Genomic DNA, 72,089 nt, shown 5'->3' on the forward strand with positions numbered 1-72,089 from the left:
TGCAGACAATGACTGAATGATCTATCGCCGTTATCAAAGTGTGTTGATTCAGAGCATGGTCTCTCGGAGAAGGGAATGTATTATCGGAGGCGCGCGCTGCGCGGGCGTCGCAGGAGCCTTGCGGCTTCGCGAGCGCTATCCAAGGCCAGGTGTTGCTCGCGAGGCGGAGTTATGACCAGGTGTCGGAGCCACACGTTTTGGAATCTCAAAACAGAATGACATTGGCTCGAGGGAAGCAGGGAAAATGGCCCGTGACTTTCCCATCTGCAGGAACAACTGTAGTAACCGCGGCTGGCAAAGGTTCAGCAGCAGCGGAGCCCACGCTCAGTGAACCGGGCCGAAATTACCATGGATGCTTTTCCAGGGGTGGCAAGGATCATTCTCATCTGTCATTAAAGGGTGCATTCCACAACTGGAAAAAAGTATTCAATATCATTTGAAATGAATTACAAAAGCGCAGAATTACATTTTAGTAAATGAGGGCCAATTGAGACTAGCTAAATTGTATTTAAAGTAAGAAATGTCTGAGCCTGCCGTATGGGATGACAAATCCCGGAAGGTTCGAAGCGGTCTGACGTGTCACGGAAGCACCTGGGGTCGGCTGTTTAAAGAGCACACCTCCTGGCAGATCTTACCTTGATGAATGGTGGAGGGAACGGCCATATGCAGCCCTCCCGCCTTCAGGCCTCAATGTGTCCAAGTGTTGGCTCTACAACAAAAGCATAGCCACACATGAAAGGGTAATAAAAAAGAAAAGCCGAAATGAAAAATCATCAAATATCATCTATATAAATCCTGTACTGAGTGGCAAATCTATTTAGCACACTTATTATGTACTAGCAGTGTTCTGTAATGAAACACACCACTGATTAACATTTACATTTGGTCAGTTTAAAGATGATGTAAACACAAATCGTGTGTTTGTGTGTTCAAGAGAAACGATTTATCTTTTCACTAAATAGTTTATATGGCTACATACTATTTGTCAACAAGCTTTGGCAACGCGGACGCGTCAAGCCGCGAAAGTGAAAGTGATCGCAATCGCGATTACGATCGCGTGCAACGGAGGGCGCGCGTGCACGTTCACGTGCACTGTAGCTTTAGGCCACGGCAGCACTTTGAAAAAGCCCGTTTACAAAATGTCTCGGCCAGATCAGCGCAAGCGCTGAATCAGGCGAGACCTAAAAAACCAGGTTTTTAGGGCTTTCCTTACGGCCAATAGATGTTCATGGTTTTAGATGGAGCAGAAAGGCATTCAAGGATCGGGAAGCGCTAGTCACAAAACCCCTCACCCCCATGAAGCGAGCCTGAAATTGTGGACTACTACCTCGTTGGCTGCGGGTGACCTCAAGGTCTCGAGGGCCTACACAAAGTACATCTCTTCTTAAGGTGGTCAGAGAAAGACAATGCAGGGGCCTTAAACACTACTCTGTCTTACTGGAAGCCAATGTAACTGCTTCATTGCCCTTGAGACAGATTTCAATTTAGGGATGCCTAGAAGGAGCCGCGCTGCTGCATTCGCCAGCGTATGTTGATTATGGAGATGTTGCTGTTGCAGGGTTGAGTATAGACCATTACCGAAGTCAAGTTTTGAGAGCACCATAGACTTGACTACAGTTTTTTGAAGAGTGGAGAATAGGTAAGATGTTGTTTAGTGTCCTGATGGTGTGAAAGACGGATGAAGAGACCGAGTTTACCTAATCACTCTTGTGGCAGTGCCCACATCTCAATCCATATTTTTTGGGGTCTAGATTGCTGTCTTGTATAAAGGCGGCCAGCAGGAGATTGTTGTTTTTTCTACAATCCTGGCCAGTAGGCGCAGTCTTGAAATAGGCCGATAACTGTTGGTATCTGTGGGTCTAAGCAGCGGTTTGTTTGAAAGGGGCAATATTGATGCAACATTCCATTGGGTAGGAAAGAAAGTGATGGCAAACTTGCCGGATAATAGCTGTGAGATTTCATGCAATTATTTCAGGTGCCTGTTTGGCCACCAAAGGGGGAAGACGGATTTTGTGGACATTATCTGAGAGGTGAACTGCTCTACAGCTATTCATTATTTTGTTATTTACTCAACCAATCAGCGGGCACCCAATTTCATATCTAACTATGTGATTATGTGTTTCATTCAGTAAATTCTGAGACGGAGCCCTGATTAAGGCATTGCCGAAATGCGCTTAGAATAACCACATACCACCAGTTTCTACATACAGTGTTTATTCATCGCCGCAGTGTTGGTTGCAACCAAGAACTTGAAGGGTGAATTATTTGTTGCATGTTGTGAATTATTCGTGATATATCTCTAGGTATTCTGACCTTTGTACATCAAATTGTGTAACATCGATTCACACAAAGATAATACTGAATGATTATAATAGTGATTTTAATATCAATTTATCCATTTGATATTTGATATACATATATAAATCAGGAAAAAAGAGAAAACGTATTTTTTTAAAGGATTGTTTTTAATAAATATCTATTTTTGAATACATATTTGTTTCATTATTATTGTTTCTTGATTGACTTGAAATTGTTATGCCCGCATAGGATATAATCCACCTTGCCCAGGTGTTCTCTTACCAATTGTTGCTTATTCCCTGTCAGGGCACAGCCATCCTGTACACAGGGGCCCCGGTCCTTTCCCAAATAATACTGCTCTACAGTTGAATCAGTAGATTTGTAAAAAATCTTGGTTTTGGCATGATGAGAAGGAGAAAGCAATCCCACCCAGACGCCTGAATTCTTGTATACTGTGACTGGCTGGCGCTGATTCCATAGGTATCAATTTGTTTACCATTTGAAAAAGTTCTCTTACTGAATTCTTGGTGTCTATAGAAGGCGAATTCCCTTTTGACACAGGAACATCGTAAAAAAATTAAAATCTTGTGGCGATAGGGGCTTGTAAATATGCCCCTTGGTCTTTCCCAGGTTATAGTTGGTTCTACCCATTCTGTTGGTAATTGTCTTGATGGTATTTTCACTGCCATCTCTTCCTTGTCAGATTTCTGCACACTGCAATTAATATGGTCAGGTCATCCAGCAGTAAGGTTCCTTTTCTAATATCACCCCCTCAACAGAGCAGGACCTTTTCTAAGGCATAAGACAGCCAGACTCAAACCTGGACTGCCAGTATCTTCGCTCTTGATAACAGAGGAGATCGATTTCGCAGTAGACAACTACACGTTTTGGCCATCTTCAGTCATCCACTCGTTGGCCTTGGAAAGGCCTCCTTACATAAGAGAAACCCTCCCTTGGCTCCCTGGCTTACCGAGACTCTTAAAATCCCAAAGCAAGAGCGCATCTGGAGGAAGGATTAACTTGACTCAGAGAAGAACAAATATAAAAAGAACTCGCAATTTATAAAACATTGATAGTGGGGGAAAAATCCATATATTTGACACGAAATGTCACAGTGCCCAGACACCACACATAACCCCCTCCCCTAAAGCTGGATGGGACCGCCCTGTCCTTTAGCCATCACTCTATTAACTTACCTCTTTGTGCTGTTGGTAAACTTGGTAAGGGGGATTACTGTCTATTTAAATTGGCCTGCGTTACTACAGGCCAATGTGGTATTTTCAGGATGTGCTTGGTTGTGTGACTCAGGACTCATGTTCAATGCATTCGTTTGTTCTCTTTCTCTTTCTCTTCTTTACATATGCCTTTGAGTCTCATAGGAGTGACATTGACTGTAATTGATTACAACATTGTATGTAATATGACAAAATGTCCATAAAAGAAAATATATATGTATTTCATGAGTGAGTGACCCTGTGGTCAATGACTAACTACACTGAAGTCAACATTATGGTGCATTCCTTGAGAGAGTAGGATTCACACTTTTTGTTAACACTTGATAGAGGTGCTTAATTTCTTAATCAGCTAAATCATTGCCTCTACAATGCCTACAGGGGACTAGTTACCCAGCACCAGCTTTCATCCTCAGACTAACAGCCTCGCAGAGCACAGGCACTGAGGTTCATACAGTCATTCCTCATGCAGCCGATGGCAAGATATCTTCGCCGGTAAACAGCGTTTGCCATACATGCCTAACAATGCAAGCCATAACAACGCAGTTGTTACAACGACCGAGTTGGTATTTTGCATACAGTTACAACACAAGTCTGAACAACGACTTGTGTTGGGGGGCAGAAGGTGTTGCAATTAAATCCAACACCTTCCCTAGTGTCCGCACAGACTGGAGTTGGAATAGTAAATTATACTATTCCAACATTCAGTGTCCCCTACAGCAAGTCATTGTATCTTGGGTATTTTATTCCCATGCATGAGATGTTATGAGGTCTGAAGTTGGCGCGTTTCTGGATCTGGAGTCAGGGGAGGCTCTTTAGGTGCTGGTGATGTACGCTTGAGGTGGAAGGCTGTTTGTTTTTATCAATCAATCAATCAATCAAGAACATTTATAAAGCGCGCTACTCACCCGCGAGGTTCTCAAGGCGCTGTGTGGGGGCGTGGGGGGAGTCGCTACTGCTCGATGAGCCAGGTCTTGAGGAGCTTCCTGAAGGAGAGATGGTCCTGGGTCAGACATAGGTGGGTGGGGAGGGAGTTCCACGTCTTGGCCGCCAGGTAGGTGAAGGACCTTCCTCCGGTGGTGGTTCTGCGAATCCGTGGGACGGTGGAGAGGGCGAGGCTGGCGGAGCGGAGCTGGCGGGTGGGTGTGTAGAACATGAGGCGGGTGTTGAGGTATTCGGGGCCCATGTTGTGGAGAGCCTTGTGTGCGTGGGTGATCCTCTTGCTGACGGGGAGCCAGTGCAGGTCTCTCAGGTGAGCCGAGATGTGGCTGTGTCGGGGAATGTCCAGGATGAGGCGTGCCGATGCATTCTGTATGCGCTGGAGTCTTTTCTGTAGTTTGGCGGTGGTCCCAGCATATAGGGCGTTCCCGTAGTCCAGTCGGCTGGTGACGAGGGCCTGGGTGACCGTCTTCCTGGTTCCAGTGGGGATCCACTGGAAGATCTTTTCAAGCATGCAGAGGGTGTTGAAGCAGGAGGAAGTGACGGCGTTGACTTGCTTGGACATCGTGAGGGAGGAGTCAAGGATGAAGCCCAGGTTGCGTGCGTGGTCCGTGGGCTTGGGGGCGGTGCTCAGGGCCGGGGGTCACCAGGAGTCGTCCCAGGCGGAGGGGGAAGGTCCGAGGATGAGGACTTCTGTCTTGTCTGAGTTCAGTTTCAGCCGGCTGAGCTTCATCCATTCTGCGACATCTTTCATTCCTTCCTGGAGGCTGGCTTTGGCGGTGGCAGGGTCGTTGGTGAGGGAGAGGATCAGCTGGGTGTCGTCGGTGTAGGAGATGATGTTGAGGTTGTGTTTGCGTGCGATGGCTACGAGGGGGCTCATGTAGACATTGAAGAGGGTAGGGCTGAGCGAGGATCCTTGGGGTACGCTGCAGATGATCTTGGTGGCCGCTGCGCGGAAGGGCGGGAGCCGGACTTTCTGAGTTTGGTCGGAGAGGAACGAGGTGATCCATTCCAGGGCCTTTCCTTGGATCCCGGCGTGGTGGAGGCGGGTTGTCAGGGTGCGGTGGCAGACAGTGTCGAATGCGGCCGACAGGTCTAGGAGGATGAGGGCGGCAGTTTCACCGTTGTCAAGCAGCGTCCTGATGTCGTCGGTGGCTGCGATGAGGGCGGTCTCGGTGCTGTGGTTTGCTCGGAATCCGGACTGTGATGGGTCGAGGGAGCTGTTTGACTCGAGGAAGGTGGTCAGCTGCTCGTTGACGGTTTTCTCGATGACCTTAGCGGGGAAGGGGAGGAGCGAGATGGGGCGGAAGTTCTTGAGGTATGTGGGGTCCGCGGTGGGTTTCTTCAGGAGGGCGATGATCTCCGCATGCTTCCAGCTCTCCGGGAATGTGGCGGCTGCGAAGGAGTTGTTAATGATGTCCCGGAGTTGGGGTGCGATGATGGAGTCGGCTTTGTTAAAGATGTGGTGTGGGCAGGGGTCGGCTGGGGAGCCGGAGTGGATGGTGTTCATCATGTGGGTGGTGTCATCTGTGCTGACGGGGTTCCAGGTGCAGAGGGTGGTGGTGGGGGGCATTGGTTCGGTGGATGGGTGCGTAGTCTGGGCGCCGAAGCTGTTGTGTATATCGGCGATCTTGCGGTGGAAGAACGTGGCGAGGGAGAAAACATCTTCCGTCAGTTTCAGTGCAATAAGTGCTTCGCCTTATTTACAAGGCAGAGTTAAGTCACTTAATGTGGCTTGACGCTGCCTTGTAAATAAGGCCCCTTTCATGCTATGCTTAGCGTGAAAGGGGAGGGCCATGGGTGTTGCTGTGGGCGTTCCACCGCAACACCCACTGATTATGACGCTGCCCCTCTATTTACAAGGGAGGAGTAAATAGGAGGCAGTGCTCGAATTAAGACCAGGGAAAACCTGGTCTTAACCTGGCGCAACAAGGAGAAATGTTTCATTTCTCCTCGTTTTTGCTGTTTCCATGTCTGCTGCATTGTGCAGCAAAAGGCCACTGATTGTTTATGTACAAAAGGTCCCCCTTCCTGCACATAAACAATCATTTTTTAGGTCGAGAGGACCTGTAGTAAACAGAATATGGAGGGTAATTTCTCCTGCCGCTTACCATTGGTTAATTCTGGCATTGCTGTTCTTATCTGGCTTATTGTTGGCTGGCGGTCTGATACGTCATTTCCGTTTTCTGCCGAGGCAGCACCGACTAAGTACAGTTTACTTATGCTGTGCTTGTTTATTAGTTCATTTGAGGACTTTTTATTTTATTACATGAAAACGGTTTAGCCACAGCAGACGTTTCATAGTTTTGACATACACAGGCGCTGCACATTATGTATAGCACAGTGGCCGCATTCATAAGTACAACATGCGCGCCGGCTTTAAGTATAGCTCGGCGCCCTCTTTCATAATTACAGCAGTGGCGGACGGTGACATTTCAAAGTGGTGGGGTGTAAAATGATTGTAATACTTCAGCATAGCGAGCGAGCGTAGCGAGCGAGCCCGAACAACCTAAGGAGGGTCCGGGGGGATTCTCCCCCCGAGAAAATTTTGAAAAAAGAGTGGACAAATGATGCATTTTCAAGCAAATTTGAGAAAGCAGAAAGGTTAATAAAGCAATTAAGAAAGTGCAGTTATTACAGTAATAAAGAGATCATGTCATATAACATAGGTAGCTGCTTATTCAGTATAACCACAGAGCTTCATAACAGACTTTGAGATATAATGCATTTCTGAGTACCTCACAGGTGTTTTTTATTTAACAAACAACTAAACAGGTGGTCGGAAACTAGCAGCATTCAACATATGTTTACTTTTTGTATCTAAAATCAGCACGTCTGTCTTTAAGAGCAGCATACTTTTCAATTACTTGAACGTTAAAGTCTGAGATATTTTGAACTAACTTGCTCTCTATAGAGAGCATTGCCAAAGCATTGAGTCTTTCCTCAAGCATGGTATTCCTTAGGAATGTCTTAATCCTCTGTAAGGCGGAAAAAGATCGTTGTGCCTCTGCTGTTGTCATAGGAGTGGTTATGACAATTTTAAGTAAAGCCAGGGGGCCCGATTCACATAACTAACTTAAGACAAAATCCTAAACTTACTACCATTTTGGTATTCACAGAAGGCACTTAGTCATTTTGGTATTCACAGAAGGCACTTACTGATTTTGGTATTCACAGAAGTTAGGAGTCCTAACTTTAAGACTCCTAAATGCCTTCTGTGAATACCGAAAGCCTTAAAATTAGGATTTTTCTCAGTTTAGTAGTAGTATAGTTAGGACTCCTAATTTTAGGACTCCTAAACTGAGAAAAATCCTAATTTTAAGACTTTCAGTATTCACAGAAGGCATTTAGGAGTCCTAAAGTTAGGACTCCTAACTTCTGTGAATACCGAAGTGAGTAAGTGTCTTTTGTGAATACCGAAATGAGTAAGTGCCTTCTGTGAATACGAAAATGGTAGTAAGTTTAGCATTTTGTCTTAAGTTAGTTCTGTGAATCGGGCCCACTGTCTCTGTAAATGTCTTTTCCATATTAAGTTTATGAATTAAAGCCAGCAAAGACCTGGCATCTCTGGCCTTTCGGTACACAGGCATTGAGTACAGTACAGTCAACTCAGTTTTGAGGTCCTCTTGGTTGAGCATAGGATAAGCTTCCACAGCCTCATGCAGAGCACGCTCAGGGAAGGATTCACCATATTTTGCAAAGTTTTGACTTTCCAATAATGCGGCACTCACCAAATGTTTTGTGAAAGCAAAACGTTCTTGTGCATGCACAATTACAATGTCACATATCTCCTTTGCATTTCGGACCAGAGTGGTGATGTTTTTCCTGTGGTTTGAAAAAGTTGAAGCCTCTGGCAGTTTGCTGTCTAAATTGTCAACCTCATCTCTCACTATGCTTATGCGCTCGACAAACATAGCGGTATTTCTTTTCACAGAGACAGTATCGATCTCTCGTGCTTGTAACTGATTGTATACATTTTCGACAGCTGACATTATGTCTTGAAATAAAAACAGAAAGAACTGAAACACTCTATCTTCTAGTGTTCTAGCAAAGCCACGGGCTTCACTTTGAGTTTTGAAATCAAAGGTTTCATTGACTTCTATAGTTTGAAAACATTTCACAAGGTCCTCCCTATATTGATATATTAGTTGGACTGTACGTATGTTAAAGTACCAACAAGTTGAGGATCCCCTTGGAACCCTTTTGTCCACAATCTCCTGAAGTGCTTCCGTTCTTTTTGGGGAACGTGAGAAGAATGCAGCCATGCCTCCTACACCCTGAAAGAAAATTTGTGTCTCGGAGATCTTTGATACTGCCTGCTGCATAATAAGATTAAGTTGGTGGGCGTAACAGTGCACGTAATGAGCATAAGGGTACACATCTCTAATTCTTTTCTGTACTCCACCAAGGCTTCCACTCATTACGGACGCACCATCATAGCTTTGTGCAATAAGTTTTTTTTTTGGTGCACCTCTGGAAAAATGAAGTTCAGTTGATGCAGTATAGCTGCAGTAATGGTTTCTGCAGTAGAGTCTCTTAAATGAGTGAAACCATAGAACCTCTCCACAACATTATTGTCATTGTCCAGGTACCGAAAGAATAATACGGACTGTGTTTGTGTGGCCACATCAGTGGTGTCATCAGCCTGAATAGCCACAAAGTCTGTGTTTTGCAACTCTTGGACAATAAGGCTTCACATAATTTCGAGCATACACTCAAGGAGTTCATTTTGTATAGTTTTAGAGGTGCCCTTAAAGACTGTAGCAGTTGCTAAATGTGCTTCCATTTCCTTGTCTATGCTTGCTATTAAATCCACAAGGCCTTTGAATATTCCTGGATTTGTGGAATCTTCTGATTCACCATGGCCTCGCAATGCCTGTTCAAAAGCACCACAGAAACAAATGCAATCAATTATTTTTGATAGTATGTGCCTATTCCTATCAACGGCTTCATTGTGTTTCTGTATTGTTTGGCGGTATGCATCGTTTATGTGCTGCTCAATCGGTGTGTCTCCCAACATTCCCAGTCTTGTCACGTTTTCCATATGCTTACTTGTGTGTGCATGCTTCTTGATTTTTTCAGACAGATGCTTCAAGTCTATCACTCCTTCTCTTGTCCAAGGAAAATCACCATTAAACAGCAAGGAGGGGAAGCAGCGCAGTTTGTTTCTTGACGGACACCCTGTAAGCCATTCAGCTTTTGTGTACCAGGTGTTTGAGAATGTACGTGTTTAAGATTTTCCTCTGTCCTGGGTAACTTGTTGTAGTTGTAGGTCTGGCCGATCAGGTCCTAATCTCTTTATATGTAGTTTATCTTCTAGTGGCCGTGCATGGAATGACCGTGTAATTAATTGTTCTACCGTATTCATCATGTCGATGCTGTCCTTACCAATATGAAGGAAGCCTGTCAATAGTCAAAGTACAACGTATAAGATTTGGTGCATTAATATCAAATTTCAGTATAAATACATCTATCATGTGCATTATCGCAATATATCTCCAAAGCTCCCCTTTGGACAACAGGACTGCTAAAAATACAGCCTTACTGCCTGCTGCCTCTGTGTGCCATAGTGGTTGCTGAAGACACTGCAAAAGACACTGTTTGAGGGCCTTGAACAAGGCAAGGAAGGAATAGATAGTGCCTTTAACAACAGTTATTGCCCAAAGCACAGGGCTAAGGCTCAGTATTAGTAAATGCTATCCACTGAGAGATCAATCTTCAGAATGTGCACCCACCCCAACCACCATCTAGAGTGACCAGTGACCACAAACATAGCCCTAATTCCAATCTAAAAAAATATATCATCAGTTTCTTTACCTTTAACACTGTTGTTTGCTGGGTCGTAGACGGGATGAAAGAGCAGCAAAGGAGGTTGGGTCCTCTTGAGGAAAAGTAGGTTGCACACTGCTCGTCACACCAGCAAGTTGCCCCAAAGGACTGTGGGAGATGTAGTGGCGACGGCGAGTACGCCTATGCCACGGAATGTAAATAGAACAGTATGTGTTGCGTTAGCCATCCCTGGACACGTGTTTCGAGGTAGTTGCCTCTCGTCAGCAGGGAGCAGGTCAGTGTAAAGGGGTGCCGTGTGGACTGCCAAAATGTAATTAAAAGCAGGTCAAGTACCTCTCCTGGCGCGCAGGTGCAGACTCAAGGCTCGTCAGCCCGTTAGCTTAAGGAAGCCGTTTAAATTGAGGAAAAGTAGGTCGCACACTGCTCGTCACACCAGCAAGTTGCCCCAAAGGACTGTGGGAGATGTAGTGGCGACGGCGAGTACGCCTATGCCACGGAATGTAAATAGAACAGTATGTGTTGCGTTAGCCATCCCTGGACACGTGTTTCGAGGTAGTTGCCTCTCGTCAGCAGGGAGCAGGTCAGTGTAAAGGGGTGCCGTGTGGACTGCCAAAATGTAATTAAAAGCAGGTCAAGTACCTCTCCTGGCGCGCAGGTGCAAACTCAAGGCTCGTCAGCCCGTTAGCTTAAGGAAGCCGTTTAAATTGAGGAAAAGTAGGTCGCACACTGCTCGTCACACCAGCAAGTTGCCCCAAAGGACTGTGGGAGATGTAGTGGCGACGGCGAGTACGCCTATGCCACGGAATGTAAATAGAACAGTATGTGTAGCCTTGGATCTGCACCTGCGCACCATGAGAGGTACTTGACCTGTTTTTAATTACATTTTGGCAGTCCACACGGCACCCCTTTACACTGACCTACTCCCTGCTGACGAGAGGCAACTACCTCGAAACACGTGTCCAGGGATGGCTAAATGCAACACATACTGTTCTCTTTACACATCGTGGCATAGGCGTACCCGCCGTCGCCACTTCATTTACCACAGTCCTTTGGGGCAACTTGCTGGTGTGACGAGCAGTGTGCGACCATTTTGTGTACGAGGTTGGGTCCTCTTGTTCTCTGTCCAAAAATTGCCCAAAAATTAGGTAGTGTTTCAGTTAATGTTTCAGGCTTTACCAGGTGCTGAAAATAAAAATATAACAATTTATTTTTGAAACATTAGGGTAATCAAACAAAGACTGGGGGGGAAAAAACATAACGCTACAATTTTTACCTGCTTGCAGTTTGCATGCAGCTCTTAGATGACAGTTAATAATAGCTCACTGTTGTATGTTAGGATTACAACTTACAAACTGCAAGTAACAAAATGATCTCTCTGACAAATGCAGTGACTCACTGACCTATTTACATCATGTGCATTTTGTGATCTGCATCAGGTACATCTTCTTTGCAGCAGCAGGCACATTAACCTTCTGAAGTTCTGCGCTACCTTTCCATGAGTCAAAACTTCCATTACACAAAACTCTGATCTCTCTCTAGGAAAAACATTAACAATATCCTTGGTGCAACAACATCAGACAGTAGACTGTACTGTAGACAGAAGGGTGGCACTGCACGGGCAGCATTCATGACGTTATCTTATCAAATAATTAAGGTGGTCCACTGGGAAGAATGCATTGGGCAAGCACACACCAAAATAAAAAGAGAATATACAAGCCCCAGGCATCAGGAATGCTTGTGGTTTGGCAGCAAACACCTTACGAGTTCTGCGGCTGGACATTTCTGCAGGCAGCGACTGGCCACAGTTTGTCCGTTACATATTTGTGCACATTCCTACTTTGTTAAGTACAGAGACACACTCACCTTGCCCTCTCATGCCCTAGCACCTAGTCTAAGGGCCAACCAGGCACATATATGACCATCTAACCCAGGACTGTGTAGTTCTGCTCATGCACTACTTGAACACAGCTACGGGTTTTCTCTTTCCCATTTGATTTGGAAAATATGGGTGCTGAGATATGATTACGTGGCCCTAATGGGTGGAGAACCACGGGTCTGCTGGTGTCCACAGGCACCTGTAACTCCACCCATGGGAGTACTTAAGAGTGAAGGAATAACAAAGTACACAGCAGGCGTTCAACACTAAGTATTTCACAGAGAGCATGCATGCAGCAAGCAGGCTTCTCCACTGATGTGTGTGAACTTGAAGGCAGCCCTAGCACACTGGCGCGTTCTCATGGACCATGTGGGTACTGACTCTCGACCCTCTGCTCTTGTAGAGAAGGATTAAATATTCAGGAGGCCTTTGATGCGAAGTGATACATGATCAGGAATGGGTGAGTCAACCCTTGCACCAACAGACTGGCACTCCCACAGCAAGCAGACTGCTCCACTGAAGCGGGTGATTAGTGTAAAAGAATGAGTATCCGCCAGGCGTGGAATACAGCAAGCACATCATGAAGGGAGAGCGAGCCCAGCCCTTTCACTGATGGGTTTGTCTGCCTGCATGCACCATGAAGGATCTTTCCCCCACCAAGGAGGGGAATCTGGAGTAAGAAATCAATGACCGACTATAGAAATTCACGAGGTGCAGGTGATTGCACCCCTGAAGGTCTCAGGATCGTTCAATTACTGTTCGGGTGAAATCTTCTGCATTCCTGACTCAGGAATGCACTAATGCAGGAGAAGATTTCACCCGAACAGTAATTGAACGTGCGCGCGTCCTTGTGCTCCAATTTATCTGAACCCGGCCTTCAGAATCTTTGCAACCACTACAGCGGACGCTGACAAGGACCCGAATTTACAGGAGGAAAGACGGGTTCACAACTTCACACAGGAACAGGCACACTGCGTCTCTCCTCATTGTGACATGCTGCCGCTCAGCCTCTCCCGTGGGACCACCAGTATATTTGACAGCGACCGCAGACACACCACCTCCCCTGGCCCCTGACCCTGCCTGCCATCGATGGACTCGCCCTGTCAGAGTCAGACCCTCACTCTCATTAACCGCTCCCTAGGAATGATTCAAGTTCACGGGTGAACGGGTCTCCTCCGCCCCTGCGTGGGTTGCGTTACCCGTGGGTCTGTTGAGGTCGGACCTTCCTTTATTGAGTTGGGATTGGAATCTCTGAATATTGCTAATTTAAGGACTACTGTAGTCATGCTGGAAGCTGGTGCTATCGCCACACATAGCGCCAACCTTGAAAGGATTGAAACTTCCAGTCGCTCAGCAGAGAGGCCTAGCTGCTTGCTTCGGGACATTGGATCAAGCCTTGGAGAAGAACGGATCCCCGATGTCACGCGTTATTTATATTAGGTCTGTCCTGTGGTGCGACTTCGGTTTGGTGGGTGCTTGCAGTCAGCACTTGTCTTGGTCGCTCGCTCGCCGAGGTGCCTGTGTTCTCAGGTCTATGCCACACAGCCCATGGGCCACATCCTGATCCAGTCACACACTGACACTCACTTCCTCTCGCCATCATTCCACCCCTCTGTGATTCAAGGGACCGAGCGCTGCAGCCTGCACTGCCTTATTATACACACAGATAAAAAAACTTACATTATGGGTCCCGGACTCCCGGGATAATGGGAGAACGAAGAGACTGCCTGACTGAGACTGAGAGTAGTAGCTCTCTGCTCTGAGTCTGACTCTCGACTGACTGACTGGCTGCTGCACTGTGTCTCGTCTGCTGTGAGAGGCAGGAGGTAGGATGAGTCTGACAGTGACGACTCGTGCTCGTGACTCTCTGACTCCTCGTGTCATCTTGAGTCGTGTCGTGCGGCAGCAGGCACTGGCGCGGTGACGTGGTGCGCCGACAGCGTAGAGAGAGACTGAAATGGCCAATCACTACTGCATGGCTTCACATTGCCGCAGTGTGATTGGCCATACGCACGGCACCATGAGTCATGACCATGCTGCTGCACTGCGCGCTGCGCGGTGAATAGACTCAGCCAATTCTGGTGCTGCATAACCAGCGCCACTGCGCCAGCAGCGCCAGGATTGGCTTAAGAGCAGGGTTAGTCCCTGCCCATAATGAGACCCGGGGGGCTGCGTTATGAGAAGCACCCTCGGGTTCCAGTCGTCACTGTGAGTCAAAGTTTCTATAAGTACCACACTCACACGTGTGCGCATGTTCGGGCCAGGATTCCACATTAATAGCCCAAATCTTGACATGCGCACTGCTGTCTGCACGCTATTTCCACGTCAGTGGCAGCCCCGCCCCCACACACACCCACAGACTGCGACTGAGTGCGCGGCGCGCGCTCAGTCACTCTCAGTCAGTGCGCTGGCAAATTTTGCAAATATAATTTGGCTGGAATGATTAATTTATTATACTTGATTTTGTGTCGTCCAGCTTAGTGGGGCAACGCCTCAACGCCCCCAATGGACGCACCGCCACTGAATTACAGCCCATTGGCATTGTAAATATAACAGTGGGTGCCATGCTAAAACATATAGCGCAGCACCCGCTTTTATGTTTAGAATGCGTTTACAGATGTCGTCCTCACCCCCACCCCTGCCCATTAACTTTAGGCGCAAAGGCATGCTCGGGCCTTTCGCAGGGTAGATTAATCAATGCCAGCTTTGAACATGGCACTGGTGGGCCTGCCTGTACCTACTTCAGAAGGATGACGGCCAGCAGTGGGAAGGCGGCTCTTGTGTGTGTTTGACACCGGTCCTACCTCTGGTGAACAGAGCTAGGGACAGTGCTCCACAGTGGGGTAATGAAACTGGACGGGGCCCCCCTGCAAAGTATATGGAGGGGCCCCCCACATTCTGTGCCCAATCAGGAGCTCTCGGGCGCAGTGCGGGGGATCCCTGGAGCTCCCAGCCGCCCTGAGCTTTTGTTGCGCCACTAATGCTGGGACAAATGTAATCAATCCAAAGTTCACAGTGTCACACCCAACTACCTCTTGTTGATTCAGGCAGCATATAAGAGACAGGTTCATGCATGAACTGTAATAGGGCTAGTTAGTATCTGTCAAAGAAATTCTAGTAGCAACTTGATAGCTCCTAATGCCCACATGTATACAAAGCCGCTCTCACCCTTTTATACAATTCACAAAAAAGTAATAGATGATCGACATCTCCAACCATATTGTTGAAAAGGGCAGACTCATCTGGGTTATGCTTCCGGTTTCTGTAGGTAAGCCTATTTTTCAGTTCTGTAGAATTCGAGCAGAAACTATAACTTATCTTGCACAAGACAGCATACAGTGATGAAGTTTGAGGTCGTTTTTCAAAACTTAGGGTGAAGTGTTAACGTATATTTGATGAGACACTTATTTTCGCATGTTATGTTTTCAGAAATGACTAATTTCAAATCGAAGCGCGAATTCCCAATGACACTAATATTTGCACTGCCAATGACCAACGTCTTAAGACATCTCTCTGTCTGATAGAGGATAATCACACCCCGCAGTCCTCCTATGCCAGCAGGAGTGAGGCAGAGCGCTGGAGTCCAAACCTCCCACCTGCCCTCACACATCAGTACAAGTGGCCACTGGAGGGGGTGGCGAGGGAAGGAAAGGAGCATAGTGACCACACCGTCATCCGCTCCACTCAACACGCATGCACAGACGTCACCCAAAGATTACACTGACACATTCGTTATGGGTGAAGAACTGCTGCAGGTTTATTTCATACAACATGCGTATGACGATGAGTGGGTTATCTTACGGGCGATCCAGGGCAAGCAGCCCCCCCCGAGACACGCCTCCACGAGCCAGACACATTGGGGGCCTCCCCTCCCCGAGGTGCGGCCTCACGAGAGAGGCGGAGCAGGGGGGGGGGAAGGCTCCGACGGGTGGCCACTAGAGGGCTGCCCTGCTGATGTCCCCCTGCGTGGGACGCGGGCAGCGGCATTGCTCAAGCGTGAGCCTCACACATCAGAACAAGTGCCCACTGGAGGGGGTGGCGAGGGAAGGAACGGAGCCTTGCTCAAGCTACGAACTTAAGACTTAAAACACAGACACTAGAGATGTTTCTCTACACTTGGGCACCGGAGTGCCAGCTTTACCTCACCCACAGGAAGCGGGTGCATAGGTCTCGAAGTGCGTCGGGTTTCGTCTATCTGTTCAATGGAGCCTGATGACAAAGATGCTGCAGGCGGCCGGTCCAGAAGAGATGCGGTGGATCCAAGGGTGGATCAGAGTTGTAGAAAACCTGAAAGCAGAGGGGACAGTGTTCACAGTCACTAGCCAGTGACCGGCGTGGCACCAGGTAGGTACCAGGCGATGTCGGGTGCAAACAGGTGAAGAGGTGTAGCTTGTCTCTGCAGCCACGTGGTCCCTGAAGGTCGACGATGTCCAGGAGTCAGTTCACGAGCTGTCCCACGCAGGCTCTCACTGTTGGCGGTGTCGGCGACTCAAAGAAAGCAAACAAGCCTTGGTAAAAGCAGAAGTTGTGAAGAATGAAGAAAGCTGATTACTCTGACCAGCAAGGTCAGAGGGGCTGCTCCTTTGGAGGGGAGCAAGGGCCAGTCTGGAGCAACCAGACCAGCATCGTAGATTTCAAGGTTCATCGCCAAAATGGCCACTAGCCAACAGGCCAAGGACTGGGCAGGCGCTTCGAGATGCAAAGTGTAGAGGGGCCCCACGCAGATCGTGGAGATGCTGGAGGGCTCACCTTTGGTGCAGATGCTGCTCGGGTGTTGGGCTTCTCAGGACCCAAAGCACAACTTGGAGGGAGTCTCTGTTGTCGCGCTTGCAGCTTGTCGTGGGTCTTTCAAGATGGCTGGCTCCACGTGTCTCGGTGCCTCCACGGGTTCCTTCTTTTCAGGGACTGTGGATCGAGCGGTGAGAGGTCTGGAGGTCCAAGTCTTGTTGGGCTCTGGGCTCGGGTTCCAGCAGGAGGCAGCGGCAAAGCAGACGTCGAGTAGCTGGTTGGTGCTTGCGTTAGCAAGATGGTCACTCCCTGACCATAGGGGAGATTTCCTTCTGTCCTCTGTGCAGCAGAGCGTCGAAGTTCCCGTCTTCTTCTTGTAGTTAAAATGATTCCAGGATGTCTGAAGTCTTAGGACACAGCTCCTACCTTTAAGCGGATTCTAGGGGCCGGACTACCTGCTAGGTCCCTCCCTAAGGGTGGGACCAGGAAGGGGGGTGGTTACACCCCCAATCCTTTGTCCAGCTCGCCCCAGGTCCGGGGCTGGTGTGCCCCAGGACCGGTTTGAACTGGCATATGCACCTAGGCTCCTTGTGAGCCTCAGGCATGTCTAATTCCATTCAAGCCCTACCTGACCAATATACAAAATCCTGTCTGGGGTGGTGCACGCAACTCCCCTGGCAGGAAACCCTTTGTCCACGTCTCCCAAGCTGGAAGGACTCCCAGCAGCAGGAGGGCAGACTTGTGTCTGTGGTGGCAGCGTCCATTTTGTGGAGCTGAGGCTATGTCTGATTTTACCCGGGTTTCAGGTACTGTACATGTCGTGTCTCTCTAGAAGGGTGGAATGCTAACCCCGTCGCCAGAACTGGCGAGGGGTTAGTATTCCAATTCGTATGACACCTTACTCAACATGTTTTGATAAAGCCAAACCAAAGATAGCATTTAACCGCGAGGTTCATAATGCACTTAAGAGTATATGGTATGACGATATCTGGAAACGGTAGAAGGAAGTTGTTCCGACCACTGCAGACCGGCTCAGCTCATGCCAGAGCACCATCTCACATGGAACCAAGCACTCTGCCTTCAGGATTGTTAAGGCCTGCCATAGGAGTGACTTATAGGTTAATATGTGTCCCATTTAAGGTTAGGTATAGGTATACTACACCTAAGTAAGAGGTGGTTACACCAACTTACCCCAGCTGAGTGATCAGCCAGTTGTGTCAAATTGTTAGGCCAGGCCAGGGGTGGCATAATACATGCTTCATCCCCGGGTAGGCCTTAGATACACCAATGCCCTGGGTACCTAGTGTACACTGGTACAGGGGCTCACAGGGTGATCCAATTCCAATTGGTTATGCACCTAGGGTGCATAGTGTCAATTTAGTAGAGAGAACAGCAGGCTGGGGGTCTGATTGGCAGGCCCACAGCCTCAATATGTCAGAAACCAGTGAAGCAAAAAGCAAAAATTTGGGGTGACCATAGGATAGCAGACCCTACTCTCCTACACTAGAATAGTTTGTTTCCAGTGCCTCTGTCTATCAGCGCTCCCTCCTTAGTGACTAGAATCATTTGTTTCCAGTGCCTCTGTCTATCAGCGCTCACTCCTTAGTGACTATAATCATTTGTTTCCAGTGCCTCTGTCTAGCAGCGCTCACTCCTTAGTGACTAGAATCATTTGTTTCCAGTGCCTCTGTCTATCAACGCTCACTCCTTAGTGACTAGAATCATTTGTTTCCAGTGCCTCTGTCTAGCAACGCTCATTCCTTAGTGACTAGAATCATTTGTTTCCAGTGCCTCTGTCTATCAGCGCTCACTCCTTAGTGGCTAGAATCCTTTGTTTCCAGTGCCTCTGTCTATCAGCGCTCACTCCTTAGTGGCTAGAATCCTTTGTTTCCAGTGCCTCTGTCTAGCAGCGCTCACTCCTTAGTGACTAGAATCCTTTGTTTCCAGCGCCGCTGTCTATCAGCGCTCACTCCTTAGTGACTAGCATCCTTTGTTTCCAGTGCCTCTGTCTATCAGCGCTCACTCCTAGTGACTAGAATCCTTTGTTTCCAGTGCCTCTGTCTATCAGCGCTCACTCCTTAGTGACTATAATCATTTGTTTCCAGTGCCTCTGTCTAGCAGCGCTCACTCCTTAGTGACTAGAATCATTTGTTTCCAGTGCCTCTGTCTAGCAACGCTCACTCCTTAGTGACTAGAATCATTTGTTTCCAGTGCCTCTGTCTAGCAACGCTCACTCCTTAGTGACTTGAATCCTTTGTTTCCAGTGCCTCTGTCTATCAGCGCTCCCTCCTTAGTGGCTAGAATCCTTTGTTTCCAGCGCCTCTGTCTATCAGCGCTCACTCCTTAGTGGCTAGAATCCTTTGTTTCCAGTGCCTCTGTCTATCAGCGCTCACTCCTTACTGACTAGAATCCTTTGTTTCCAGTGCCTCTGTCTATCAGCGCTCACTCCTTAGTGGCTAGAATCCTTTGTTTCCAGTGCCTCTGTCTATCAGCGCTCACTCCTTACTGACTAGAATCCTTTGTTTCCAGTGCCTCTGTCTATCAGCGCTCCCTCCTTAGTGGCTAGAATCCTTTGTTTCCAGCGCCTCTGTCTATCAGCGCTCCCTCCTTAGTGGCTAGAATCCTTTGTTTCCAGCGCCTCTGTCTATCAGCGCTCACTCCTTAGTGGCTATAATCATTTGTTTCCAGTGCCTCTGTCTAGCAGCGCTCACTCCTTAGTGACTAGAATCATTTGTTTCCAGTGCCTCTGTCTAGCAACGCTCACTCCTTAGTGACTAGAATCATTTGTTTCCAGTGCCTCTGTCTAGCAACGCTCACTCCTTAGTGACTAGAATCCTTTGTTTCCAGCGCCTCTGTCTATCAGCGCTCACTCCTTAGTGGCTAGAATCCTTTGTTTCCAGTGCCTCTGTCTATCAGCGCTCACTCCTTACTGACTAGAATCCTTTGTTTCCAGTGCCTTTGTTTATCAGCGCTCCCTCCTTAGTGGCTAGAATCCTTTGTTTCCAGCGCCTCTGTCTATCAGCGCTCCCTCCTTAGTGGCTAGAATCCTTTGTTTCCAGCGCCTCTGTCTAGCAGCGCTCACTCCTTAGTGACTAGAATCATTTGTTTCCAGTGCCTCTGTCTATCAGCGCTCCCTCCTTAGTGGCTAGAATCCTTTGTTTCCAGCGCCTCTGTCTAGCAGCGCTCACTCCTTAGTGACTAGAATCCTTTGTTTCCAGTGCCTCTGTCTATCAGCGCTCACTCCTTACTGACTAGAATCCTTTTTTTCCAGTGCCTCTGTCTATCAGCGCTCCCTCCTTAGTGGCTAGAATCCTTTGTTTCCAGCGCCTCTGTCTATCAGCGCTCCCTCCTTAGTGGCTAGAATCCTTTGTTTCCAGCGCCTCTGTCTATCAGCGCTCACTCCTTAGTGGCTATAATCATTTGTTTCCAGTGCCTCTGTCTAGCAGCGCTCACTCCTTAGTGACTAGAATCATTTGTTTCCAGTGCCTCTGTCTAGCAACGCTCACTCCTTAGTGACTAGAATCATTTGTTTCCAGTGCCTCTGTCTAGCAACGCTCACTCCTTAGTGACTAGAATCCTTTGTTTCCAGCGCCTCTGTCTATCAGCGCTCACTCCTTAGTGGCTAGAATCCTTTGTTTCCAGTGCCTCTGTCTATCAGCGCTCACTCCTTACTGACTAGAATCCTTTGTTTCCAGTGCCTCTGTCTATCAGCGCTCCCTCCTTAGTGGCTAGAATCCTTTGTTTCCAGCGCCTCTGTCTATCAGCGCTCCCTCCTTAGTGGCTAGAATCCTTTGTTTCCAGCGCCTCTGTCTAGCAGCGCTCACTCCTTAGTGACTAGAATCCTTTGTTTCCAGTGCCTCTGTCTATCAGCGCTCCCTCCTTAGTGGCTAGAATCCTTTGTTTCCAGCGCCTCTGTCTAGCAGCGCTCACTCCTTAGTGACTAGAATCCTTTGTTTCCAGTGCCTCTGTCTATCAGCGCTCACTCCTTAGTGACTAGAATCCTTTGTTTCCAGTGCCTCTGTCTATCAGCGCTCACTCCTTACTGACTAGAATCCTTTGTTTCCAGTGCCTCTGTCTATCAGCGTTCACTCCTTACTGACTAGAATCCTTTGTTTCCAGTGCCTCTGTCTATCAGCGTTCACTCCTTACTGACTAGAATCCTTTGTTTCCAGCGCCTCTGTCTATCAGCGCTCCCTCCTTAGTGGCTAGAATCCTTTGTTTCCAGCGCCTCTGTCTATCAGCGCTCCCTCCTTAGTGGCTAGAATCATTTGTTTCCAGTGCCTCTGTCTATCAGCGCTCCCTCCTTAGTGGCTAGAATCCTTTGTTTCCAGCGCCTCTGTCTATCAGCGCTCCCTCCTTAGTGGCTAGAATCATTTGTTTCCAGTGCCTCTGTCTATCAGCGCTCCCTCCTTAGTGGCTAGAATCCTTTGTTTCCAGCGCCTCTGTCTGTCAGCGCTCCCTCCTTAGTGGCTAGAATCATTTGTTTCCAGTGCCTCTGTCTATCAGCGCTCCCTCCTTAGTGGCTAGAATCCTTTGTTTCCAGCGCCTCTGTCTATCAGCGCTCACTCCTTAGTGGCTATAATCATTTGTTTCCAGTGCCTCTGTCTATCAGCGCTCCCTCCTTAGTGGCTAGAATCCTTTGTTTCCAGCGCCTCTGTCTATCAGCGCTCCCTCCTTAGTGGCTAGAATCATTTGTTTCCAGTGCCTCTGTCTATCAGCGCTCCCTCCTTAGTGGCTAGAATCCTTTGTTTCCAGCGCCTCCGTCTATCAGCGCTCCCTCCTTAGTGGCTATAATCATTTGTTTCCAGTGCCTCTGTCTATCAGCGCTCACTCCTTACTGACTAGAATCCTTTGTTTCCAGTGCCTCTGTCTATCAGCGCTCCCTCCTTAGTGGCTAGAATCCTTTGTTTCCAGCGCCTCTGTCTATCAGCGCTCCCTCCTTAGTGGCTAGAATCCTTTGTTTCCAGCGCCTCTGTCTATCAGCGCTCACTCCTTAGTGGCTATAATCATTTGTTTCCAGTGCCTCTGTCTAGCAGCGCTCACTCCTTAGTGACTAGAATCATTTGTTTCCAGTGCCTCTGTCTATCAGCGCTCCCTCCTTAGTGACTAGAATCATTTGTTTCCAGTGCCTCTGTCTAGCAATGCTCACTCCTTAGTGACTAGAATCCTTTGTTTCCAGCGCCTCTGTCTATCAGCGCTCACTCCTTAGTGGCTAGAATCCTTTGTTTCCAGTGCCTCTGTCTATCAGCGCTCACTCCTTACTGACTAGAATCCTTTGTTTCCAGTGCCTCTGTCTATCAGCGCTCCCTCCTTAGTGGCTAGAATCCTTTGTTTCCAGCGCCTCTGTCTATCAGCGCTCCCTCCTTAGTGGCTAGAATCCTTTGTTTCCAGCGCCTCTGTCTAGCAGCGCTCACTCCTTAGTGACTAGAATCTTTTGTTTCCAGTGCCTCTGTCTATCAGCGCTCCCTCCTTAGTGGCTAGAATCCTTTGTTTCCAGCGCCTCTGTCTAGCAGCGCTCACTCCTTAGTGACTAGAATCCTTTGTTTCCAGTGCCTCTGTCTATCAGCGCTCACTCCTTAGTGACTAGAATCCTTTGTTTCCAGTGCCTCTGTCTATCAGCGCTCACTCCTTACTGACTAGAATCCTTTGTTTCCAGTGCCTCTGTCTATCAGCGTTCACTCCTTACTGACTAGAATCCTTTGTTTCCAGTGCCTCTGTCTATCAGCGTTCACTCCTTACTGACTAGAATCCTTTGTTTCCAGCGCCTCTGTCTATCAGCGCTCCCTCCTTAGTGGCTAGAATCCTTTGTTTCCAGCGCCTCTGTCTATCAGCGCTCCCTCCTTAGTGGCTAGAATCATTTGTTTCCAGTGCCTCTGTCTATCAGCGCTCCCTCCTTAGTGGCTAGAATCCTTTGTTTCCAGCGCCTCTGTCTATCAGCGCTCCCTCCTTAGTGGCTAGAATCATTTGTTTCCAGTGCCTCTGTCTATCAGCGCTCCCTCCTTAGTGGCTAGAATCCTTTGTTTCCAGCGCCTCTGTCTATCAGCGCTCCCTCCTTAGTGGCTAGAATCATTTGTTTCCAGTGCCTCTGTCTATCAGCGCTCCCTCCTTAGTGGCTAGAATCCTTTGTTTCCAGCGCCTCTGTCTATCAGCGCTCACTCCTTAGTGGCTATAATCATTTGTTTCCAGTGCCTCTGTCTATCAGCGCTCCCTCCTTAGTGGCTAGAATCATTTGTTTCCAGCGCCTCTGTCTATCAGCGCTCCCTCCTTAGTGGCTAGAATCATTTGTTTCCAGTGCCTCTGTCTATCAGCGCTCCCTCCTTAGTGGCTAGAATCCTTTGTTTCCAGCGCCTCTGTCTATCAGCGCTCCCTCCTTAGTGGCTATAATCATTTGTTTCCAGTGCCTCTGTCTATCAGCGCTCACTCCTTACTGACTAGAATCCTTTGTTTCCAGTGCCTCTGTCTATCAGCGCTCCCTCCTTAGTGGCTAGAATCCTTTGTTTCCAGCGCCTCTGTCTATCAGCGCTCCCTCCTTAGTGGCTAGAATCCTTTGTTTCCAGCGCCTCTGTCTATCAGCGCTCACTCCTTAGTGGCTATAATCATTTGTTTCCAGTGCCTCTGTCTAGCAGCGCTCACTCCTTAGTGACTAGAATCATTTGTTTCCAGTGCCTCTGTCTAGCAACGCTCACTCCTTAGTGACTAGAATCATTTGTTTCCAGTGCCTCTGTCTAGCAACGCTCACTCCTTAGTGACTAGAATCCTTTGTTTCCAGCGCCTCTGTCTATCAGCGCTCACTCCTTAGTGGCTAGAATCCTTTGTTTCCAGTGCCTCTGTCTATCAGCGCTCACTCCTTACTGACTAGAATCCTTTGTTTCCAGTGCCTCTGTCTATCAGCGCTCCCTCCTTAGTGGCTAGAATCCTTTGTTTCCAGCGCCTCTGTCTATCAGCGCTCCCTCCTTAGTGGCTAGAATCCTTTGTTTCCAGCGCCTCTGTCTAGCAGCGCTCACTCCTTAGTGACTAGAATCCTTTGTTTCCAGCGCCTCTGTCTATCAGCGCTCCCTCCTTAGTGGCTAGAATCCTTTGTTTCCAGCGCCTCTGTCTAGCAGCGCTCACTCCTTAGTGACTAGAATCCTTTGTTTCCAGTGCCTCTGTCTATCAGCGCTCACTCCTTACTGACTAGAATCCTTTGTTTCCAGTGCCTCTGTCTATCAGCGTTCACTCCTTACTGACTAGAATCCTTTGTTTCCAGTGCCTCTGTCTATCAGCGTTCACTCCTTACTGACTAGAATCCTTTGTTTCCAGTGCCTCTGTCTATCAGCGCTCCCTCCTTACTGACTAGAATCCTTTGTTTCCAGCGCCTCTGTCTATTAGCGCTCCCTCCTTAGTGGCTAGAATCCTTTGTTTCCAGCGCCTCTGTCTATCAGCGCTCCCTCCTTAGTGGCTAGAATCATTTGTTTCCAGTGCCTCTGTCTATCAGCGCTCCCTCCTTAGTGGCTAGAATCCTTTGTTTCCAGCGCCTCTGTCTATCAGCGCTCCCTCCTTAGTGGCTAGAATCATTTGTTTCCAGCGCCTCTGTCTATCAGCGCTCCCTCCTTAGTGGCTAGAATCCTTTGTTTCCAGCGCCTCTGTCTATCAGCGCTCCCTCCTTAGTGGCTAGAATCCTTTGTTTCCAGCGCCTCTGTCTATCAGCGCTCACTCCTTAGTGGCTATAATCATTTGTTTCCAGTGCCTCTGTCTATCAGCGCTCCCTCCTTAGTGGCTAGAATCCTTTGTTTCCAGCGCCTCTGTCTATCAGCGCTCCCTCCTTAGTGGCTAGAATCATTTGTTTCCAGTGCCTCTGTCTATCAGCGCTCCCTCCTTAGTGGCTAGAATCCTTTGTTTCCAGCGCCTCTGTCTATCAGCGCTCCCTCCTTAGTGGCTAGAATCATTTGTTTCCAGTGCCTCTGTCTATCAGCGCTCCCTCCTTAGTGACTAGAATCCTTTGTTTCCAGCGCCTCTGTCTATCAGCGCTCACTCCTTAGTGGCTATAATCATTTGTTTCCAGTGCCTCTGTCTATCAGCGCTCACTCCTTAGTGGCTAGAATCCTTTGTTTCCAGTGCCTCTGTCTATCAGCGCTCCCTCCTTAGTGGCTAGAATCCTTTGTTTCCAGTGCCTCTGTCTATCAGCGCTCACTCCTTAGTGGCTAGAATCCTTTGTTTCCAGCGCCTCTGTCTAGCAACGCTCACTCCTTAGTGACTAGAATCATTTGTTTCCAGCGCCTCTGTCTATCAGCGCTCACTCCTTAGTGGCTAGAATCCTTTGTTTCCAGTGCCTCTGTCTATCAGCGCTCACTCCTTAGTGGCTAGAATCCTTTGTTTCCAGTGCCTCTGTCTATCAGCGCTCACTCCTTAGTGGCTAGAATCCTTTGTTTCCAGCGCCTCTGTCTATCAGCGCTCACTCCTTAGTGGCTATAATCATTTGTTTCCAGTGCCTCTGTCTATCAGCGCTCACTCCTTAGTGGCTAGAATCCTTTGTTTCCAGCGCCTCTGTCTATCAGCACCTGTTTTATGATGCTGAATAAAATACACTACTTACCACCCTTATTTTGGGGTTGTTTGAGTGCATGGTTGCAGCTCTGTAGTTCTGCTCTCAAACACTAATCTACAGGTCTGGCACTCTATGCTGTTTTCTAAAACAATGCAGACTGCCTAAAGTGGCTACCGAATGCCCCCTAGTGCCTTGCCTTGATTGATGGCTAGTTGCCGTTCTCCAGCACATGTTAATTAGATTACATTTTGAACGGAGGCGCTTTGGACAGGTTTGATTTCAGGTATCTTGGGCGCATTTCACATTCAAAGTGGTCTTTACCTGCAGACTGGGGTGTCTATCCTGGGCGTTTGTCTCAAGATTGCACGAGGTGTTCCTCGTCCATCCCTAGCCACTCCTGTAATTAAGTGCTGGCTAGCACGGTAAGACATTGTTGCGTATTTCCATATCACCCCTCTCGTCCTCCCGCTAACTACGCCTGACAATATCACCCCAAGTCCTAGAGACAGCTTTCCTTGGTAATGGGGATCCTCGGTGGGCAGGCATTGTTTATTTAGACTTCAGACCTCGGCGCAGCCTCTTGCAGCAGAATCCATACCGGCGGACACCGTATGCCTGCTGATCATGAAAGGGAGAGGGAACCATGAGATATCGAAGGATGGCATATTTAAGACAAGCATTTGCAATGCAATAGGTCTCGCAGTTACACGAGTTAAAGCTATTTGCATTGTAAATGACAATGCCAATAGGCATTGTTATTTGCGATGTCAATAGCTCAAACTCGCGTAAATGCGAGACCTAATGCATTGCAAATGCTTGTTCTTTACTGAAATCTTTTATTAAGCTGAAGCTATCTAGGCATCGTGATACGTGTTCTGAGTACATGCAGTATTTATTATGATAATGTCATGTCAATGATTGTAGCCAGCCTTCTAAATTGTGAGTAATTCCGCCCTGAGACAAACTTAACTCCTCCGCGCATTTTTTCCAGAGCCAATATTGTCCGTCTCCCCTGCACCCCACCACTAACACCCCCCTCCGCAATTTTGAGATGTAGTGAGCTGAAACATAAACATGGTACAGAATCAGGGTGCTGCACCAGAGTTGTGCACATTTTACCCCTTTCCGACCTCTGATCTACTTGCTTGTATTATCTGGCGAACTGTGCACAATTTAGGGGCATATTATCAAGCCAGGCGATAAAATTATCGCCGCTTTATTGGCAGAAAACTGCCGCTAAAACGGCGATAATGGGCTTGATAATATGCTCTATGGAATTCCAATTGAAGCCCAGGTTCCATTTCCTTCACACCCAACATGGGCTTCAATTGGAATTCCATAGAGCATATTATCAAGCCCATTATCACCGTTTTTGCGGCAGTTTTCTGCCAATAAAGCGGCGATAATTTTATCGCCGGTCTTGATAATATGCCCCTTTATTCCGCGATCAGGCGCAAGCATTCTGTGCATTCCCCCCTCGAAGAAGCAACTGTATAGTATACGCACACACACGCTCCTCAGATGAAACAAACCTGTAGGCGAATAGTTAAGGCCATGAACAGGCATTAGCGACTTAAGTGCTAAACGTCTTTTTTCCAACCTTTCACTCCCACCAGGCCTGGCTTTTCTTTCTGTTCTATTACGCACACTAAATAAATCTACACCGCCCCACACAGACACTTAATAATGAACACTATTAAGCGGCAGCGACCCCGTAACACTATACACAACACTAGAACATACTGATTTTTAAATACTTACATTAATCTGATTCCAGCCCTTGAAGTACATATTCAATTTACAAATTCCTAACATTCAACATGCATCAGTTAATCAATAAGACATTAAAGGCTATTTTATTATTGAAAGCACGCACATTCTACACTCACTATAAACGCACACTAGTTCAGAACAAAGGGAAACAAGCATTGGCATAGCCAATAGGTTTCGCCTTTGGGACCTTATAAGTGTTTAGCCATGCAACAGTTGATGTTGTTGCACCAAGGATATTGTGTTGCTTAACTAAACACTTATAAGGTCCCAAAGGCGAGACCTATTGGCTATGCCAATGCTTGTTTATTTTACCTCTTAATTCAGGAAGACACGTCTCAGAGCGAGCACATGATACTGTGAACCTTAAGTAATGACCTATCCCAGACCGTCCCCGATGTGTTACTGGCTCAGGGGGCCCCTGGTGCCGTCCCCCCTTTATTTTATGAAGTCTAGAGCGAGGCAGGGTTCATAACGTAAGATACGTAACCCCTACTTATTAATCAAAACCCAGACGGTCCCAGATGTGTATTGAGTAGTGCTTACTGGCTCTTGCGCTCGGGGGCCCCTGGAGCGCGGGGGCTGCGGGGACCTGTGATACGCCCCTGCTGCTCCATCAGAGAAGCGTCAGCCACTTTTATCGTCTCAAACAGAGCACTGTCCGTCAGCGGCAACACACAGATTGTGCATTACAGGTGGGTGAGCCCTTGAAGGCCTGGCTCTGTCTCAGCTCGAGGTCCTCTTGGAGCCTGGAGCCCAACACGAGCCGAGCCGGGCCCCTCCCCTCCCCCTCGGTAAACAAACGGAAAAGTGAAACCCTTCCTCCCTCGGGTCTCCACTGACCCTTTATAGCGCCGTGAGGCGCATTGCGTTTTTGTGTGTCACCATCAGCTCAATGGTGCTGGTTTACTCAGCAGCCTCTGCTTGCCCAGAACTAGCAAAACCTACACACTTCTCTCATTGCAAACACAGTGCCTCTCTAACCCCGCCCACACAGCCTCCTCTGGCCTGGAGTGCAGGATAAGTACATTTCAGACAGGGACACTGAAATTATGCGGCAGGAAACTACCAAATTATGTGGCGTGGTTAACTAAATTATGCTGCAAGATCATGCAGCGTGATGCGGCACAATTTGTGTGAGTATTATCTTTTTATTTTGACATTTTTACACGTTAACAGTATCTAGCAAAGGTTTCACCTCATTGGTACCACTTTCTCACCCAAGTACAGAAATGGCACACAGAAAGTGACCAGTCAACCTTTGCAGAGTGCCTTTCACTGCTCGGCAATATAGAACAGAGTGTATAGAAACTTTTGTTACGTTTGACCCAGAAACTATTTTTTTGTTGAAATGTGCTAATTACACTGCAGATGATGAATTGTGTGGCAAAACCATGATTATGCTGAAAACGATACAGCCCCGGTGTTCCATAACTTCAGCAGCCCTGATTATGGCCTTTGGTAAGAGCACTTTTATTGAGGCGGTGTGGATTTTAAATTCATTCACAGGTCCGATCCCCTCCTCCCCCCTCGCCTGAATCATCTACCCAACCCCTCGGTGAGGGGCAAGAGGGGGAGGGAAGGGATGGACCCTGCGTTTAAAGGGAAATATGCCCCGCTTTCAGCAATGAAAACTAGATTTCCCCCCCACAGTTTAAGGTTTCTCGTTGACATTGGAAAGGTGTGAAAAGCTGATTTCTCTGTCAGCAGTTCCTCTTTTGACTAGCAGATTACACCAGGAATGAGTGCTTAGCTCACTGAGTTATCTCGGTGACTTTGAATTTTTAATTAGCCCATCGCTCCGCACCCTCTCAGGTCTGGGCAGTGAAAGCTGAAATACAAACTCTCAGTAAACACATATTTATTGTCTGAGTTTTGAAGAGTCTTTGCTTGTTTGTACACCTATTTAGCGTGGCCTACACCTTTCGATTCTGTACCTGCCAGGAAATAGAACAGCGAGCTTTATTGAGCAATAATGCGGTTATTCCAGATCCAACAGCTTCAAGTGAAAAGAGATTCGCGTGTTTAGAGTTGCAAAGGGAGGCGAAGTGATAGAAGCAGCATTATGAGCCTGCTGTCTCAGTCACTGTGAACTATCAGCAACCGACCCGCCGTGGGTCACGAGACCCCGGGGCAGATGGAGCAGTGCTGAAGGCTGTCCATATACAAACCCCAATGACAAGGACGCTTTCTAGTGTAACCTTTCTCACAGTGAATGCTGAAAGTAGAACTTTGCCAGAACTAGGGCTGATCACGCGCCATTGCTTTGTTGGTTGTGTTTGCAAATAAATGCATCGTATTGCAGGTGGAGGCTCTCACCACTTGAGCCTGGTGTCCCTGGGTTGCTGTTCACAAAAGGAGTCGCCGGACGGGACTGCAGGTCCCAGGAGCCCTTGAACTGCAGAGCGCCGCAGCTGTGTAGCGGCCCGCCTTCCCGCCATCCCGCCCACTAACGGAATAAAACACCTCGCGGAACCCGCTGGCGCGGGTCCCGCATCGTATTGCAGGTGGAGGCTCTCACCACTTGAGCCTGGTGTCCCTGGGTTGCTGTTCACAAAAGGAGTCGCCGGACGGGACTGCAGGTCCCAGGAGCCCTTGAACTGCAGAGCGCCGCAGCTGTGTAGCGGCCCGCCTTCCCGCCATCCCGCCCACTAACGGAATAAACGGACCACCCCTATTTCCTATTGGCTGTTGACTTGGCCAAATAGTACCAGTACCAGCGGAGCGGGACGCGACGCGGGACGCCCTGGACGAAGCCCGGACAAAGGGCGGACAGTCCGGGACAGGAGGGGGCAGGTGGGAGCAGCAGACCGGGCTATTGATAATCGTGTTATTTAATTCACCATTTCTCATTCTTATGTGTGTATAGATTGCCTAGTCATTGTTGGTTACCGTTTAATGCCCCTAGGTGTTCGGAGGTCGTATGTGATAATCCATCTGGGAAACACTGGTATATTGTCGTTTGGTGTTTACAAGGAGAAATTGTAGGGGGTGTGGGACCCTGATTTGCTAATTATGCCTAAAGCCAAGACAGCAGCCTCGACCACAACCATGGACAATTACCTGGTTAAGATGGTCGATAAAATTAATCAGGAACGTAGGAAATCTTTAGGTCGTCCAGGGTCACAGAGTTTGTTGTCCCCCCCGCCTAATTGCTTGGCCTCCGAGCCCTCCCCTGTTCAGGATCTTAATACTCCCTTATTACCCACTGATTGTTTAACTGAGGGAGTTGTAACTGATATCATTAGTTTGGAAAGTGATACTCCTGAGTCCACGAAAGACCCTGAACCAGACCAAGCTATTATACCTGATGTACCCATCCCTAGCCAGTCTGTATCCAGACGCCAAAAATTAACACGCACCTGTAGGAACACCAGCAAACCTATACAGTCTAAGCGAGGAGGGAATCGCCATACTAATAAAAAGGACACCTCCCCGCAGATAAATCTCCCAGCTCAATCTGCGTTAACGGAAGGAGCTAAGGTCATTTTAGATAAAGAACAGCTGGATCTTATAACCCAGGCTATAGTCGCCAAGTTTGACATATTTGTTAAACCTTTATTGACCAAACTTTCCACTCTTGCCGACGAAGTAGTCAGATTGGGAGGCATCTTGGATTCTTTTATTAAGGCTAGACCAGCCCCAAACAATATTGCTGGTACGCAGGTGCCAGAGGAGACTCCTTTAACTACATCTAATACAGCCCCAATGACGGTTGAGAACAGTAGTTCTGAATGCAGACCTAGGTGTGCCCTTGGAAAGCCTGTTGCGGTTCCCAATGTACCATATCAGCGGCAAGACACCACTAAACCATCCTCTGGTTCAGTACCGGGGGAAGCGTTGGGCCATTATGTAAACACCCCTAACTCCAGAAACCCTCAACCGGACCTGCCACCAACGTGCGCACCATTTGTAGCAGTTCTTATGAATGTCCCCCCTGTTAAGAGGTTTGATAGCAACCCTGCTAGTGTAGAATCACACTCGTCATTAAAGAACAAAACTGTGGACTGGCTCCACCGACAGTGTGATTTTCCTGTAGCACTATCTAGGGATATACTTAGTACCAGGAGAACTAATTGGGTTGGTAAATCCCGTAAGACCTGCGAAGGTGACTGTATAGTCATTAACTTCCGTAACTCCCAACTTACCTCCACAGTTTTAATTAAAGCCGCTTCTCTCCCTGCGAGTGAACATGGTATATCCTTGCGGCCGCTTGGGTACTTCTATAGAGATTTTGCAACCCAACCTGTTATTCAATCTGTTGATGAGCGCCATTGGTATAGGCCTAGAGTTCAGGATTTGTGTGCTACTCCCACTATCCCTACGTTTAATAGATTCCAGCCATTAAGTGGGCTTGATTACAATGATTGACTGGAGCCGGCCATAGATGGTGTCAGGTCGGAGGACTTGGACCCGAGTAAAGTGAGCTTTAACACGGCCCCTAGGATATCAACAACTATTACTAACAATATTGGTGTAAGCCAACCAGACTCTACTGTGGCATGCGACCACGAAAGTCTGGTTAACGTGAGAGGGGATAGGTTTCTGTTGAATCCTTCCACCTGCTTAGTTAACCCTGGTTCATGTGTCATAGCTTGTTGGAATGTTGCGGGACTTTCCCACAAGGATGAATGCTTAGGTTGGTTCGATTTTATCAATCTTTTTAATATCTTATGTTTCCAGGAAACCTGGAGTTTGGTCCCCATTAATTATAACGGGTTTGTCTCATATCAAATACCAGCAGTGGCTTCGAACTCAGGAAGAGCCAAGGGTGGCCTCCTGACACTGATTTCTGTTGACGCTCCGTTCGTAGTAAAGAAACATGTCCCGGTGGGGGACCATTCCCAGATCCTTTGGCTTTGTAAGGAGCAGGATAGGAATATCCTTTTAATCAATTTTTATAATAATGTTTTTGATAAATCTAGGCAACGGATAGCTTTTGCTTTGGAGGAAGCTTTGGTTAAAATTGTTACAGGAAATGAAATCGCTTTTGATTTTATCTGGTTGGGTGATTTTAATATCTCTACCTGTATGTCCTCTGCCCATAGGGTCTGTGGTTTCTTAAGCTCCCGAGGTGAGGGAGTCGCCCATTTTCCCCATAACCCATACGGGGATTCATTAAATAAAATCTTGATGACATATGATATGGAGATCATGGGGAACGCGAGGGGTGCCCTTGATGAAATTGTCCCCACCTTCACGGGCAGAAATGCTAACTCTGTCATTGATTTTATTTGTACTTCCTCTAGCCTTATCCCATGGTGTTCTGCCCCTTTGGTAGTAGATAATTTGATTAGTGACCACAACTGCCTGACCATGGAGATGGTTTTTTGGAAAACGAATATAGGTCCCAAACCAAGTATTGTGGATAACATTGAACCACATAGACCCAATGGATTTAGAATTAGGTGGAAGGGGGAGAAGGCAGACCTTTTGTCTAGTTCCATTATTGAGAACTGCTCTAAAGAAATTGAAACTATCTTAGCGAGTGAAGAACCGACAGCTGTAATTTTGAATACATTTGTCGATATCAATCACTCTATAGAAGCAGTATTCACCAAACATTTTAAGGGCGATTCAAACCGGCAAAGGGGGTGGTTTGATCATGCCTGCACTGCTGCCCTTAAGAGCCTCAAAGTGGCTTTGGCAGAAAAACAGAGGGACATTACTCTTATCCGGCATCTTAGGGCTACCTACAAGGCAGCCGTGGCGGAAAGAAAGGCAGAACTTAAGCGAGAGGCCTGGGATAAGTTAGACCGGGCCGCCGAAACCTCTGACTCCTCGCTGTTTTGGGCCACAGTCAACAGCCCTTTCTTAAGGGATGAGGTTATGCCTGTTCTGTCAGCTAACGTTAGCGTGGGAAGCTGGGTTTCCCACTTTTCCCTGATTTTTGATTCCGATAAACATATGGACTATGGAGGTGGGGTCTGGCCAATTCTCCCCTTAGATATCACACCTATCGAGGTTAAGAAATGTATTATTGCAAGTAAAGGTGGGAAGGCTCAGGGACCAGATGGTGTGCCGGTGGATATTTATAAAAAAGAACCTGAAATCTGGGGCCCGTTATTGACTAAAGTATTTAATACTGCTGTGAGACATGGTGCACCGCCCACTTGGGAGGAATCTATCATTATCCCCATCTATAAGAAGGGGGAGAAGGGTGATGCTAAGAACTATCGGCCCATCTCCCTTCTTGATTCGTCCGTGAAAATTATGAGCCGGGTGCTCCTTGTCAGACTTGAAGAATGGGCAGAAAATAATAACATCCTAGCCAATTCTCAATACGGATTCAGGAAGGGCAGAGGCACAGTTGAACAGTGTCTCAACCTAGAACTACTAATCGGGAAATATACTATGGCCAAGAAAGGTTCCCTCTTCCTCTGTTTCGCCGACCTTAGTAGTGCCTTCGATATGGTTAACCATCAGATTCTATGGGAGACACTACTTGGAATGGGGGCACCGGAGGGTATTGTCTATTTCCTGGCCAGACTATATGCTAATCTTAGTTCTAGTGTTCGATATGGCCCGGGTGGGGAGTGTACTCCAAAGTTTCCTGTTAAGCGTGGCATTAGGCAGGGGTGTGTGTTAGCCCCCTTGCTTTTCACACTATTTATTAACGAGGTAGACTCTGTCTTAAGGTCTGTGGGGGCGGATGCCCCAATCATTCTTGACTCCTATATCCCGGTCTTACTATATGCGGACGACGCAGTACTTCTTTCTAGGACCCCTGTCGGCCTCCAACGCCTCATGGACAGGTTTTCCTTGTTTATTGGGGAAAGGAAGCTGGTCATCAACAAAACAAAGACCTTTGTCATGGAATGCGGTAAGGGCCGTAAAAAACCGCATTCCTTCTTTATGGAAGGACAGAGGGTACAGACGGTAGATACATTTAATTACCTGGGTATCACCTTTTCCAAGACAGGTAGCTGGTCCAGCGAAGTCACCCACGTTAGAGCAAGAATGGCGAAATGTGCTCACGGGGTATTCACGTTCGCCTCTAAGATCGGGGATAAACGGATTAGCGACATGCTGAAGATCTACCAGATGAGGTGCCTCTCAATCGCCCTTTATGGAGCAGGTGTCTGGGGGCATGTTTTGGCTGGGAGTCTCCAAGTGGAGGAAAACCTGTTTTTAAAAAGGTTACTTTGTTTGCCTACTTCAGCATCCACGCATTTGGTGCATAGGGAATTTGGAATATCCCATCTCCTAGATTCCATTGCCCATAGACCTTTAATGCTGTGGCGTGCTATCTGGGCTAAGGAGGAGACCTCCATGAACAGAGCTATTATTAAGGACTGTTTATCTTTAGATAATTATTCGAAGATCCCCTGGGTAAATTTTGTTATGCACAGTTTTAAGGACATATATGGTCTTAATTTATACAAGGACTGCTATGCTGCCAACAGTATGTCCAAAAGCGAACTGAAGTCTGTTTGGTTGTCGCTGAAGTATGAGCAACATTTGAAGGCCAGTAGCAATTTATCCACCTGTAAGCTCTATGACAGCTGCTGTGAGTTGTCAGGTTATCAATCATATTTGAGCTTTGTTACTAGACCCTCTCATAGGTTCGTTTTAACTAGACTGCGCTTTGGAATTGTTCACCATTTGGTGGCGTTTCCTAATATTAAAAAATACCCAATTGGTCCTTGCCCTTGTGATGGAACTACAACTCAAAGTACAATGCACTTTCTATTGTTCTGCCCACTATATGGTAACTACCGTATTGCTTTCTTAAAACCCTTGTATAAGAAACTTGGTGTTAGAACAGTTAAGGATGTCATGAAATTGATATTTAACCCCTCTCCCGATGTTTGTTTCTTTACAGCCACATTCCTTTTAAAAGCTATTAAGGCTAGGCCTAGTATTATCATTTTTTAATATCGTTACTGCTGTTTTTATGTATTACCTGTTTTAACTCCATTGATGAAGTTTTTATGAATTATTCTCGCTATTAGTCTATGTGTATCATTGTTGTTTTATGTATGATCTGCTTTTATGGACTTTGTTGTCAAGCTCCGAATAAAGCTTTATGAATTGAATTGAAATGCACTTTGACGTTTCATAGCGTGTTTGCAAAAGAAACAGCTAAAATGTTACTCAAAAACGAGATATTGCATCCGAAAGGAAAAATAAGGAAACCGTTTGAGGCCATTATCAAAAATAAAGCCCATATTTCAACCCTAAAGGCCGCAAGGAAATTGATGCTGATTGAGCGGTGGGCGGGAGCTGACCTGTCCAACATTCTGTTCTGTCCTTTGATGGATTTACAGGAACAATGTACAGGAAGATATCCTAAAGTTCACCAAATGTGGTGCAAAAACAGCCTATTTAAAGGTTATAGGAGGGCTCCTAAATTTGTTTTCAGTCTCGTTTACAATCGGATTTTCCATAGGAGATGTTATCCTCTCTTACCTCTGAATCCCCTGATCGCCCCCTCACATGCCCTCTCTCCTCTCTGTACTGCCTGCTCACACATGCTGCCTTCCTGTACCACCTCATGCTGTGCGAAAATCCACCTCTCGCCTCCCCCACCCTCTGGGTGCGCCTCCTTCTCGTCCCTCTCTCTCTCTCACACCTCTCTCTTCTCTCATACACTCTTCCCGACACTCTCATATTAGATCACTTCAGATCTTCAAGCACAATTTCTTTCCCGTGCCTTTTGAACATTTCCTTCCCTCAAACCCACACTCTCCTACACTTCTTAGGGTCTCTTCTGCCTACCCCCGTTATGCCTCTGTGTCCTGGTCTCCCCTTCTTTCTCTCTTTCTCACACACTCTTTCTGCTCCCCCTCCCTAGAGCTCATCCACCACCTCCTGCACAAACTGCGTAGCCCACTCTATCTTCCTTTCTATCTATTCTGTGCAGCTGTCACCCCTTTCTATTCACCATGTCACATAATTCCACTCTACAAATACACTGCACATCACACAAATCCACCCCACACAATTCCACAACTAATAATTCCAATTCAAACCACATAATTCCACTCCAAACAACATCTTCCCTTCATCTCACACAGACGTGGTGCAAAGCTGCTTTACAACAGGCTATTTCAAGGTAAACATAATAAACATGAAGTGTGAGAGTCTTGGGGAGGCGGTGTTTGCATGCGTGCTGCGCGAGCGCTGGAGTGCAGGCTGACCATCACCCCTCCAGCTGCCGTGCAGTCATAGAAACAATAAGGAGCAGTTACATTACACCAGGTCACCTTCATGTGTGGTATACACAGAGAGATTAAGAGATTTGCCACAATCACACGATCTGTCTCTCGCTTCACTTTACCACACAATTCTCTCTCCAACTTTAACAACCTACCTCTAAACACTCTCTCTCTCTAACTCTACCTTTCTCCTACTCTCTTTCACTCTCTCTCATTCTTTCTTTCTTCACTCTACCTCTCACATATGTACGAAAAAAAACTGTTTCTCTAGTTCCCATCTCTCACTTTCTATCAGTTTCTCACTCACGCGCTCTGTGTCACATAAGTAAAAAAAAAACATTTCCATTACAGCACCAAAAGCTGTAACTCTCAAAAAATGTGAGAACTGTTGCATTGCAAATGCTTGTTTTAAATGCTGAATTGCAGCTTCTATATGTGCTGCATTAAGCAGCACACATAGAAGTTACAAAACGGCACTTAAAGATTGTTTATGTGCAGGAAGGGGGACCTTCCTGCAAATAAACATTCTTCCCTTGCATGCAGACACCCTCGCACTAGGGTGCAAGAGTGCCTGTGTTGGTGCTAGGCTGCTAAGTGTAGCGCCAGCGCAGGGGGAAACGCAGGCCTGAACCATATTCTTGTAAAGATGGTGCAGCCCTGTATTTCTGAAGAGGCGGAGTGAGGCGTTAAGCCAGGAAGGCTTGCGCCTAACTCTGCCACTCCATTGTAAATATTCCCCCAATACTGGCAGTCACATCAAGTAGAATCGTTGCATCTTTATCAGTGGGGTCTTCCAAATAAAAATGAAAGTCTCCCAATAGTGTAAGGTCCGTGGTACTAGCAGAAGACTTCAAGATGGTGCTCAGATCTTGGAGGAAGGCATGTCTGGGACAGCTCCATACAGAGGAAGAGGGATTCACAATGCTTGGGGTGGATGGTTGGAAAACAGCTTTCATGTGGGGGCAATTGATAATTGTTAACTGCCTCCTCTTCTGACCGGACTGTCCACCCTATATGTTATATATCCCTGGGGCCCTTCTGAGAGGTGAGCACCTTTGAGCACCTTCAGGGTTCTTTTACCAGTCACACACTTAGCTAACAACGACTGTGCCCCCGCCGGGAGTCACCGGACGCTGAGATCAGAGGTCTGTGGGATTCTTTGAACCGGGCTTGTATACCCCCATGAAGTGATATGGCTATGAGTGGACCACCCATCGTTTGATGCGAGGGGTCGTGCGGTGCAGTGCTGCTAGACCAGTAAGGCAGTGGCCAATGATCAATGATTACTTTAAATGCCTATACTCACAGGTAAAGATGGAAGTGTTGGTAGCCATGAGTACTGGGCTGGCAAACAAGGTGGCCACTAGCCCGGCTCTCTCTCTTGGGTTAACACCACTCTGAGAAACCGGGCTGGCATCCACCATGAATTCTGGTGTTTTTTCAGGGACGAAGTATACAATCATGTCTCCGGCGTGAAGGACTTGTTTTACTGTGTCAAACGCGGTGGCTTGTTTGTGGCCCAAGGCCCATTTCACATCCATTTTTGTTCGAGCAGGCTTGTCTCCGCCAGTGTTGCTAAGTTGGATATGAACCAGCAACAGTATGTGTTCATTCCCAGGAAGCTGCACTCTTCAGCGGTGTTGCAAGAAGCAGGTGCTTGTTGAATTGCTTGGGACTTCTCTGGGATCCACCATAAGCGCATCCTAGGTGAAGACGCGACTCAAAGATCTCAGTGGATCGTGAGTCCATGGTCGCTGAACCTTACAGTGTTGCTTGTAGTCGGTGAGTGTGTTCATCAAGGGTTACCAAGTCTACAAGGATCTCATGACCGATGTTCATGACACTTCATAGGTCAGATAGTGTTCAGAAAAACGTCAGAACCAAATCAGATTCCAAAGTTTAGCTGACCTAGCATCATAGATCTAGGTGCGTTGAAAAGGATGTAATATAGATATTCTCCTTGTCCAGCAGCAGCTGATGATAACCTGGACTAAGATTCAATTTGGAGAAACATTTTGATCCATGTAAGTCAGCAATGATACCGTCCATGGTAGAGGTGATATGCCTTATGTTTTTATTGCTTTGTTTGGCAAATGTCAGTTCACAGCCTTATCATCCCTGGCAGCCTGGGCTTCTCTGCAATCACCATCAGGGATACCCAGGGAGTGGGGCCAATACTTTCTCAATAAAATCAAGCTTTTCGAGTTCGTGTTCCACCAGTGGCCACTGGTAAAATGTCACTCTGTGGTGTTGGAGGGCCATGGTTCACTGAGCGTTCTATAGGTACCTTCTCAGTTGGCCCTCTGAGGCACCCCAACCCTTGGAAAAGTGTCTGGAATTCTCACATGGCTTGGGCAGAGCACACAAAGAATACTAGTCGAGGTCCTCGGTCTAGTGGCACCCCCAAAGCATCTCTGACCCTTCCTTGGGGATGTGGACTCTGGCCAGTGTTTTCCTCTCCCCATTCCGCACCATCACTTCTATCACTCCTGCTAACAGGAGTGGTTCTTGGCTGCTATCTGTGTAGATTCTTGTCTCAGTCAGTGATAGGACTTGTAGTGGCCTAGAGTTGTTGTACTGTACACTGCTCATGACATGTATTAATGCTGCTCTGTCACTCGGTGCTTTCAAAGTTGTTCCCGTCATCCTCACCTCACACATTGGTTGTGGTCTCTGCCATGTTTCACCAGTGTCGTGTATGAGATTAGAAATACATCCTCCTCGTCTAACAGGTTAGGCTCACGGCCACCATTTGCCCACACTGAGCAGCCAGTGTCCTCAAGCATGAGGTGCCTGACTTCTCTCAATAGCATTGTTAACCCCTTGTTCGCTGCTTCTCTCCCTCTTTGGCTCTTCCAAAAGGAGTGGGTTTTCTGCTGCTCAGGCACATGTTTGCCTTTGGGGGGGCAGCTGTTCAGTGGTTGTTCTCCCCTCCCACAGGTCCTGCCTCAGGCTCGGGTATGGCAGCCAGTGGCACATGTTTGCCACATTGTGGGCTGGGTCCATATCGCGTAGAATACTTTCATCCTAATGGTGTGAAGTCTACTCGGTGGCGAATAGGCCTGGCTGACCAAGAGAGACACCTCCATTTCTGCTGCGATGAAGGATTAGAATGGTCTCCGGGCTTAATCCTGGCTGGCGCACTCCAAACTGCCTTTCGCAGTTTGGAGTATTCAAAGTCTGGATTGAGTTGGGGGTCGAAGTGGGCATTGAGTCTCCTGATGGCTGCACAGGGCCGGCTTTTGGGCGGTGCGAGCGGTGCGACCGCACCGGGTGCCAAGGTCAGGGGGGCGTCGGCCGCCACCTGCGTCTCTTACTCTTAAATCAGCAGTCACTGAGCCTGCCTGCACTGTTAAACGGTTGTCCCCTCTTTCTTTTCTACGATGTATCTTCGTAGAAATGGAAAGAGAGGAAAACCGTGTTACCAAATCAGGAGGCACGCTTTTGTTTTGCCCGCCCATGCGTTGCTCTGCCTGACTGCCTCTAACTAAGTGTTGAACGTTTGATTGGCCTGTAACTGAAACCGTTACCTACATCGCGGGATGCAGGCGGGGGCGGGCCTTGGAAAACTCGCAGATACTCTTCCGGCGGCTAATGTTATGTACTGGTGGTTGCGCGCGCTCTTCGACAGTCCATGGGATTTTTGGCAGTGGCAGTGGCACAGAGACTGAGCCTCCTCTCTGCAGCAACATAAAGTGAGTTAGGTGACGGTCAACTTTTTTTAAAATCAATCAATAATTTAAATGTGCACTGTGCACAAACAAACAATATAGGGTGGTGACCTCCCCTCCTTCTCAGGCCCGGTTTTAGCGACCCAAGTGTGATAACTCAGCCACGCATTGTATCCGCTGTCCCCATCACCTGCTCGGATCTTTGTCACGAGGTATCCGCCGTCCACAGAAGGAGGGATCGAGTGTGCGCTGAAATAATCTTTGTGCGGGTAAGGAGATAAGATGGAGGGGGCGTTGTCATTTTGATCTAGAATGAACACCTCCACGGGCACCCTGCTGCTGAGGGAGGGGACCCCAGAATCCTTGGCCTGCACGTGGAACTGAAGCCGCATTATTTCTTCGTAATCAAACGACTTCAGGGCGTAGATTTTGCCATTTTCGGAGTTTATGGAGACAAAGCTATCGATGGTTGTGTTTGCTGCCAGGGAATAGGTGAGGTATCCGTTTTCCTTCAGATCCGCGTCGATGGCGGATACCGTAAATATGTGAGTTCCTGAGACATTGTTCTCTTTCACAAACACGGAGTAAGATCAGGCCCGGTTCTAGCGGGTGAGCCGGGTGGGCCAGGCCCACCCAAACATGAGCCTTGGCCCTCGCAGTGAGGGCTTGAAGGCAGGCGCGCAAAGCACACGTCGTGTGTGTCAGCCCGACAGCCCGGGCAGAGACAGCTTCCCGGGCGCACACACACACACAACGTTTTAGAGATTATCGCAGCCGCACCCGAGTACTTCACAGGTCTTTAAAAGACCATTTACATGTTAAGGAGGCTTTGTTTATTTTGTTAGCCCCTTCATCTCCACATGGCAATCAGCTTCGTCATGTTGTGGTTTTTATAGTCGGCATAATCCCGCAGATGCTTGTTTTGGGATGCTAATACTGCTGGTTTTCCTTTTTTTATGTCCCCCCTCATTTGGGGCTTATCTTCAAACGTGCTCACTTGTTTTGAGCAACTCCTCTGTGTGCTGCGCGGGCTGTAAAGTCTCTCTGGACGTGGTCTGATGTTCTGCTACTGGCACGTGACTTCTCTATTTTATCCTCCAGCGCACCTTTTCCAATCAGACCATCCATGTGGGCTAAAACAATATTGTGTAGTTGACCTTTCTTTCTCACTCTCGTTCCAGTATGTTTCTTGCACACGTGTCTCACTCATCTCTCTCTCCCGACCGCTCAAAACCATAGGCTACGCAGATTTTCAGATAATCGTACATATATTTTTGCATATGTTTACCCTAAAGGTGTATCCTAAAATCAAAGCCTGAAAGCAGTGACGTTAACGTCGCCACCTCTGCAGTGGCTGGGAAGCCTCTGGTACAGCCCCTCCCGTATGTCAATATCTGAAAAGCTTCAATGTAGAAACTCAAACTAAAGACTGGTATGTGAGGAACTCGGGGGCGGGGGGGGGGGGGACATTTTGAGTCCGTAATGGCACTAGAGGGATAGAATCTTTCTATAGACTGTCACGCATCATTCGCAAGGACCTGGCTGCACACCTACTTTCTAAAATAAGCCGGCCATTTGATTCCACAGAGCTTTCTGTATTCCTCAACTGTCTGAGCCCAATATTAATGTCACATCAATTAACTTGGCTGCATCCCCGGCAAAAAGTGTGTTGCTGTTGGAGCACTCGCCATCTTCTGCAGTTGTGGAGGGAACAACAACACCATAGAAGTGGTAAGAATGCAACGCACAAACTCTTACTCCACAAACAATTCTGTTCCAGATACAGAAGTACATCTGTCTAGCCCATTAGGTACGTGGCCCCTGCCGGGTGAGATAACATGGCAAAGCACAGCACATAAAAACAACGGAACGAGGGGGCGCCAAAGGTGATTGTCGCACCGGGCGCCACCAACTCTAAAGCCGGCCCTGTGGCTGCATCATAATCCTCGTCAGCTCCGGTGCCTGGGAGGTGTTGGAAGAGCTTGCATATTCCCCCACCCCGTGGAGTGGAGCAACAGAGGTCTTTCAATTGCCCCATCGGTTTCCTACATCACTCTGAAGTCATTATTTAGCCGATCAATCCCCTTTTCCTAGCATGGCCCAGCAGTGGCTGATCTGCTAGTTCACTGCATGATTGTACTGCTGAGAGCAGATTATGAACGTGTGCCATGCCTGCTGGCCAAGGGCCCGTCGCCAAGAAATTGCATCACTTTGTGTGGCATTTGACATTGTCTGCCATGTGTGGCGGTTGTGTGGCTCCCCTGAGAGTCTGCTATGGCCATATGAGTGGTGAGCCCACGCACGGCAGGGACACCAGGGTGCGATGTGACCTTTGTCAGTAGTGGCTCTTTCTCTACTCTGTTCTGATGTTATCTGGTTCTCAGGGGCTTATCCCTGGAGCCTCAATCTGAGTGCAGTGTATACCTGATGGTGGGCAGGAATTATTTTATTGATGCTTTCTAGGGCTGATTGAAGGCGGAGAAGGGTACTTGGCACCACCCTCCTGCCCGTGGGTCCTTGGATCACAGACAGGGATCTTCCCTCCTCTTCTGGGAGAAGCCACCATCTGTAGTTGCTCAGGCAGGCTCTACCAGCTGCACAGTCTGGCTGCAGTCTGACTGTCCTCTGGTCCAACCCAGCCTGGCACCACAAGGGAGGGCACTGTTGGGCTAACGCAGGATCTGGGTAATGTCTGCTGCAGGCCATGCGGCGTGACCCTCCCCGTAGTGGTCTTAGCCATGAGTTCATGAGGGGAACAGGACCACCAGAACGGGGTGGCTATCTCTTTGGTGTGGCCTATGATGCTGCAAGCAGCACGATGATTACCCGTATTGCCATGCAGGGCCAGATTCAGGGCGCTGCCAGGGAACCCAGTGCAGCATCGAAAGTTGCTATGCTGCGTTGCGTGACAAGGAGAGAGCAGGAGAGCACCATATCAACAGAAACATGGCACTATCGCCCCTTTCCCTAGCGCCTGGCACAGTCAGTCGGTGTGCACCTTGGCACAGTCAGTCGGTGTGCACCTTGGAGCAAGTATAAATGGCACTATCGCCCCTCTCCCTAGCGCCTGGCACAGTCAGTCGGTGTGCACCTTGGAGCAAGTATAAATGGCACTATCGCCCCTCTCCCTAGCGCCTGGCACAGTCAGTCGGTGTGCACCTTGGAGCAAGTATAAATGGCACTGTGGCCCCTTTCCCTAGCGCCTGGCACAGTCAGTCGGTGTGCACCTTGGAGCAAGTATAAATGGCACTGTGGCCCCTTTCCCTAGCGCCTGGCACAGTCAGTCGGTGTGCACCTTGGAGCAAGTATAAATGGCACTGTCGCCCCTTTCCCTAGCGCCTGGCACAGTCAGTCGGTGTGCACCTTGGAGCAAGTATAAATGGCACTATCGCCCCTCTCCCTAGCGCCTGGCACAGTCAGTCGGTGTGCACCTTGGAGCAAGTATAAATTGCACTATCGCCCCTCTCCCTAGCGCCTGGCACAGTCAGTCGGTGTGCACCTTGGAGCAAGTATAAATGGCACTGTCGCCCCTCTCCCTAGCGCCTGGCACAGTCAGTCGGTGTGCACCTTGGAGCAAGTATAAATGGCACTGTCGCCCCTTTCCCTAGCGCCTGGCACAGTCAGTCGGTGTGCACCTTGGAGCAAGTATAAATGGCACTGTCGCCCCTTTCCCTAGCGCCTGGCACAGTCAGTCGGTGTGCACCTTGGAGCAAGTATAAATGGCACTGTCGCCCCTTTCCCTAGCGCCTGGCACAGTCAGTCGGTGTGCACCTTGGAGCAAGTATAAATGGCACTGTCGCCCCTTTCCCTAGCGCCTGGCACAGTCAGTCGGTGTGCACCTTGGAGCAAGTATAAATGGCACTATCTCCCCTTTCCCTAGCGCCTGGCACAGTCAGTCGGTGTGCACCTTGGAGCAAGTATAAATGGCACTGTCTCCCCTTTCCCTAGCGCCTGGCACAGTCAGTCGGTGTGCACCTTGGAGCAAGTATAAATGGCACTGTCGCCCCTTTCCTTAGCGCCTGGCACAGTCAGTCGGTGTGCACCTTGGAGCAAGTATAAATGGTACTGTCGCCCCTTTCCCTAGCGCCTGGCACAGTCAGTCGGTGTGCACCTTGGAGCAAGTATAAATGGCACTGTCGCCCCTTTCCTTAGCGCCTGGCACAGTCAGTCGGTGTGCACCTTGGAGCAAGTATAAATGGCACTGTCGCCCCTTTCCCTAGCGCCTGGCACAGTCAGTCGGTGTGCACCTTGGAGCAAGTATAAATGGCACTATCGCCCCTCTCCCTAGTGCCTGGCACAGTCAGTCGGTGTGCACCTTGGAGCAAGTATAAATGGCACTGTCGCCCCTTTCCCTAGCGCCTGGCACAGTCAGTCGGTGTGCACCTTGGAGCAAGTATAAATGGCACTGTCGCCCCTTTCCCTAGCGCCTGGCACAGTCAGTCGGTGTGCACCTTGGAGCAAGTATAAATGGCACTGTCGCCCCTTTCCCTAGCGCCTGGCACAGTCAGTCGGTGTGCACCTTGGAGCAAGTATAAATGGCACTATCGCCCCTTTCCCTAGTGCCTGGCACAGTCAGTCAGTGTGCACCTCGGAGCAAGTACGTTTGTCCGTCTGGGTCTGACATAGGTTTTCTCCTGGAAGGGTACCCTTCCAGCAAAAGATTCTATGCCTAGATAAAGTGTAATACTTTGCTTACTGCACAGTGCAGCAGGCATGCAAAGTTGGAAAAGAAAGGAGAAATGTAAGTATTTCACTTTTTACAGCCTGGTTACAACAAGTGGTGCTAGTTTTTGGTGCAAAACTCTGTCTAGTTTTGTTAGTAGATGGGGTTTTGCATAGAAACCTTGGGTGTTGCGCATGAACGCCCATGTACCGCTCATGGGACACACCCGTGACACAGAGTAATGCAAAGCGGTGCTTTGCGCTGGCGTGCCTTACTCTTATTTTTTATAAACCAAGTCAAATACCCATTTGTGTTGATTTGTAAATCCCAAGAAAGATTTAGTTTCAGGACTGCGGCAAAAAAGTAACGCAAAACCTTTGTCAATCTGGTTCTTAGCGTCCTACAATAGGTGGGCTGGAAGCCTTGCCGGGCCCTAGGTGGCGCTGCTGGTGATTAGGCACATGGACTCACACTCATACGTCCCGGAAGGGGGTTCAAGCAGGCTTAGTCCATTTTATCTATGCCCTGAGGCTGCGTCCCTCTGCAGGCCTGTGTGTTACTGCAACTTTGGGGTCATTGCTCATTTATTGGGCTGGTTGGCCCCCTACACTGCCCACACGAGTGACCTAAAATAGATTCTCCCGACCTTGACGAGAGCAGCCTCGCTCTCCGTTAAGAGGCTGTGCCCAGGGGCTAGTAGTCATGGTTCACCATTTTCCTTTCATGGCTCTCAGATCCGCTCCCTGAGCTGACCATGACCTGGGGATCAGTTCCTGCTTCACATGGTGCAGTCTCTTATAATTTTCATTTATTTTCTAATAGCCAAGGTTTACCAGCCGAAGAATCAACATACTGAACATGGATCAAATGAAACTCAGCACAGAGAGGGAAGAGCACACAAAGATCTGACTGAACAAACAGTGTTAGTTGAATATTTGTATTATTAATTTAGAAAATATGCTTTGTAGGTGAGATGAAGGGATCCATGTATACACTGCCCAGGGCCCTCTCTGTGCTTGTGATTCTAACCAAAGGCTGAATTTCAATGATGTCGGGAAGGCAGGTTGTGTTATCATTATTGTGCCTCAGGTTGTACACACAAGTGCCACTTTTATTCATGCAGCACGTAAACGATGCTACATGAAGCTTTCCTAAGGATTAGATAGAAAAAGACTGAATTTAAAAGTTCTTCTGACCTGAACACATATCCTGAGAGAAGCACAGTCGAAGTCTCCATGGATCACATATTTCCTGAGAGAAGCACAGTTGAGGTCTCCATGGACCACATATACACTGAGAGAAGCACAGTGGAAGTCTCCATGGACCACATATATCCTGAGAGAAGCACAGCAGAAGTCTCTGTGGACCACATATATCCTGAGAGAAGCACAGCAGAAGTCTCCGTGGAGCAAATATATCCTGAGAGAAGCACAGCGGACATCTCCATGGAGCACAGATATCCTGAGAGAAGCACAGTAGATGTCTCCATGGAGCGCATATATCCTGAGAGAAGCACCGAGGAAGTTTCCATGGACCACATATAGCCTGAGAGAAGCACAGCAGACGTCTCCATGGAGCGCATATATCCTGAGAGAAGCACTGAGGAAGTCTCCATGGACCACATATAGCCTGAGAGAAGCACAGTAGATGTCTCCATGGAGCGCATATATCCTGAGAGAAGCACTGAGGAAGTCTCCATGGACCACATATATCCTGAGAGAAGCACAGCAGAAGTCTCCGTGGAGCAAATATATCCTGAGAGAAGCACAGCGGACGTCTCCATGCAGCACAAATATCCTGAGTGAAGCACAGCAAACGCTTCCAGGGAGCACATAGATCCTGAGAAAAGCACAGTATAAGTCTCCGTGGAGCACATATAGCCTGAGAGAAGCACAGCAGAAGTCACCGTGGAGCAAATATATCCTGAGAGAAGCACAGTCAAAGTCTCCATGGAACACATATATCCTGAGAGAAGCACAGCAGAAGTCACCATGGAGCACATATATCCTGAGAGAAGCTCAGTGAAAATCTCCATGGAGCACATATATCCTGAGAAAGCACAGCAGAAGTCACCATGGGTACATATATCCTGAGAAAAGCACAGCAGAGGTCTACATGGAGCACATACTCTGGGAGAAGCACAGCGGAAGTCTCCACTGAGCACAAATATCCTGAGACAAGCACTGAGGATGTCTCCATGGAGCACATATACCCTGAGAGAAGCACAGCGGAAGTATGCATGGAGCTCATATATCCTGAGAGAAGCACAGCAGATGCTTCCATGTAGCACATATATAATGAGAGAAGCACAGCGGATTTTTCCATACAGCACATATATCCTGAGAGAAGCACAGCGGTGGTTTCCATGGAGCACATATACCCTGAGAGAAGCACAGCGGAAGTCTCCATGGAGCACATATATAATGAGAGAAGCACAGCGGATTTTTCCATACAGCACATATATCCTGAGAGAAGCACAGCGGAGGTTTCCATGGAGCACATATACCCTGAGAGAAGCATAGCGGACGCTTCCATGGGGCACATATATCCTGAGAGAAGCACAGCGGAAGTCTCCATGGAGCACATATACCATGAGAGAAGCACAGCAAAAGTTTCCATGTAGCAAATACATCCTGTTAAAAGCACAGCGGAATTATCCATGAAGCACATATATCCTGAGAGAAGCACAGCAGAAGTCTCCATGGAGTACATTTATGCTGAGAGAAGCGCAGCTGATGCCTCCAAGGAGCACATACATCCTGACAGAAGCACAGCCAAATTCTCCATTTATCACATATACTCTGAGAGAAGCACACAGGACATTTCTATGGGGCACATATGTCCTAAGAGAAGCACGGTAGCAGTATCCATGGAGCACATATATCCTGGGAAAAGCACAGCAGAAGCTTCATAAAGCACATATATCCTGAGGGCAGCACGGCAGATTTCTCCATGGAATACAAATATCCTGACAGAAGCACAGCTGAATTCTCCATGGATCACATATACCCTGAGAGAATCACAGGAGAGGTCTCCATGGAGCACATAAGTCAAAAGTCAAATTTTTTTTATTTTTGTTACGGTACTCTTTCGAGGACCACAAAGTAAAATATACATTATACTTTCCATTTAAAACATTTTCAATGAAATTTTCAAAAACTTAAAAATTTTATAACAGACGAATTCATTAGGAGGGCTTTTACATAATAATAAAAAGTCTTTTGATTTAACGATCCTACAGGACCGATAGACGGGCTTAAGACATGTTGACCTCGCGTTTACAATTTCTGCATTCGGACATATAAAAAGTAAGTGTTCCAAGTTCTGGTTGCCCCCTTGACAGAGGGTACAAATGACAGATCTGTCAGGCCTCCAGGAGGAAGTAAAGGTTTGTACAGGAAGTGTTCCCAGGCGCAACATCATAATTGCACGCCTTGCACCGTGTTGAAGTGTATACTCTAAATAAGGCTGGCATTGTTTATATTCCTGGGAGGCTGCATAGATCTTATATGATGATAGTCTATTACAATGTAAGTGGTCAATCTCGTAGCTCAGTTTGGTAGTGAAATTTTTTAGAAAAAGTTTGAGTTGGGCTGGTGACCATGTAGACAAAATTTCCACACTAACTTTTGCAAGCTGTAGAGCCTCTCGCATATTTGTTAAAAAGGTAATGTGGGTAGAGCTGGTCTCAAATGTCTCTGTTTTTAGTAAATTTCTTAGAGTGCCTTCTTTTGAATGAAGAAGGTTATAGGCCCACCTTATAATACTAGCTGTGGCTACAGCATATGCACTCGTGATGTTACATTCAAGTCTCAAAGCTTGTACTGGGGTAGGTGTAGAAATCCTCAGTAGTTTTTTCAATATTTTACCTTCTACTGAGTCCATATAAGTCCATTGTTTAAAAGGAATATATTCCGAGGCGTAAGACAAGACCGGTGTGATTTTGGCTCGATAGACTTGAATTAGTGCAGAGAAATGCCTTTGTCCAGTGGCCGAGTATAAACGAGACAAAGCCCCAGCATGTAGGTCACTTTTCCTTTTCAGGTGATTAATTTGGTTGATGTTACTCATATTTTGTGAGAAAATTCTGCCCAAATATGTATACTCCGTTACTTGTTCTAACTTCTCACCACCCAACTTCCATTCGTACCTTACCCTTTTCTTCTGGTTTGAAAAAGCAACCACTTTGGTTTTGTTTGTATTTGGGATTACATTTTTTTTTATAGAATACTTGTATAAAATATCTAAAAGATTTTGTAGTCCGAATGGTGTTAGATCAAACATGACTATATCGTCTGCGTATAGCAGGGAATGAATATATTCAGTGGCTATCTTAGGAGGGGTGCATATCCCTTGCTGCAGTTGGGAAGGTAAGTCACTTAAATACAGTGAGAATAAAATTGGAGCCAAGAGGCACCCTTGTTTCAGGCCATTTGAAGTTCGTATTATCTTCGATAGGCCCTTGTCACTCCCCATTTGAACACGGCACCAGGTGTCACTGTGTAGGTTTACTATCAAATGCAATAGCTGCTCCGGAATGCCCATTCTTCTTAACTTTGACCACAGGGTCGGTCTGTCCACTCGATCGAAAGCTGTCGAGTAATCAATGAACGCTGCGTAAATAGTTTGTTTTTTCCCTGTTGCGTACTTATCTAAAATGGTTTGGAAGATTGCTACATTATCAGTGACTGAGTGGTTTGAGCGAAATCCGGACTGAAACTTTGGGATTAGACCCGATGAAAAAGCCCAATTTTTGAGCCTATCCAGGATTTCTGCTGCAAAAATCTTACCGGCAGCATCCATGAGGGCAATTTGCCTATAATTTCCCGGTATATTTCTTTTTCCTTTTTTATAGATCGGGATTATAATGCTTCCTTTCCAGGAGTTTGGCATTTGACCACTGTCGAATATATAGTTAAATAGCGGCGAAAGCACCAGTCCCCAATCTTTATGTTCAGTTTGGTAGACCTTGATCGGTATCTGATCGGGGTCAGATGCACCCGTGCTCCTTGCCTTCCTGATATTCATAGAGACTGATACTGCCGATGTATTATTGATCTTAATATCTTTAGTTTCCACAATTTGTTCTTCCGCCTCTTCATTATTAATAGACTTATTCTCTTTATATAGCTCACGGAGGTAAATATCCCAGTTTTCCTCTGAAACAGGAGTTGCCTCCAGCTTTTTTTTGGATCCCGTCATTAGTGCAATCAGTGACCAATATTTGCGCTGGTTGTTTTGTTTGGCTGCTTGTTGGATTTCAATCCAGTTGAAGTCCTGTTTCAGTTTTTTCTGTTTATTTTTTTCTCGTCGTATTTGATTCTTTAATCTATTGATTTCCTTTTTGTTTGCTGACGAGAAGTTCAGATACTGCGCGCGTATCAGCTTATTGAGTTGTTTTACGACTGGTTGGTTCCAGTTTTTATTCTTATTTCTCCATTTACTTTTTACTGATCTGGTATGTTCTAACTTAGTTTGTAAAGCTTGTTTGAGATTATTCATTAATTGTTCGAAATTCTTTATAGGGTCATCTGAATATGTGTTAGTCAATATCTTGGTTTCGGAAATTAACAACCTCAGATAGTCCAGATTTTCTATCCCCCAATAAATGCGACGCCTTGTTATGTTTACTTCTGTTTTTGTTGTAGGAAATATTGGCTGATTATAAGAAGAGGACTGTGCAATCCAATGGGTTGAAAGGTGTAGAAGAGCATGATCACTTTCTGCATTGAATATTGTTGAAAGTTGAGTCATTTGTTCTTTTGCTTCGATCCCGCATATAAAGTAATCCAGGGTAGAAGGAGATCCATTTCCTTGCCGTGTGTATGTTGCTGGTATGTCACCGTTGATGTTACCGTTTAATATAGTCCCATTAATGCTGAAGAGAAAAGATAATAGTACGCGTCCTCTCTTATCTGATTTAGATCCTTTTGGGAATTCAGGGAGTGATGTTTCCAAAGATTCCTCTTTGAAAAGACGAGCCCATTTCTTTATTTCACAGTTTGAAATTTTAGCGTTCAAATCCCCCATTATAAGATATGGCAAGTGAGATTGATCTTCAATGATATGGGTGATATTCTCCATTAGGCGATCAAACAGCAAATCTTTATTATTACTGGGATGTGCGTAGATATTGAAAAGTAATATTTTTTCAAGTTTGGCTGACGCTTGAGTTCTAAGGGATACTTTTAAACATTGTAGGTTGTCTGTGTTTGTATCGATTATTTCCTGTAACCAAGAGTGATCTTCTTTTAATAATATTGCCAGACCACCTTTAGCGTGTCCCCTTCTAGATCTTTTTGCCAACGTTTCATATACATAGTATCCTTTTTGAGTAAAGGTATTAATTAACCATGTTTCCTGGAGGGCAATGATATCCGGGGAGTTTTTAATAGCATGTTTCATTTTTAATTCAGTTTTCCCTGCCAGGTTCCAGGACAATAACGTCAGACCTTTGCTAAACTTGGTGTTGTTGTGAATTCGCCGTTTTTTTGCTGTTTAAGGTTTCTGATAACCATGCCCACGATTTTATTGAGTTCTCAGTGTTACTTGAGCTAGAATTCCGGGACCATACTGACCTCTCACCCTGAATTACTTGTACTTTAAGTGAATCTTTCCTCATGATATTTGATGCTGGGTCTCCCCAATTAAAGCTATTATTTTCTTTTCTTCTATTGGTTTGTCCTGATGTACCTTTGTTTAAGTTGTTGATTCTAAGATCTTCCACCGAGATTACATCATAGCCATTTTTGTGAAGAATTTCCTTCTCTCTGATTATTATTCCAGGCAAAACTGGGGAATAAAAGGATACCTGTACTAGTTTGTTATTTTCTTTTATTGGAAAGAGTACTAGGTCGATTTCTTTACTTGTCAGAGAGTTCAAGGATGGTATTTCTTGTAAGAGATTGATTATTCTACCACGATTAAACGGCTCCTTATCTGAGGGGAATAACTCTTCGATAATTATGTGTTTAGATGGGATTACTTCCCATGATTGAGATTTATTATCATGTAGTTCTTTTATATCCGCGATATTTTGCGTTGTTGATCTATTTTCTATCAAAGGACAAAATACGTCTACTTTTGGGTTTAAGGTTTTTCCTGATGGTATTTTTTGAATTTCTGGAGAGATCACCAAGTTTACGGGAGTGAATTTTTGGAATTTAAGCTTATTCCCTTTTTTTCTCTGTATTCTCCTCAAGGGTTTTCTCTTCTTCTTCCCCCTTACTTTTTCCCTAGTGTTACTTTTTTCAGCATGTCCTCCTTGGCTGAAATCCTGTTCGGAAGTAACTCCTGATATTTCTGCTTTATTTTCCCCGATAATCTGATCACAATTATTATCGGATACTTTATTCAAAAAGATAGGGTAATGTTTAGTTTTATTTTCGGTAATGGTTTCTGATTCTTCTTTGAACAGTTTTTTAAGTGAATATGTAGAAAAAGGTTTTTCCTTATTTCTTAGTCCCTTAGTTTTGGTCTTAATTATTAATACGTCGTTCGTTTGCGTGCTTGCTTCCTGTTGTTTTGGGGTCGCACTTCTATTTTTGTGAAAATCATCTATTTGTTGTGGTTTGACTACTCCGGGTTGTTTTGGTGAAACTTTAGTTAGATCTTTTTTCTTTTTTTCTTCAACCAGGAATTTAAGTATTCCTATTTGTACATCTAAAGTATCATCCGAGTTAGCTAAAATTTGACCAAGATGAGTTAGTACTGATTCCAAAATTTCTTGCAATGAAAAGAGTGCTTTTGACAGGGGAGAGGCAGTGTTTTCAAAATTTGGATTTATAAAATTAGGGTCTGATAGGCTGGCCAAATTAGAATAAAGGTTAGGTGATTTTTCTGGTGAACTGGTTAGTGGATGTTTTTGACTTAGCGATATTTCAGATTTTTCTTCTTTGGATTTCGTGTTGTGATTTACAGATACATCGAAGAATAAATCATTGCCCTGGTTTTTTATAGGTGTTATAGATGTTATTTGAGCTGTATCAGGGAGTGATTTTTGACATTCTTCCGAAAGAGAGAAATTTGCCAAATTACTTTCAGTTGTTATTTGACCTTGTTTCTGATCTGAGAAATGTAACGAGTCATGATCAACCTTATTTATTAAAGGATCCAGCTTATTTTGATCATCGGTAGAATATGGAGAAAGATACTTTTTCTTAGAGAGGATAGAGAAATATTGTCTTATAGCTGGGGTACTTGATATTTGACCAGGTTTTAGTGATTTGTCAACAGATTTTCTTACAGCTGCGTCTGTCCCCATACGTTTCATGTAGATTGTCCGTGAGCGTAGTTTTTTTAGAGCCCTCATATTTAGAACCGGATATCTACTTTGTAGCTTATGGTAGTGGCAGCAGGTTTTGTATATTTGTAATACTTTTCTTTGTCTCACAATCTCAGATGATCAGTAGGTAATGGGGGGCTTGTTTAACGTCGATTCCGAAATTAGGTTGAGTAATGTCCTCGTGTACGCAACGTTAGTGGGATGGCCCTTCCCGTCCTCGGTCGTCCCCGGACGGCCACAGACGGCCCGCCCTTTGTCCGGGCTTCGTTCCGCGCTTGGTCCCGCGCGCGTCCCGCGTTGCGGGAGGGTGATCGGTATTTCTACGTCTCGTCAGTGGGCGTGTCCGTGGGCGTGTCGCCTGGGGGAAGAGGAACCAGCTGATCCCAGCTTAGAATTCTGGTCCTCGCAGTCCCCCAGGATAGGCGCGCTGTAGTACTTCGCCCAGCCTCAACCCTTCTGACTCCAGCTGGGAGCGACAGGCAGAGCGTGCCGATTGCAGCTCACGCTCACTCCAGCGAGTCAAGGGGGGGGGGCGCGCCACGGAACAACACACAGGCACAGCGTCAGCTCAGGCACAGCAGCTCAGGGAGTAACAGCGGATCAAAGAAACCAAATAGCGGTGAGTGGCGCCCGCGAAGCGGGTGTCACGATTATTTATCCTGCCTCGTCAGTGGGCGTGTCCGTGGGCGTGTCGCCTGGGGGAAGAGGAACCAGCTGATCCCAGCTTAGAATTCTGGTCCTCGCAGTCCCCCAGGATAGGCGCGCTGTAGTACTTCGCCCAGCCTCAACCCTTCTGACTCCAGCTGGGAGCGACAGGCAGAGCGTGCCGATTGCAGCTCACGCTCACACCAGCGAGTCAAGGGGGGGGGGCGCGCCACGGAACAACACACAGGCACAGCGTCAGCTCAGGCACAGCAGCTCAGGGAGTAACAGCGGATCAAAGAAACCAAATAGCGGTGAGTGGCGCCCGCGAAGCGGGTGTCACGAATATTTATCCTGCCTCGTCAGTGGGCGTGTCCGTGGGCGTGTCGCCTGGGGGAAGAGGAACCAGCTGATCCCAGCTTAGAATTCTGGTCCTCGCAGTCCCCCAGGATAGGCGCGCTGTAGTACTTCGCCCAGCCTCAACCCTTCTGACTCCAGCTGGGAGCGACAGGCAGAGCGTGCCGATTGCAGCTCACGCTCACACCAGCGAGTCAAGGGGGGGGGCGCGCCACGGAACAACACACAGGCACAGCGTCAGCTCAGGCACAGCAGCTCAGGGAGTAACAGCGGATCAAAGAAACCAAATAGCGGTGAGTGGCGCCCGCGAAGCGGGTGTCACGAATATTTATCCTGCCTCGTCAGTGGGCGTGTCCGTGGGCGTGTCGCCTGGGGGAAGAGGAACCAGCTGATCCCAGCTTAGAATTCTGGTCCTCGCAGTCCCCCAGGATAGGCGCGCTGTAGTACTTCGCCCAGCCTCAACCCTTCTGACTCCAGCTGGGAGCGACAGGCAGAGCGTGCCGATTGCAGCTCACGCTCACACCAGCGAGTCAAGGGGGGGGGGCGCGCCACGGAACAACACACAGGCACAGCGCCAGCTCAGGCACAGCAGCTCAGGGAGTAACAGCGGATCAAAGAAACCAAATAGCGGTGAGTGGAGCACATATATCCTGTGAAAAACACAGAGGAAGTCTCCATGCAGCGCATACATCCTTAGAGAAGCACAGCAGAAGTCACAATGGAGCACATATACCCTGAGAGAAACAAAGTGGATGTTTGCATGATGCACATATATTCTTAGAAAAGCAAAGCGGAAGTCTTAGGGAGAGAAGTTGGCCTAACGGCTAGAGCGGTCGCCCTCGAATCTGGGGAACTGGGTTCGAGTCTTGGCAATGACGCTGAACATCCTGTGATTCTGGGCAAATCACTTAATCTCCCGTGCCTAACAAAAATGAAAGTTTCCTCATGTAATGCAATTGGTGCTATGTAAAGCGCTCTGATACCCGATTCGGGTCAAGTTCAAGCTATATAAAACTCTGTAAAATAAAAAAAAATAAAAAGTCTCCATGGAGCACATATACCCTGAGAGAAGCACAGCGGACGTCTCCATGGAGCACATATATCCTGAGAGAAGCACAGCGGACGTCTCCATGGAGCACATATACCCTGAGAGAAGCACAGCGGACGTCTCCATGGAGCACATATACCCTGAGAGAAGCACAGCAGAAGTCACCATGGAGCACATATATCCTGAGAGAAGCACAGTTGAGGTCTCCATGAAGCACTTATATCCTGAGAGAAGCACAGTTGAGGTCTCCATGAAGCACTTATATCCTAAGAGAAGCACAGTTGAGGTCTCCATGGATCACATATACCCTGAGAGAAGCACAGGGGAAATGTTCTTAAATATTTTAAATTTATTGTTGCACTGCCCCTTAGCTGCCTCCACTCACGCTGACATTCTCCCGGGCAGTGGGGATCAGTGGGGGGTGTGACCAGTGGCTGGCGGACTAATTGGGCTCTCCCGAGAGTTGTGTATTCGGGACACCATTTTGGGGGGAATCTAGGTTAGCGGACTAGTTCTCTGGACCTATAAAATTGAAACGCTGGCGCAACCGCGCCTTCAGCGTGCCAAAGGCAAGCCCGTCTGCGCCCATCCGCACACCGCCCACACTCAGCGCCAGCATCCCTGCTCTTTGCAATCCAGCAGGGACAGATATCCTGGGTTACACCAGATTCCGACTCATGTAACTGAAGCCAGTCGGTAAGATCTCTGGATGTCTGTGTCTAGCATTTGACTCAAGGCCAGGGTCCACCATGGTTACTTTCCCCAGTTGTAATGCCTCAGTGCCTAGGCTCGGTTACCAGCCCATTAAACCTATTAAGGTTAAAGCCCTTAAAACAAAGGCAGAAGACAATATTACTGTGTTTAATGCATGCTGCTGAACGCCAGGTCCTTGGTGAAGCACAGTGTTGAATGTGCCTCGATTATAGAAGGAGAAGACATTAAAATTGTTTTTATTACTGAAGCATGGACAGATGACATCTCAGGTCCCAACATTGTGAAAGCTACTCCACCAGGGTATCTTTGGCACCACCTCAATAGGCCATTAAAGAGGGGGGGGGGCTTACCCATAATTTATCACAACTTGCTCAAGGTTACCTTTCATACAGCCTCCAATCTGGCCTGTGAGGCACTCGCCTTCAGCTTCGTACTATCACATCACCACACTTTCAAGGGCATTTTAGTATACAGACCCCCGGGACCTAGGTGTACTGTCCTTTTCTCCATTGGTAACCTACTGGAGGAGGGGCTGTGTTCAGACTCCTTCACAATGTTAGGAGATTTCAATTACCATCTGGAATTACTGGAGGATTCTGACACAGTGGCCCTCTTAGACTTGATGAAGAGTGCTGACCTGACTCAGCGGGTGACGAGCCCCACACACTTGGCAGGACACACTCTAGATGGAATTTTCTCAAATCACCCAAACTTTCGGTTTAAGGTCACACTGCCTTTGACCTGGACAGACCATGTGGGAGTTCAATTCGAGATTCTCCTAGATACCCATAATAGGGCAGAAAAAGGCCCTAAGATCCAGATTCAAAGCAGAGCCTGGAACAGAATTAAGAGTACAGACTTACAGGCTGTACTCCTGGCCTCTGTCGGGCAGTTACCATCTGATCCAGAAGAGGCGGTCACTCATTATACCTCCTGGGTGGAGTCAGCCTGTAACGCACTAGCTCCAGCCAAAACACTTCGCCCTAGAAGGACCCATCCTACAGCCTGGTCAGACAACAGGAATTGAGGGCAGGTTCCATGATTGTATGGTAGCAATCGGGAGCTGGATGTCACAAAATTGCCTTAAATTGAATTCTGGCAAGACCGAGGTAATCTTGTTCGGTAATGATCCCAACTTTAGGACCCACAGCCACCTGGCATTCACTTGAGCTCTACAGTTTGCAATACACGAAGAATAAAAACCTGTGCAGATCCTGCAATGATGCACATCAGTGGTGCAGACAGAGCACACTGGAGCAATGTCTTTTCCTACAGGACTGCATCATCTACAATACCGACGCAATGTCAAATGTGGACACAGAAGTCTGCAGTATAGGCCAGAGAGAGCGTTCAGCAAGGGCCCACAGTCACGCAGCATTGACTTGAGCTCTACGGTTTGCAATACACGAAGCAAAGAAAACGTGTGCGGAACCTGCAATGATGATGAGTGGTGCAGACAGAGCACACTACAGCAATCTCTTCTCTTACAGGACTGCATCATCTACAATAGCAACTCGATCTGAATTGTGAACACTACTGTCTGCATTGTTAATTAAGAGCGGCACTCACACACACAACCACCAATACTTTTATTCACTCCCTCTTTCCAAAATAAAACAACATAAATTACAGAGAACTCTACAATGAATAAATCAAAACAATTCGAATTGTGATTTCATCTCTCCAGTCTACACTATTCACTGTTCCTTTGGACTTCCAAGAGAAATTTGGTAATTTCACTAAACATATAACTGATATAAAAAACTTCTTGAAGCAAGTATACTAAAACAATATTGTGTATGTTTCAATAGACATTCTAATTACTTAACTACTGGATTCTGTAAATAAACAATCACCACACAATCTAAATTGTGAACCCTGCAAACTGCAGTTTACACCAAATCCAGTGGTCATTCACAATTCACAGCCACATACCGTTGGATTCGGAAGCACGGAGTTGGTTGCACCTGATCAGAGGGGGTACACAGAAATCATCACAGACTTTAACTTATGACATCCTCAATCATAGAATCAAGACCCCATTTCACTGTTTGTACCTGCTGTACCACAGTATACTCCACCGACTGCTGTCAACCAAGCCCAATAATCACGTGCAGCAGTTAGCTATGGAATCACAGACTGTGATGCACCTCAACACACAAACTTCTGAAAAAAGCAAGCAGCAGGTAATATCGGACATCATCCATTGTGGGATCAAGACACCCTTCCACAGTTAGGACCTAAAGATGGATGAACCTGATCGAAGAGAGTACCTCCATCTCCACTCTCAAATGCAGTTCTAATATCGTCCATTGTGGGATCAACACACCATTCCACTGTTGGGACCTAGAGTTGCTTGCACCTCATCGGAGGGGGTACACAGAAATCATCACAAACCGTAACTTCTAACATCCTCAATCATATAATTAGGACCCCATTTCACTGTTTGGACCTGCTCTACCGCGGTGTATTCCATCAATACCCAGAGTTGATTGCAGCTGGTCGAAGGGACTACCTTCATCTCCACTCTCAGATACAGTTCTAACATCGTCCACTATGGTATCAAAACACCGTTCCACTGTCAGTACCTGTCAGACTACTGTGTTACTATTATACAGAGCACTCCACGCTCTTGGGCCTCAGGCTGGGCTCTGTGTGCCTGAGAGCATCATTCACGCACCCACCTTCGCTCACAGCGTCAGCCTCGTGGCGGTGTAAGCTGCGCAGACCTGGCAGAAATGTTCGCCAATCTGGAAGAGAACCACACCCAAAGAAACATGCCTTTTATCCATACCCCTGCGATAGCCTTGTGTACGGCAAGCCAGCCCATTTCCCGAAACATTTGAGGGGGAGGAGGCACATACGCGCCATTCCGTAATCTTCCCTACTGACTGTACTATCATGGTTGCGTCCACTGTCCACTTCACTCAATAGACCATCAGTGTATGTTGACATGTACATGTCTGTCCTCTGCATACTCAAGTCTGTCCGGCACATCCCCTCAAGAATTTGCATTGTATACTCTTATAATCGAGAATCACTTGCCACCTTCGCACATACTTTGCTCTCATCCCTCCACGCATTCTGCATTGTGTGGCAGAGATGCCATGCCATGTTTGGTTTGTGTACATGGCTAGCCACGGTTCCCACAGTACATAGTGTCATTGAGTCTGCTACGTGCACATGTTGTTTGTCATGTTGAATGTCATTGTATAAGGTAGCGCGTTTATTCACGAGCAGTGGCTTATTCCATTTACATATCGCTGACCACAGTGACCGTCATTCATTACTATGCAAGAATTTCCAACTGCACAACACTTCTAAGCTTACAGCCCCCAATCTTTCTTAAAACCCCGCCAACTCCCACAATCAGACCAACATTCACACAGCTTTCTAATGACAGTTATCTGCTTCTCAATAACATACACGCCTTAGGAATACACAGTAACTTCCTGTGGCAATATCTATTTCCACCCACACAAACTAACTCCAAAACTTCAACTTGGCCATCAATTCACGTTTTAAGAAACAAACCAAACTAAAAGTGTTCCTCACTTCTGCAAAAAAAAATTATCGACTGCAAATACCATAAACTTCAAATAAAATACACTCCCTTTTAAATACGAACCGACAATTACACTTTTTGAATTGTTACACAATTTTCAACACAGGTCACACTCAAGGTCTGGCACACTTTTTTTAACACGGTCTCCTACAGCCTTCTAACACTCTTTCAAACTGTTCTTCTTTTAATACCAGAATACATTCAGACATTCTTTCGATCATCTCTGGAATAACAGCAACAGTGCTTATAATTCTCACCCTCTTTGCGGCCATCCTACTACTAATTCTACTTCTAGAAATGGCTACGCTCTCTATGGTAACAACAACGCCTGACAAAATACGCCTCTACACTAGGCTACATCAATACTGTAAAAAGCAGAAAAACTTTTCGGCTGCCTGCTTCTATCAAATCAAATCAAAGATAGCTTTATTCGATTTCAATAGAAAATCATAAAAGCACATTAAAATTGATACATACAATAAAACACGATAGTGGAAATAAAAAAACGTAACAATTTAAATAAATCATACTAGAACTGTCTAATTCAAAACAGAAATTGAGTTTAAACCATGGAGGATCTGCATCTAATTGGAAATGTTAAAAACTTAGAAACAGCATTTATGGACATTTCATCTTGTAATAAAAGCAGCTTGTGAAAAGCAGGTCTACACTGTCTCAAGCCCCAGATCTTTAACAGAGGTACCAAGTATCTCTTTCTCCCCCATGCATAAAATTTACAGAACAAGACACAGTGGATTGTTGATTGCATGGAAAGATCATCGCATGGGCATTTGATTAAATTAATCGACCAGTCATTAGTATCTGGAAAGGTTAACAGCCTAAAGTAACTACCAGTTCTCAGCCGTACTAATAACATTCTATTATAACTAGGTTGCTCGAGGGATAAATAAAGCTGCAAGCCAGGACCCTGTAAGAGTAAATGATGTTGGATAACGGAAGCCTTCCTCCCCTCCGCAGACCATCGTTGGTTCTCCAGAAAAGCAAGACAGCGCTCTTTTAAAGCTTTTCTGGAGATCGAGGATAGCGAGGAGGGGATGTTAAAATATACTCAGTAACCTATATTTGTCATAAAGTCCTTTACATAGGAAAGCCACTGGATATTTTTAGATCCCTCATATTTGATGCACTCCGCTAAAATTGCTCTTTTAAAAACAGTTGCCCTAGAGGTCCATATCTTATGCCATAACAATAATGGACTTATCTTAATTAAGTCAGCTATGTAAACCAAATCCAGTTCCTTATGGCAAACATATGTGGATGTAGATTTGGGGACAGCTAACAGATAGCGCAGGAAAAAAAAATATTTTGCCTGGATTTCCTGACAATCTGCAACCCCCCAAATACCAGCCCCATAAATAGCAGTTGACACATATTTAGCCTTGTAAATATCCATCAAAATACGAACAGGCCTACCCCCCAGTTTATTGGCAAACTGTTTTACTGCACCTATTGCACGAGCAAATGCAAGGTTCCTGGTGCTAACTGCTGTTGTCCAGGTACCTCTTTTGTTAAAAATAATCCCTAAATATGAAAAAGTACTTATTAGTCCTATCTTGGACTGTTCCAAAAAAGTATTACAAAAAATCTTATTTTTTGATGAGCAGAACATGGTAAAGGTTTTCCCAATATTAATTTTTTTTTTATAAACAAGTTTTTATTGTTTTTGGGTAGTACAACAAAAGAAACTATCGGGCCCTTCGAACCACCACCACACAGTAATTCAGCAGAAAGTGTACCACATTCCCACCCTCCCTTTGAAACCCCCCTCCCCTCCATCCCCCCATCTGCTGAACCGCCCCGCTACGGTACATTGCCCAGCCATTTCCCCCAGACCTTTCAGTATTTCTTGGGGCAACCCCGTGCCCGGTACAAAGTGTGCTCCTGCGCCGCACACCAGTCCACCCCGGCGCCCCATTTAGCCACACTAGGCGGCTGCGGCTGCCTCCACGCCGCTGCAATGTCACGCTTGGCCACCATTAAGGCTGCCGTCAGGAATAGTTGCTCTGGGCGTGTGCCGTCCAGGCCGTCGGTGATGCCCAGCAGGGAGTGTCTAGGTTCATGTGGCACCTCCCACCCCAGGACCTCAGTGAGTTCGGATTCAATGCCCCTCCAGTACCCCTCCAGTTCCGTGCAAGACCACACCATATGAATGAAGTCCGCTGGCTCAGAGCCACAGCGGGGGCAGGCCGCGTCAGTGGAGAGGCCCGCACGGTGTAGGCGAGTCGGTGTGAGATAAGCGGTGTGCAGGTAGAAAATTTGGATAAGCCGCAATTTGGCAGAGGCCGTCACCAAGCGGGGGGCCATAAGGGCATCCCGCCAGTCGGCCTTGTCCACGGGACCCACCCAGCCCTCCCACCGTTCCTTGAGGCCCTCCAGGGATGTAGGGGTGCAGTTGATTAGGGAGCAATAGATCCTGGAAATGCCCCCCCTCCCCAAATTGCCCATCATAACGTGAGCCTCCGGGGGGCTGTGGTCCGGCAGCCGAACGTCCAGTGGGGTGTAGGTGCGTATAGCGTGGCGCAACTGGAGGTATCTATAGAATTGGGAGGAGTGGAGGGAGAAGCGCGCCTGCAGCTCTGAATAGGAACACATTCGCCCTCCCCGCCAGACGTCCCCCAGTTGGGAAATGCCAAGGAGGTCCCATGATCTAAAGCCCTCCAACTCTGCGACCTCCCGCAACCACGTCCCGTGCCACAAAGGAGTGACACGGGTCAGCCTCCCAGTCCATCGGGTGTGGCGGAGTGCCGCTCGCCAGGCCATGAAGATTGCTTTGGTGATATCCGGGCAGGAGGTGGGGATGGAAGCGCCGTACAGACGGTCTTGAATACTGGAGAAACCCAAATCCCCAAGTTCCACCCTGTAGGCCGGATCGGACCAGCCCCCCCCGAACCAGTCGTGAATGACCAGGAGGCGGGTGGCCAAATAATAGAGATAGAGATTGGACATGCCCAGGCCCCCGTCAAAGGTGGGTAGGTGGCATGTCGACAGCGCCAACCGAGGCCTCCCACCACCCCAAAGAAATCGCGTCGCCATCCCGTCCAGCTCACGAAACCAAGGTCTTGGGAAGGAAAGGGGGGTATTTTGCAGCACGTACAAAAACCCGGGGAAGAATCATCATTTTGTAGAGGGCCACCCGCCCCAGCGGATTGAGGGGTAGCTGGTGCCATCTAGCCAAGTCCGCCTTGGCTTTCTTAACCAAGGGGGTCACGTTAAGCGCCCAGCTCAGTTCCGGGAGAAGGGAGACCCAGATGCCCAGGTATTTAAAGGATAACCGACGGAGGGGGATGGTCGCTTGCCAATCGAAACATTCCCGGGAGGGGTGCAAGGGAACCAGAACCGACTTCCGCGAATTTAGAGACAGACCAGACGCCCGGCCAAAGCGGCCCAGGATGTAAAATGCACGGGTCTGGAGCTCGCCGGGTTCCCAAGATACAGCAGGACGTCTTCCGCGTAGAGGGCGAATTTGTCAGCCTCGAGGCCAGGCCATTCCCAGCTCTGAAGGAGAGGGTCAGTTCTAATCAGAGCAGCAAGGGGCTCCATCGCGAGCGCGAAGAGAAGGGGCGACAGCGGGCATCCCTGCCGCGTCCCCCGGCCGATCCGAAATGGCCTCGACAGCGCTCCGTTAACCAACACCCTGGCACGGGGGCGGGCATAGAGGACCCGCACCATCCCCAAGAACTTAGGGCCAAAACCCATATGGGTCAGGACGTCAAACAGGTAGGCCCACCCCACCGAGTCGAAAGCCTTTTCGAAATCAGCGAGCAGGAGAGCGAGGTATGGAGTCAAACGGTGGCGGTGAGCCAGGGCCACATGGAGGCGGCGAAGACAGTGGCGGGTGCTCCGATCGGGCATGAAGCCACATTGATCCGGTGGACCAGGGTCGACAAGAAGGGCCGGAGCCGGTGGGCCAGGACCGCCGCATAGAGCTTCATGTCAGTATTGATAAGCGAGATCGGTCGGTAAGCCGCTCTATCAGTGGACGGCGGTGTAGACTTAGGCAAAACCACAATTGTGGCCAGGTCCGCTTCCAGGGGGAAGGAGCCCTTCTCAATCGCCTCCGCATAGTGGTCCCGCAGCCGCGGGACCAGGCTGTCCTTATAGGCGGCATAGAATTCTTGGGGGAAGCCGTCGGGTCCCGGGGTCTTCCCAGCGGCCGTACGCCCTATGGCGTCCCCAATCTCCTCAAGGGAAATGGGGGCCTCCAGGCTCTCCCACTCACCCGGCCGAAGTTGGGTGAGTCGCACGTTACCTGACGCGAGCAGAGTGGCCAGAGAAATATCCGGGGCCCGGTAGAGCTGAGAATAGAACTGGGCGAAAGCTTCCGCTATCGCCACGGAAGAAGACTGGAGCACGCCGTCGGAATCGGTGATCGCCGGAATGATGCGCGACGTCCTGGGATAGGTGGCCAGGCGATGTAACAGTGCGCCGTTCTTATCACCCCAACCGTATACCCTCGCCAGCGAGGATTGCCAGAGAAGCTTGGCCGCCTCGAGGGATCGCTGACGAATCTCCTCACGAAGGAGCCACAGCTGCCGGCTCCCGGCCGGGTCGTCGAGCTCAGAGAGAGATTGCTCCAACCGCAGCGCCCGGGCCTCACAGGCAGTGAGTTGCTGCAGCTGTGTCTGGCGGTGCCGCACCACATGTGCCTTGGCCGCTCCTCTAATGGTCGCCTTGCAGGCCCCCCAAAGGAGACCGACCCCTCATTGACGCAGTAGTACTGGGTGAGCTCAGTGCCCACCGCCTTACGAAGTGTCTTGTCTTGGAGGAACCAAGCGTTAAAGCGCTACAGCGGCCGGGCCGCGCGAGGCGGAGGGCCCAGACCCAGGAGGACCGGAGAGTGATCCGAAATCCCCCTGGGGAGGATACGGACATCTTGGATGCCCCCGCAGTCGGCGGGAGGGATGAAAATCATATCAATACGCGCGTGCGAGTGGTGAGCGGCCGAGGTGTGGGTGTACTGACGAGTGTGAGGATGCCAAATCCTCCAGGCGTCGCATAGGCCCTGGGCCTCGGCCCAACCCGCCAGCTGCCGCGCCCACGCAGCGCGGGAATCTGAAATCGGTCCCGACTAATCCATCTGCGGGCCGAAACTGCATTAAAATCTCCCCCAAGCACAATTGCTCCCGGCGGGAAGGTCTCCAACAAAGAGGCGGCATGCGATAAAGCCTGCGACAGTCCGGAGGGCGGCGCGTAGAGCGACAGAAAGCTGATCGGCCTACCGTCGAGTGTGACGCAAATAGCAATTCCGGTTCCATAAGGGTCGTGGGTCGCCTGGGCGAGGACAAAGGGAAGGGAGCGGCGCAGCAGGACGGCCACCCTGCGGGAGCCACGGGAGAACCCAGAGTGCCATACCCGATCGTACCCGTAGCGTGCCAGAAAGGGACATCTCTCCCCGAGAAGATGGGTTTCCTGAAGCAAGAGCACATCAACCCCTACGCGCTGGGCATACTTAAGGACTGCAGTGCGCTTAAGCCTATCCAACAGGCCGTTAACGTTCCAGGACAGGATGCGCAGCTGGGCCTTGGGGGCTAGGTCATCCATGGGAGCAGCGGACGCGAGTCGCAGCGAGGGCGGAACAACCAGGGGGGTGCCGGGAGGACACCGAGCGACGCGGGCGCGTGGGGAGGGGGCGAGGAGCACACAGGCACCAGGGGAATAGCGAAAGTCATGCTAAAGGGAGCCATGGAAGGCCGGCTGAGAGCGGGCTCTAGTGGAGCGCGTGTAAGTGTCAGTGTGGAGCCACACAGTGGCGTTCGCAGGATGCAGCAGCTTGACAGGCCCAAGAGGAAACAAACCCAAACTAAAAAGAACACCCTCCCTAGGAGGAACAACCAACAAACCCCCCCCCCTGACCCCCCACCCCCCACCCTACACTTCAAGAACGGAAGCATCTGTCGCCCAAACTTTAACGAACAACTACAAGGCCCCAAGCAGGGCGCTCGGGTGTAAAGAGCGTGGTGGACCCCTCCTGAAGTACGGATGCAAGTGATCTGTCCTAGGTTACTGCGTAAGAGCGGAAAACCGCTGAATCCAAGTCTGAGACTGAGACCGATGCCCCCGCAGCGGGACCAGGCCGTCGGACCCTCTGCCAACACAGAGGGCGAGGAAAAGTCACATGGCGGGGCTGCGGGAGAGGTCGGAAAGGTCTATGTGCGCGGGGAGGAGGGTCAGGGATGGGTCCAGCAGGGGCGATGGGCGGCGTTGAGAACCCCCAGCCACGTGAGAGGATGTCCCGGATGAGGCAGATGAGTCCCTCGGCCTCCTCCCCGACACGCTCGCGGATCGTGGCCCAGTTGCCACCACACCTCGGGGCCGCCGGGATTGCGTGCGCCTCCTGCGTCGCGGCCGCGGGAGCCTGGCAGTGTCTTGGCCCGGAGGGCGCCGAGCTGGTGACACCCGCCCGGGCTGGCGCAACGGTCTTTCCTCAGTGAGCCAGGCCCAGGCCGCCCGGGGAGTGTGAAAGAATAGAGTTTTGCCCTGGAAGACAACGCGGAGGCGTGCCGGGAATTGAAGTTGATAGCTGAGGCCCAAGGAGCGCCTCTTGTGTTTCACCTCCGTGTAAGAGCGGCGTTGCTCCTGGACCTCTCGGGTGTAATCCGGGAAAACCATGATGGTGTGGTTGTTAAAGGACAAGGGGGCGTGCGCCCGCGCTTCCCTCAGAATGGCGTCCCGGTCTCTGAAGTTGAGGATCCGCAAGAGGAAGGGGCGCGGGGGGGCCCCCACCGGAGCCTTGGCAGCCAACGACCGGTGCGCCCTCTCTACCACGAACCAGGTGGACAAGCTGGCCGCCGGCATCCAAGACTTGAACCACTTCTCCAGGAAGTCGTCGGTGCGGCCAGACTCGACCCCCTCCGGAAATCCCACCAGGCAGAGGTTTTTGCGGCGGGCCCGGTTTTCGGCATCTTCCGCCCGCCGATGCAGCTCCTTGGAATGGGTCGTGAGCTCCCGAACCTGGTCCTGGAGCTGTCGGATGTCGTCCTCCGCCGTCGAAATCCGCGACTCCGTCTCCGTGATGCGGGCCGTGGCATTGCGGAGGTCCTGTCGCAAGAGTGTAACGTCCACCTTCACCTCCCCAACCTTCCCCTCCAGGGACGCCCGAGAGGCGTTGATGGCCTGCAAGATGGCGGAAAGGTCCGTGCTAGGGGGTGATGCCATCTCGCCGCCCGCCCCCGGCGGGTCTGGGTGCGCAAAGCGGTCGATTTTGGTCTCGTGGGACGCGGTCGTCGACTTGGCACCCCTGTCCTTGCCCATGATGGTGCCCGGGATGTATGTGACGGCTCCAGGCCGTCACCGCTGCAGGGCCCCCGCGGGTCCCGGGGCACCCCACTGTGCCCGTTCTGGCTCCCTGGTGGTCTGCGGAAGACTGGGGTCCGCCTCTCCGAGTCCCGCGATGGATGGCAGGCCGCCGCCAGCCACACGGCCTTTGCCCCTCACTGGCGCCGCGGGACTCGCGCAGCGCCCGATGCCGGCCGTGGAACCAGCCTGCCGCGTCCCTCACGGCAACGGGCATCAGAAGTCAGTCCCGGGAGCAGGAAAGCGGCTGAAAGTCGCACCGATCGTTGTGCAGCGCCTCCGCTGCAGGTGGAGACCTCCGGATCGCTGCTAGGACAGCGGGGCACGGATAGAGACCGGATGCGAGGGGTCGAGCTTCAGGAGCCTCACATCAGTGCGGCCATCTTGATGAGCGCCACCTAGCGCTCCCCCAATATTAATTTTTAAGCCCCTAGATCCCATATATACTGAGAAACTAGTTAACGCCTTTTGGAGGCCTACTTGGGTTCTTGCCATTATAACCGCATCATCTGCGTACAATAAAATGGGCACCACCATGCCGTCAATTTGGGGATAATCTACGTCAAGTTTTATTAAAAAGTCTGCCACGCCATTTATATACAAATTGAAAAGAAAGGGCGCCAGAATACAGCCCTGTCGAACGCCTTTCATTATTGGGAATTTGTTCGTACATTCGCCTTTCTTACCAAAATGCACCTTTGCCCCTGCCCCTCTATACAGCTCTTTAATGAAATTAAGAATATTTGAGTCAATGCCGAGGCCTGTTAAAGTGTCCCACATAACCTCGTGACTCAAGCAATCAAAAGCTGAGCTAAGATCTACAAATGTCATAAATAAATTGCCCTTTTTTGCCACCACATATTTACCAGTTATCATAGCCAGATTAAGTCCTTGTTCAACAGTACCCAATCCTGACTTGAATCCATACTGGAACTTAGAGAGAACACCTCCATCCTTGGCCCATATTTGCAGTCTATTTAATATAATTCTACCTGCCACTTTCATCAAGGAGTCAAGTAGTGAAATGGGCCTATAGCATTTGGGGTCATTTCGATCTCCCTTTTTAAAAATAGGCACTACTATCGCTTCCTGCCACGTAGATGGAAATCCTTTATTATTATAACTATTAAGCACGTTCGTCAGGAGCGGGACCCATAAGGAAATATTATCCTCATAAATGTCTATGGGGATTCCATCGGGTCCTGGTGCTTTGTTGTTAGAGCTTTCTACTAATGCTAATTCCACCTCTGAGATGGAGAAAAAGATCCCCGAAGGAAACGAGACAGAAGGGACAGGCTCAATGACAGTCAACTGGCTATGGCAAATGCTTTCTGGACTAACCAAATCGTCTATCTTGTATAACTCGGTGAAGTGATTGACCCATACAGACTCCTCTATAGCAATGTCTACCAGGTCAGATTTCCTTTCGACAAAAAAGGGAGCGTTTACTGCTCTCCAGAAGGCAGTATTATCTCTCAAAGAGCACGCCTTTACTAGAGCACCCCACGCAGCCTCTTTCAACTCCAATCTCCGTTTATGTAATGTAGTTTTATAAGCTGTTCTAGCAGATCTAATTTCCTGCTGATTTTTAGGTACTTTTTTTAATGTCTGCTTTAAATAAGTGTGTGCTTTACTGCACTCCGAATTAAACCAGCCCTCCTCCTTATGTCTCTCCCCTTCCCGTAATGTTCCTGTCAGTTTATTACCAATTTGAACTATAATATTCTGAAAAGCTGCAATGACCGCAGTTGGGTCAGGGGTTTCCTCAAGGCACAACATGAAGTTACTATACTGGCCCGCTACTAGGGTCTGCAAAAAATTTGTGGGGTCAACCTTACACCATTTTATTGCGTAGCCATTAGTTCTCGCCAGCGATATAGCGTGGCAATATAAATTTTCAACTACATTAGATACTAGTCTACTGCTCACCCCAGTATCGAAGGTTGAACTGATCGGGAAATGATCGCTCAGTGCAATGTCCTCTGTTTTAAATGACAGGACACTATGATGATAGCTTATAGTAACCAATGTATAATCTATGACAGACCGCAGACCCCGCCCATTAAAGGTGGGTTGGAATTTAACCTGGGGGCTACATAATTTGTTTGCAAAACCCAGGTTCCAGTCATAAAGTAAATTATTAAACAAATTTCCCAGCGTAGAATGCTCAAAGTGTGTACAGGGGTCACCCATAAGATTAACCATTCCACATATACCCAAGTTACTATGGGGACATAGATGGCAATTGAAATCACCCGTCATTATGATGCACCTATCATTATGCGCGGGACCTGTCCCATATCGTAAAGAGTTGTTTAAGTCTTCCAAAACTCTTTTTTGGTCGTCCTTTGGTATGTTGTTGTACAAGTTTTCAAGGGTAATATGCTGATTTCCTCCCACTTTAAAGAAGAGTACCTGATAGTAATTATTCCCCCCGGTGGTCTGGTGCTTAATGGTCAGATTGGCAGTATTAGAAATGTATGTGCTGAGCCCACCGGAGCATCTGCCCCTCCTAGTCTGCAATGCTGTAGAAAAATAGGTGCGGTACCCAGCTAGATGTAGTTCCACCTGTTCCCAGCACTCCTGAAGACAAATAACATCATAATTGTCAATGAATGCTCGAAAAATGGGATCCTTTACCTTGTTTGACAGGCCCGCTATGTTCCAAGATAGAATGGCCAGCTTCCCCCTTTGGTCGTCTACTAAAATCTCTGTGTCTAAGGCAGTGCCAGTACAATTACCTATTTCTATAGATATAGGTACAACATTTTCCCCAGCATCCCCCACTACAATACTTAGGGGTCGTTGACGAGCTGGCTCACTTTCTTCACCACCACCAGTATATTTAAGCACTGCGGGGTCTTGTCTATCTGGCCCCTTTACCGATGGACACGAAATGGTGCCGGCCATAACTACATCTTTATCCCTGCTCTTAAGATTAGGTTTTAAGATACTATACGCCAAATGATTGGCTCTTCTATTTGGCTTACTAGGCCCCTCACGACAATCATGCATATGCCCAATAATCGGAGGCAGTCAATCAACCATCTCCAGGCAACTATACCTATTAGCAGTCGGTATTCCTCTCCAGTTATCCCGAGATGTTACATACCTGGTCGTTTGCCTTCCCCACTCCCTCCAATCTGCTCCCCTCTCTTGGTGGCCTACTCTACACCAATTCATATCATAAGCTGGACCAAAGCGACTCCTGGGAGGATAAAAAAAAAGAAAGTCGCTTTGTTTCAATGCCTTCATTTATGCCCTGCATATCCCATGAGCATATGTGATCGACCGTACGCGGGTCCTCAAAATTGACCAAAACACAATCCCCCTGGATTATTTTCCTCCCATGTCCCACCCAGGGCACCCTACGCACGATTAAGATCTTACACGACCAATGGGGGGTAGTGGTCGGTTAATATTAAGCCAATGTTGTACCTTATTTTTTTATGACCAAGTAGGCTCCTCTGTGGGATGACTCAACTCTGGGACCCCAGTCAACACCACCACGAAAGGGCTTACTTCGGGGGGCAGGTTAATAGCTAATTTCCCCAAAGGAGGACCCCAATTACAGTCCCCATTTGGGTCCAATCCAGTAGCATTGGATGTATTGACCTCCTGTCTGGGGTTCACAATGGGGGTATTGAGATTGACTACCGTTTTTTCCTCTGAAATTATAGGATACATCGATTTTGCATTCGCAGCTGGAGCAGATGGTTTTTTTACTGGCAAGCCGAACTGGTTTATTGTTATTACGACTTAACTTCCTACCCCCTGCCTTCGGTACCCCAGGATTAACAGGAGTCTTAGAAATGGCAGTCAATTCAGTTAGCTGCTTTTCTATGCACTTTAGTCTGATTTTAATCGGAGAGAAATACATTTTAAAAAGCTCTCTCATTTTTTCAAAAAATTGGCTATCAACCTCATCATCCTTACTGTTTCCAATCAAGCCATCCGAGACCTCTACGCTTCCTGAAACCAAGACCACATTATTCGCATCTATGTGCATAGAGGAGCACCCCTCTTTCTTTGTTGTTCTAGACACTCCCCATACCTTTTGGGTAGCTCACATGGCCCCTTATCCACTGGCGCTATAGTTTTCTGTGATTTCTTTAATATTTTCGATATAGCGCCCTCTCTAGTTCCCCTCGACTGCCTGGTAGATATATCCTCTAGTAATGGATTTAGTTCTAAGTCCGGGGTCCTTTCTAATTGTGAAGCGGATATGAGTTCTGACGCTGACAAGTCTACCATATTTGGGAAACTATGCACATCTGCGTGGACTGCTATGGGGCCTACTTCTTTATTATGCTGGTCTGGGGTTTTAGCAGTCGCAAAATGCCCCAATGATGATCGTTTTGCCAATGCTAAATCTTGGGACACTCTCCGTTCCATAAGGGCAATCCCTTGATCAATGACTGAATTTGCCCTTACAATGAAATTATCTAATGGACCTATTATGTTGGCTGCTTCCATGGCCATTTTACTCCTGCTTGCTCGTGTGGTCATCATAATAATAATATACGTATACACAAACAATAATTTAAAAAGATAGATAAATATATATGGAATTCACACAGTAGCAGGGGTTAGAGGGGGGCCCGGCCCGCCCTTAATCGGTCTTTAACGGGCTTAAACGGGCCCGCCCTTGGCCCGGGCTTCGCCTGGCGCTCGCCCGCGCGCGTCCTGCGACGAGTAAAGAGACTAAATATAAATAGGTAATGCAGGCAAAAAGGGGAGTGTCCGGGAAGAGGCCGCAGCTGTTGGTGAAATTTGCGCTGCTGGTCCTCGCAGTCCCGCAATCCCACAGCGAAGAGGCTCACAACACCAAGGGCTCAAAGTTCACAGCTACGAGCGGCTCCCGCAAAGCGGGGGCCGCGAGCTGTTAAGAAGGAGGCAGGCAAAAAGGGGAGTGTCCGGGAAGAGGCCGCAGCTATTGGTGCAATTTGCGCTGCTGGTCCTCGCAGTCCCGCAATCCCACAGCGAAGAGGCTCACAACACCTGCTTCTATCTATTATCGGAGCTAGCTACAACATAACATTTATCTACACTTATGCAATATGCGTACAACCCTGGTTTGATTGCAAAACTTGCCCATTCGACTGGCGAATGGATGTATGCCTTGCCAGCATCTCAACAATCGCTCCCGATATCCAGCAGGTAATGGAGTATCTTAAAAACCATGAACGTGATTGTTTTGGCAGCGGAGCAATGGCGAATGCAATGCAAAAAGGAATCGCAGCGCAATGGGATTTCTGCGCAGTTGCGCAAGATCTCCTGCAACGTGCGACCTTTCACAACAACAGATTGCCTGCCCATTCAAATTAGCGCTCCAACATTCGAGGAACATTACTGTCCCTTCGAGGATATGAATTGGATCGCTTCGCTTTTCTCATACGATGGCAACAATAGCCTCTTGGAACATTACGCATCTCAAGCCGCTGAAGAACTTCTGGACTGGAATCTCCAAGACTTGTAAGAAACTCACATTATTCTTGAATGGAATTTTTTCA

The sequence above is a fragment of the Triturus cristatus genome, chromosome 5_2 (genome assembly GCF_964204655.1).
Source record: "Triturus cristatus chromosome 5_2, aTriCri1.1, whole genome shotgun sequence".
NCBI lineage: Eukaryota > Metazoa > Chordata > Amphibia > Caudata > Salamandridae > Triturus > Triturus cristatus.